The sequence below is a fragment of the Aristolochia californica genome, unplaced genomic scaffold (genome assembly GCF_029961685.1).
Source record: "Aristolochia californica isolate CCGP_79_NKW_82.1479 unplaced genomic scaffold, dmAriCali1.0.hap1 SCAF_11, whole genome shotgun sequence".
Taxonomy (NCBI): Eukaryota; Viridiplantae; Streptophyta; class Magnoliopsida; order Piperales; family Aristolochiaceae; genus Aristolochia; species Aristolochia californica.
Genome location: NW_027181782.1, coordinates 6,066,766 through 6,122,746, shown reverse-complemented (window position 1 = coordinate 6,122,746; position 55,981 = coordinate 6,066,766). Strand labels below are relative to the sequence as shown.

Genomic DNA, 55,981 nt, shown 5'->3' with positions numbered 1-55,981 from the left:
TCACCATTGTCATTTTAGATGATAACTCTAGATTTACTTGGGATCAGGTTCCTTGCTTAAAAATATGATGCTTGAGATGTTTTCTCTGAATTATGCATTCAAATTCAAAATGAGAATGATCTTAGAATAATCAAAAGTAGGAGTGACCATGGAGCTGAATTTAAAAATCAGCTTTGTGATGATTGTTGCACCAAAGATAGCATAGCTCATACATTTTCAATCTCATGAATTTAACCTAATGGAGTTGTTGAAAAGAAAAAATAGAATCTTGTAATTTCTCTTAGTTTATTTTTGGGTTGAAGGGGTAAGTAACGCATGTTATGTGTCATACAAGGTCAATATTTGTACTTAAGAAAACCCATTATAGAGTCTATATAGGTATAACTCCCAATATTGCATATTTTAGGATTTTTGGATGTAGATTTTTATATTTTGAAGAGTTTGATACTCACTTTGATGAAGGCTTATTTTTGGATACTTAAGTCATAGTAAGGTTTATAGTCTTTAACAAGACTACTATGACTCCTTTGATGAGTCTGAGCCAATTTCCCAAAATTTGATTAGGAGAGAAGATGATATAGATTTGAGGATGATAGTTGAAAAATCAAGAAGCAAAGGATATGGATGTCTATCAACCTATGTACCAAGAAAAAGTTTCTCAAGGTGAGAATGATAAAATGCCCAAACGATATAGATTTGACTTACGTCACCCTAAGGAATAAATAATTGGTAACGCAAAAGATGGAGTCAAAACTAGGGGTGCACTCCGAAATTATATTCAGGACCTAGCTTACATTTCATAACTAGAACATAAAATTTTCAGTAAGGTTAAACATGAACAAGAGGTTATGCACGACAAGTTAAATCAACGTGAAAGAAATCAAGTTTGGAATTTAGTACCTACACCTCCAAATCAACAAGTGATACGAACTAAATAGGTATTCAAAAATAAACTTTGATAAATCTAGTAACATTGTGAGAAATAAAGCTAGATTAATAGCCCGAAGTTTCAATTAAGAAGAATAAATAGGATGAAACCTTTGCTCCCATTGCTAGGTTAAAAGCTATTAGAATGCTTTTGGCATATGTATGTTATAAAGGATTTTAGACTTTTTTTAAATGGATACAAAAATGCATTTTTAAATGACTAATTGTGTACAAATTGTAAAGCACACTTCATAGTTTGAAACAAGCCCCTCGTGCTTGGGATAAGATGCAAAATAAATTTCTGATAGATAATAGTTATACTCATGGCAAAGTTGATACTATATTTTTAGAGATTCAAAACGAGGTTATATCGTTGTTTAAGATTATGTTGATGATACTATTTTTAGGTAAGATGAATGAACCACTTGACAAAGTGTTTGCTAAAGTAAGGCAAGGAGAGTTTGAGATGAACATGATGGGAAAATTAATTTTCTTCCTTGGATTAAAAGTTGGGCAAACCAAGAATAAAATTTTCATTAGTCAAGCCAAATATACCAAAGAACTACTTAAAAAGTTCGGCATGAGGATATCAAAATCAGAAAATACCCATATTAGTCCCATCTTTGGAACTACATGCTTATGAATTAGGTAAGCAGGTAGATCAAAGATTATATAGGAGCATGATAGGAAGTCTCCTATATCCTACATCTAGTAGATCTGATATAATGTTTGATTTGTTTATGTGTTTGTTTCAAGTACTTACTAGCCACCCAATAACTTAGGACCTTGGTACTAACGTAATTCTTGCTTGATGCCAGAAGAAAAACTAGTAGAAATCGCCAGATGTTGGAAATATGTTGATTTTTTTGGTTCTCCTAGAAGCAACATTCTTCAATCAGTAGGGAAAAGGTAGCTTTCAGATGACATAAAAGGCTCTCTAGAAATATAAGGTTAAGGAGAAATTCCTTAAAAAAACACTATGCTGACATTATTATGATATCAATTTCAACTGGTAGTTAAACCCGACTGAGCCAAATTAGAGCAAACTCAATCACCTCAATAGGTTAGTGACCAGGTCAAATACAACCTTGAAAGATACAAAACAAACGGAAAGGGGGCAAATGAAAGATATACATATCAACATTAATTACACAAGTTTAAATATACAATAATTCGATAAGAAAAAGGAGTCCACCTCTCCTTTCACTCATCAGGAGAAGCTACACAGAAGAACAGGTCATAACAGTAAATGTTCCAAGTACGAGAGCATATCTATAGATTCTCTATTGCAGTCACCAACTTTCTGAATCAGTCCAACATCATTTCGCCATCATCACTCTCATCACTTTCATCCTCACCTTCGAGCAACCACTGTTCAAGTTCATCAACTTCTTCATGTTCCCACCTGCAAAAACCATCTGAAGTATCCCAATAACCGCAACCGAGTTCTTCACCACGGCAAGCTATGTGTAAAAACGGCCGACTTCTGGCAAGAGAGTCCACCATGTCTCTGTTCACACTGCCAGTCACTCCCAACCATCGAAGTCTAGGGAAGTAAGGTCTTTTCAGCCATTGAATTGCAAGCTTTGTAATCATACCACTCTCGTAAACATCCAACAGCCGCAGGCTACTGCCACTCCATCCCTCAATCTTCATTGAGGCTAAAGCCATTACAGAAGTATCACCAATGTGGGGACATTCACGTAGATGGAGTTCAAACAAAGGGATCCCACTCTTTGCTAGAAAAAGAATTCCATCATCTGTCAAGTTTGGCAGATTAGAGAGATCTAGAATTTGTAATTTATGACTAAAAGGGCTCTCAAATATAGCTGTAATACACTGATCAGTGAGTCTCGGGCAACCTCTAACAGATAATGTGGTTAGAGAAGTTACACTGTGCCTCAAGTATGATAAACCCAAATCTGTAACATTTGAGCCATCCAGCAATAATACCTGCAAATTAGGAAGACAACCTACTGCCTTTAATGCATCATCCCCAAGATTTAGGCAGTCTCTCAGGTCCAAGACCTTTAGGTCCTTGTTAGTGGCCAAACTTGTGAAGGCTGTATTGGTTAAGAGGCTACAACATCTTAAGCCCACATGAGTCAGTGAAAGAGATGTTGCAGAGATGTCATGAAACATGAGGTTCGTAATCTTGGTCCCGTGGCACACCCTCAGTTTCCGCAGGTTTGTGCATGAATGCAAGATAGCTCTCATTCCAGCATCAGTAACCCGACAGAAGCCTCCAAGAGAGATACTTTCCAAGTTTGAACATTTATCTGCCATCAAGAGGACACCCAGGTCGTTTACTCGCTTGAAGTATGTAACGATGAACTCTTGACTCCGGACTAAAGAGAGGTGCCTAAATCTGCCATGAGAATTAATTTGTTGAAGACCAGCATTTGTAAGGTCAATGGTGACTGCTGGTTCTATTATAGGTGCATCTTGAAGATCCAAATGGCTCAGTGAGACTAGACCTTTGGATATTGTTGTTACTAAAGTGTCTGTAATATAGTCTACTGAGAGAGAGAGTTTCTGCAGGTTTGGAAACAGGATAGGTTGCATTGAGTACTGTGGCGGACGGTTCACACACTTTGAGCTGAGTAGTTCAGTCATCATCACTGAACTGATGAAACCAATCTCAAGGGATCTGAGGTCCCCAGATGCATAAGACCAAACATGAGCAAAACTGTGACGGCTAAATGTAGAGATGTCGAACATCAGGTTCAGTGACTAGCAAGAAAGTACATCACATATCAGTTCAATAACAGCAGATCTAACTTCCACTGAATACCAGTTTCAGTCATTCTCCATAGACCTTTGGCTAAACATAAAAGATATAAATACAATTGTAGGCATTCCACAAGTTAGTTTCCAAATATGTTAAAGTTTTAACGCATGTCCATATACAGTTAATTAGATACTGTATTCACAAAAAAAAAGGTTAAAATCCAAATATATTCCTTAAAATCCTAATTGACTTATTTTCAAGAAATAACAGTAATTTTTTAATTTCTCTTTACCCTCCACATGTAAAGAGAGATGAAGGGGAAGGGCCCACCTCCCCTCCCCACACCTTATCCCCCAATGCAGGAGATGAAGTACCAAGTTGGGCCCTTTAATATTATTTTCAAAAAAAATTAGAAAAGGGCGATACAAACATTTTACATGCATTTAGCCATCTGTGGAAATACAATGGAACTTAGGGCTGCATAAAGAGATGACCAATGATGCAATGACATGAAAAGATTTGACTTTTGCAAAAAGACTCACACTGCATTTCCTGAAGACAATTAGCAAGTGTGTGGCTGTAGGGGGGGACTCTTTGTCAGTGGATGTGAGTTCAAATCTCACCAAGGTATAGGGTTTGACATTCCATAAGAAGAATTGATGGCATATACATTTATGATGCAGTTCCGGTAATAAAAATCATTGATAAAACTTGCAACAGATAAGAGGAATTAGAGCTGCTTTATAAAAAGGAATTCGATATTTGAATGCAGAGGCGTATTGCTTTCCCATTTCACAATTGACCTTTTGTTATGCATGCACAGTGGACCCAACTGATGAGCCATTCCCCTGAAAGCAGTGGAAGACCACCTCATGGCTAAGAGTCCTCCTGGGAAGTCATTATGCAGTTTCTACCATTATTCACAATTAAACTATTAAAAACAACTGGTTCTTACTTCCAACTGGGTGCAACCAATCAGCAACTCCTGCAGGTCTGATATAAGGACTTCATGCCCTTTGCGTTCAGCTGTATTACCCAAATAGAGAAATCTGGAATAAAAATATTCAAAGAGACTCATAAAAAAGAAATGAAAAATAAAATCAAATATAAAACTCAGCCTGTGGTTCCTACCTATACTTTCATATTTGTTTGAAAAGAACCACAAAATCTTAAATCCAGAATTACTGAGATACCATTGATCTTAATCATGTACAAGTAGGAGCTCTTCATTCAGTTCATACTTTGCTTGCGTGTTCTATGTTCGTTAAACTAAAAGTATTTTTTTTTAAGATGCTATCTTGTTTAAATGTCCTCTTGTGGCATCCATGCATGTGGAAGCTGATTTATTTAAGAGACTGGAGTTATTACTTCATTTATGTGATTTGACAGAAATTTCTGAAGATGACTTCTAACATTTAACAAATTGAACTGTAACTGAGAAGATTTGCCAAGGCGTTTAGATGCTTTAGTAGGGTGCAACAGTATTTAAATTGCAACGTTATGACCTGGTTTCATAATTCTTTTGATGCATATTACCACTTGAATTCATTAAAAAAGCGAAGAGAGAAAGAACAGCAGCCATGCCTAAAATTAAGAACAAATATCACAGTTTCGTGATCCTACTTTTCCAGAGCACCGAGAGACAGATTTTTTTTTTTCAAAAACCTGACTTTCAAAGAGCATACAATAATTCGCCCTAATACACCGACTAATGAGAAATACAGTTTTCAGCGTCTGAAAAAAAAGTAGATCCAGGAGCTGGAGAACCGATAAGTTTGACCCAGATAATAGCCAATTCTTTTTCTACATATTTAGCACGAGAAAAAGCGAAAAACACCAAGCCTCGTGTAAAAAGCAACACCTGACGACGAATGAATCGAAGTGAAAAACATATAAAAGAACCAAAATAGAAATCCAATTCCATGGAAATCCTTAATAACAAACCTAAGATCCTTGCAACGCTTCCCAATCTCCCTAAGCAGATATCCGCTAAAATTCTCACAATTCTGCAAACAGATCTCGCGCAATGAAGGATTAATCAAATGAGCAATTGACGAATCATCGAGCGCGCGGCAGTCCACCTTGAGGATCCGGAGGTAAGGATTAGGTGGCAGCAAAGGTCGGAGCAAATCGAAGGTCGGAGCAATGTCCTGCAAAAATGTTTGCAATTTTCACAAACTGCCTCAAATTAATTTATAAAAATAATTTCCCAGGACGCGAACGCTCACCTGGAGGTCAAATTCAGGAAGGAAGGAGAAGATCTGTGGGACAGAGGCACGGAACAATCTGGAGGTGGAGGCAATGGAACAGAGAGAAGACACATCAAGTTTTGAAAGTATTGATCCGACCAGAGCCGAGGGTAAAAGCTCCAGTGTCAAGACTACCGACGGTGCCGCGACAGTGTCCTCCGCCATGGTTCTCACTTGCCCTCGCAAAAATGGGGAATACGACTTCGGGAGCCAAAAATCAGCTGACTCGATCTCCGCATGCTGGTCGGAACAAGCAAAGGTGCCGCCGTCCCACTCCAGCCCGAGTACTTATCTTATAACATTCAAGTTGAAGCCCGAGTAATTATTTTATAATATATTTAAGTATAACATATACCTAAATATGATAACTTATTTAATATAGTATTAAAATATATTAATATATTAATTAATAAAATATTATATTATATTAGTTAATTATTATATTTTATTATAAAATAATATAATAATTACGTGTGACTATAATAAATTATAAAAAATAAATAAAATTTTTAATAGCAAAAGATATTTTTTAACATTAAAAATTACTAATTTAATAAAATAATAAAAAATAAATATATTATTTTATCAATAACACAATATACATTTTTATGTATTATTAATTAATAATATATTGCAACAAAATTTAAAACCATTGGTTTAATTAATTATAACAATGGGACAATTAAACCAAAATAATTGATCAAATGTTTACATTAACAATGTTTTAATTATGACTATTAAATCACTAATTTAATACAGTAATTACAAAATGAATATACTAAATAAATAAAAATAATTATTTTATTAATAACAGAAGATGGATTTTTTTATGTAGTATTAATTAATAATATATTTTTACAAAATTATAAATGATAAGTTTAATTAATTATAAAAATAGGATAATTAAGCCAAAATAATTGATCAAAAGCTTTCTTTAACAATATCTTAATTACCAATCTTAAATTTCTAATTTAATATAGTAATAAAATTAATAAATATAATAATATTTTTTATTAATAACCTAGGATAGATTATTAATAACATATATATAATTAAAACTTAAAAAACATACTTGCAAATGAACCGAGTTACTCGTAATAGTCCACAATTTACAGCATAAAAGCAAACTTTTATGTTTTGGGAATATAATAACAAGTTCGTGTCTTTAATATTAAATCCATCAACTTTCCAGTTTAGTACATATAAACGACAAAATACCTGTTCTAAAATAATAAGATATAACCATCAATGATCATTCCACATGCGAGTCGCTATGTCATCTCGAAATTATGTGGCTCTTGTGGATTCTAATGCACGCTACCTCCGAATGTTTGTTGATTGACTGTTTTTATCCATAAAACCATCACTATCATCGTAGTCACTACGAACTGTACCTCGTCAGTGATGGGGTTCTGGTTTCGTTGGCTAATGGACGCCTGTGTAGGCGACTTAAGCTTAGTTTGAATTTGTTATGCACGCAATAACATTATTAATTTATTTAGAGTCTAATTATTTGTTTTTCTTACTTTACTTTATTTTATTTTATTTCAGTTAAAGAATTAATAGGCCATATGGGCATTTTTGTAATATTTTATCTTGAACCTTGTAAGGGTGAACCCTATTTAAGGGGTAAGAGTAATGAGAAAAAACAAGTATTGATTTAGAGTAAACAAGGGTTTTGAGTTCTTCTCAACGAGTTCAGGGGTGTGTGTTCTCCTCAAAGAACCTAGGGTTTTCAAGCTTCCCTTCGGCTTTATTTTTCACTTTTCTTCTTCTTCCCTACGAATCGCTATGTTAGATCCAAGATTGTAACAACTAGTATCAGAGCCTTCTAGTCACACATGAAATCTTCGTGAACCTAGGGAGAGAGATAGAATGGGCAGTTTGCAAGGAGTACTTGGGTATCGACGCCAACATGCAGGAGTTGCTTTGCAAGCAATTATTTCACCCAAATTACCTCAAGCCATGGCGGGATGAGCATACTTCATGCCCGATCTGTAGGAATGACTAACAAATAGATGACCATGCCTATGAGAGCTGGAAACTGTGTGAAAAGGAGTTTAAAGACGATAGGACAAGAACAAACTCTTAGGTAGAGTAAAAAAAGATTATTTTTTGCATTTCGAGTGGAATGCCCCAGTTTTGTCGTCCAGAGGGCTGACATAGATACCGCAGATGCTACTTGGGAACAGGTGGAGACGTTCGGCAAGAAAACCCAACCTTCAAGTTTGAAGACAAGCTCTTTCTCCACGGTGGGGGGGGGGGGGGGGGGGGGGGGGGGGGGGGGTGTAATGTTATGCACGCAATAACATTGCTAAGTTATTTAGAGTCCAATTATTTGTTTTTCTTTACTTTACTTTATTTTATTTTAATTAAAAAATTAATAGGGCACAAAGGGGTATTTTTGTAATATTTTATCTTGAACCTTGTAAGGGTGAACCCTATTTAAGGGGTAAGAGTAATGAGCAAAAACAAATATTGATTTAGAGTAAACAAGGGTTTTGAGTTATCCTCAACGAGCTCAGGGGTGCGCGTTCTCCTCAAAGAACCTAGCGTTTTCAAACTTCTCTTCGGATTGATTTTTCTCTTTTCTTCTTCTACCCTATGAATCGCTGTGTTAGATCCGGGATTGTAGCAGAACTGAACTCAACCCACCTAGTAGCCTCATAAACCCTTAACCCTAGTCCTAATTCTAGAACCTAAACCCTAAACTTGTTTACACTTTATCTCTAGTTCTATACTACCAATCATCCGTTTTGGTTGGTTTTCGATTAACATTATCCATTTATTCATTTATGACAAAATTTATTTTATATTCGATTACTAGATTACTGAAAAAAATTAAATATAATTTTATACTTAATTTTAATTAAATAAAAGCTTACAAAACCCTAACATTCTTTTCCTAATCCTTAATTCAATCTCATTATTCTCATTATCAATTATCATTATACAACTTAGCACATTTTAGGAGTAAATTATTTTAAATTCTTTTTATTTTTATGTGAAATTTCAAGAGAGAGAGACATTGTCCTACCATTTTCTTTCAAATATTAAAAAAAAGATAAAAAATAAAAGGGAGACAAAGCAGCCCCCTGCCCCTAAGTCCTACAAAATTACAAGTAATGTCACTCATATACATTATTACGAGATATGCCACTAATGTTTCTTAACACTCCCCCTCAAACTGGTTCAAATATTCCCAACTTGGTGCAAGAAGTAGAGAGTGGTCTTGTTGCAATAGTCTTTGTGAAAACATCTACCAATTGATTTTTTGAAGGAATGTACTCCATGGATAGGACACCAACTTATAATTTTTCTTGAACAAAATGACTATCTATCTCAATGTGTTTTGTTCTTTCATGAAATACTAGATTGGCTGCAATGTGAATTCCTGCTTGACTGTCACAGTGAAGTTGGATGGGCTTGATTATTTTGAACCCAAGTTCCAACATTAATTACTCATGTCATACTGACTCACTTACTGCATGCGTCATAGCATTGTATTCTACCTCAGGAATTGACCTTGTCATGACACTATTTTTTGATTCTCCAAGTGAACTGATTTCATCCTATCATTGTACAATAACTTGAGGTTGATTTTCTATCATCAAGAGAACCAGTTTAATCTGCATTTGCAAACCCTTCAATATCAGTATGCCTATGACACTTATATAGCAATCCTTGACTGGATTTTTCTTCAAATACTTGAGGATTCTTTCAAATGAGCTTGTCAAGGTTAATACATAAATTGATTGATGACACTTACAAAATAAGATATATCTAGTCATGTACCTCAGACAGATCAATTTTCTAACCAACCATTGGAATCTACCAGCATCAACATTGTTACCTGATGCAGCACAAAGCTTAACATTGAGCTCCATAGGTGTATCAACTGGTTTAAACCTCAAACATTCTAGTTTCTTGTAAAAGATTAAGAACATCATTTGTGAAAGAAAAAAAATGAGATTTGGGGAGAAAATAGAAGAGCACGGGAAAAAAAGAGACCTAGGAGAAGACCAACCTTGCTGCCTTAGAGAACATACCAAAAAAACACGTCTTCCCTCTTTTTAATCAAAGTTTTAAGTGATATTTTATAAAAGGACAAAATGCTCCTCAATACTCAAAACTATATCTCCTAAAATACATGTCTAAATTGAATAAAAAATTGAACCATAGATAAAATAAGATATTGTCTATCTAACAACCATTCTATAAGGGAAAAATATAATATAAAAAATAGCCAAAATACCCCTAAACTAGTATCTTAACAATTTAAAATAAAATTATGTTGCAACCGAATTAAAGAACTTCTATACCATGTTGAATTTCTGAAAAAGAGAAATACTTTCCTAACTTTGTGTAATTTGAGTACAATGAGCTTCTATTTATACTAGATGAAATAAGTAGAATCCAATTACAATCAAACTACCCTTGTCCCAATTACACCCAAAGTTAAAAACTAAAAAATAAGTCCTAGAATAATTGAACAACTGAACATAAATAGAAGACTAATACAACTTAAAAATACTACAACATGTGACTTCCCATGTTTTGTCGTACGACTAGGTGTTTTAGTTATGTTAATCTTCTATTTATGTTCAATTATTCAATTGTTCTAGGACTTGTCTTTTAGTGTTTAACTTTGGGTGTAACTCGAACAATGGTAGTTTAATTTTAATTGGATTCTATTTGTTTTCTCTATTATAAATAGATGCTCATTGTACTCAAATTATAACAAGTTAGTGAAAAATTTATCTTTTCCATAAATTCAATATGGTATCAAAATGGGTTATGTGAGTTGACTAGGTCAACCCACAAAAATAATGTGATCTTTTTCTGGTTTATCATCTCTTGTAGTTTAGGTTCGTATTCGACCTTTTTCTTTCTTTAATGTCCTAGTACCTGTCTTCACACTAAAATTTTCATATTTCAAACTATATATTGGCAAAAATATCTTTGAGTCTACTTTCCAAAGCAAATATAATTTTGGTTATTGAAGCTTTTTGCAAAGGTCAAACAACAAGAGAAGTTCGAGGAACAACAAAAAGTTCAAATTTGGAGCCATTTTATGTCATCAAGAACGAGACTTTATATTTTTCTTTATATGTCAAATGAAAGAAATGTAAGTGTATTTTCTAACCTATTAAACCAATTCTAAATCTGAGTTTTCTCGCGGGAGATATCAATTTTAAAAGGGTCAATGCTCATTCTCGCCAAAGAAGAAAGAGTACTCAGTTTGGCCAAAATGCAGAGTTCGAAACCTATCAAATTCTTTATCTAGACAAAAGTATATTTCATGAAATAATATTGTACTTGAATGAGAGGTATCGAATCTTAGTTTTATAAAGATCAACTTTCATGTTTATCTAATCTATATACAAGGAGATATTCTCATTGAAGTCACAATACAACACATTCTTCCCATGCATGAGACCTAATTCTTCCCAGAAAGAATGCAACCATACCATCTCTTTGATGGCTTCAGTCACAATAACATATTTTCCTTCAGTAGTAGAAAGAGTAGCTATCTTCTACAACTTAGAGTCCCAACTAACTGTTGTACCACACAATGTGTATAGTTATCCAATGGTACTCTTCCTGCCATCAATGTCTCCAACCATGTCAGCATCTACATAACCCTGTAATCCCAAGTCCGAATTTCTGAAACATAAATCTGAGTCTGCAGTGCCTCTCAAATACCTGAGAATTCACTTCACTGCTTCCCAATGTTGTTTACCTGGATTACTCATGTATCTACACACAACTTCCACCACTTGAGCTATGTCTGGTCTAGTGCACACCATGACATACATGAGACTACCAATAGCAGAAGCATTAGGCACATTGGCCATGTTAGCTTGCTCCTGCTTTGTAGAAGGTGATTGCTGCTTAGATAGTCTAAAATGACTAGCCAATGGAGTATTCACTAATTTTGTATCTTTCATGTTGAATCTGCTCAACACCTTCTTTACATATTCTTCATGTGATAGTTTCAAGACATCAATATCCCTAGTAATCCTCATCCCAAGGATTTGTTTTGCAGCATCCAAATCCTTCATTGCAAACTTCTTGGACAACCCCTTTTCAACTTATCTATTTCCTGTTTGCAAGCACCTGCTATCAACATGTCATAAACATATAGCAGTAGAATAATGTAGGAGCCATCAAACTTCTTCACATAACGATAATGATCCGCTTGGCACTTCAAGAAACCATTACTACTCATAAAGGTGTCAAACTTCTTATACCGTTGTCTTGGAGTATGTTTAAGACTATACAAGCTCTTTTGAAGTTTGCACACCATTTTCTCCTTTCTATGTGCTTTGAAACCCTGTGGCTACATCATGTAAATTTCTTCCTCCAAATTACCATAAAGAAAGGTTGTCTTTACATCCAACTGCTCTTAAGTGCAAGTCTTCATTTGCCACTAGTCCGCATTGTTCTAATAGCAGTCAATTACACTATTGGAGAGAAAATCTCAGTATAGTCAATGCCTTCTTTTTGTTGAAAGCCCTTTACCACCAGTTTTGCCTTGCTACCATTATGTTTGTCTTTTATTCGGTACACCCATTTATTCTGCACGACCTTCTTATCTTTTGGTAACTCGGTCAACTGCCATGTCTGATTGGATAATAGTGAATCCATCTCATCCCGCATGGCCAACTCCTATTTTGTTGATTCATCAGCTTGCACGACTTCCTTGTAACTCTCCGGTTTACCTTTATCACTCAACAAAATATAATTCTGTGTAGGGGGGTACCTCTGTGGTGGTCTACTAGTTCACGCAGATCTTTTGAGTTCAATCACAAGAATGTTTTGATTTACTTTTGGGGTAATATTTTTCTGATCTTCTTGAACAATATTCTCAAGATCTCTCAACTGAATCACTTCAAACTTCTTAGCTTCATCATTTGTTCTCTCAGACTCTATTCTCAACATGTTTTTATACAAGACACCTTCATTGAAGAACACGTCCTTGCTCTTGATAACTTTACGACTTTGGTCCTCCCAGTAGCAATAACCAAATTCAGTACCACCATAGCCAATAAAAAAATGTATTTTAGATTTAGCATCAAGTTTATTTATAACAATAGAATTAATATGAATATAAGAAACACAACAAAAAACTTTCAAGAAAGAAAGGTTTACTTTGTCGCTTCATACCTCTTCTGGTATTTTGCAATCCAATGGTGTTGAGGGACCTCTATTGATCAAATAGGTAGCGGTGCTAATAGCCTCAAATTAGAACATCTTTGGCAATTCTACATGTAATCTGATGCACTAACATGCTCGATGAAGGTCATGTTCATCCTCTCAGCTACACCATTCTGTTGAGGTTTTCCAGGAATGGTTTTCTTCATCTTGATTCCATTATCAGCACAATACCGCTTGAAATCATCATCTATATATTCTCCCCCATTATCTAATTACAGGAACTTCACCTTCAAATTTGTCTCATTCTCAACCATTGCTCTCCATATTTTGAAGTTATCAAAGACATCAAATTTCTTTTTTAGGAAATAAACCCATACTTTTTTTTTGCATCATCAATAAATGTCACATAGAAATTTGAACCACCAAATGCAGGTAACAGTTGAAGGCCCCCCCCCACATCAGTGTGAACCAACTCCAATTTTTCTATCTTTTGCTCCTTTCCAGCCTTAGAAAAGCTAACCATTTTCTACTTGCCAAAAATACAGCCTTCACACAAACTAATGTTTACAATTTTCAACCCTAGTAGTTTCCCTTTGGACTGAAGCACTTTCATTCCATTCTCACTCATGTGACTGAGCCTATAATGCCTCAAATCAGAATGAGTAACAACATCAACAATTACAACCATGTATTTACAACTGGAAGTGATGTACAAAGTTCCAGTTTTAACTCATACAATAACTATGGTTCCCTTTGTGACTTTCCAGGTAGCACCATTAAAAGTAACATTATGACCTTCATCATCCTATTGAGATCAGATTATGCATAAGTTTTGGTACATATCTCACCTTGTAAATTTTCCTCACTAACCCGTTTGACATCCTCAAACTGACATTACCAATACCGACAATATCCAAAGGTTCTCCATTAGTAAGATTCATCTTCCCGTGATCTCCAACAACTTTATTCTCTATGATCTCACGATGTGCAGTGGTGTAAAAAGAAACTCATGAATCTAACATCCAAGAGTCAATAGTGCTATCAACTAATAAGAGTAAAACATCCTGGACCTCTTCAATCACCGCATTTGCAACATCACTTTTCTTTTCATCCTTCTTCGGTGCTTTGTAGCTCTTCTTTATGTGACCAAACTTGTCACAATTCCATCGTTCCACATTCCTTCTGAATGTGGACTTGCTTCTATCATTCCTTGACTTCCTGTTATGAACCCCATAGTGGGCCGAGCCAGGTAGAGACACCACGGCTGAGTGAATTACTCTAACTGAGTCAGTTATGTAGTAATTTAGTTTATTTTCAAGTTAAATGCCATGGATGGGCAAAATTGTAATTTTTTCTTGTGGACATGAACCTTATTTAAGGGACGACATGGAATAAAATGGATAAGTCTAATTTCATCAAAAACATAGGATTGGCATTCTCCTCAAAGAACCCTAGGATCGGTGTTCTCCAAAAATGAACCCAAGGGATTGGTGTTCTCCTCAATGAACCCAGGGTTTCAAGCTCCACTTCGAGCTTGAATTGCTTCTCCTCCTTGTTCTTCTCGGTGAATCGCATTGTGAGATATGGGGCCATAACACTTCCCTCTACCATTGCCCTTATTGGAATTCCTCTCGAAGTTCCTACCCCCTAGTATCGACATTTAGGGCAGAATTAGATGTCGACGATTTTTCGGAGTCCTTTCTACGAACTTCCTAGGTGATAATGGTATCTTGAACATCATTAAAGATCAACTTCCCATTGCCTACAGAGTTGCTGACCGCAGCCCTCATAGGCTCCCAACAATTTTGTAGAGACGCCAAAAGAATTAAAAAACAAACCTCATCATCAAATTTAATTTGAACAGAGGTCAATTAATTCATAGTCACGCTAAACTCATTCAAATACAATGCCACTGTGGTATTTTTTGTCATCTTTAAATTGAAGTTTTTCATGAGATGTACCTTATTATTTGTGGAAGGCTTCTCATACATGTCGGATAGAATCTTCATCATCCCTGTTGTGGTTTTCTCCAATGCCACGTTTTGAGCAACGTTCTTTGACAGTGTTAAGCGAACTACTCCCAACACTTGTCTATCGAGGAGATTCCACTCATCATCTTTCATACCTTCTAGTTTCATATCCAAAAGTGGTGCGTGTAATATTTTACTGTACAGATAATCTTTGATCTGCATCCTCCATAACACAAAATTCATACCATCGAACTTGTTGATTCCAAGTGCCGATACTTCTCCGCCAACCATTACTCTCAATCACAAATCAAAGCTTTGATACCAGTTATCAGGAATTAGATGCCCTAATTCCAAATTAACGAGGGCAATAATAATAATCAGAAGAAAGGAAAATCAAGCACGAAAATACAACAAAATTTATACAAGTTGGCCTCAAGGTGAGACTACGTCCTGTCGTTTGCTGCTGCAGTAATCCACTATAAAGATGAAATAGTTCACAAGAAAAATCACAAACACTTACAGGTGTTTTCTCTTACCACTCTCGGGTTGCAACCCCAACTCCTTCATGGAGATGATAAAACCCTAACAAGCCCAATAATATGCTACTAAATCTAGTAGTCAATATGTCATATTAAGGAAACTAATCCTAGAGAATAAGAAGAGAATCTTCCTTCTATTCTTGCACACGTGCATGATATGGAGTCCATTGTCCTCTTCTTCTTTGACTTTGATTAATTTGTAAGACATCCTTTGCATGAGACTCACCTAAGATCCCATAAAACTTGTGAGATATGTTTTGCATGAGACTCATGTAAAAAAAAAAAAACTTTCTTTTGTATATTAAACTTCTCTGCTTTCCTTACAGATTACACATATTTATACACTTTAATATTACGTAAATTACAAGATTTCCTTTTGTAATCTCTTGGAGGATAAATCAGAGGATTTCCTCCTCTGATTTCTCAGATGAGGATTTTCCTCCTCTGATTTATCCTCTAACAACTCATGCCAACAATCCCCCTCAAGTTGGTGCATTTAGATCTCTAATGCCCAACTTGCCAAGTGACTTCTAGAAGTTGTTGTTGCATACCGCTTTTTTAAATATGTCTACCAACTGGTCTTCAAATTTAAGAAATGGAAATCAAATTATTTTGGCCTCAAGGTTTTGCTTGATGAAGTGTCGATCTACTTTCACATGTTTAGTTCGATCATGCTAAACCAGATTATGTGAAATATCAATAGTCACCTTGTTATCATAGAATAAGTTCATCTCATGGCTTGGGGCAAAGCCAATTTCGGTTAATAATCTCTGAAGCTAGAGAAGGTCACAAAGACCCTTAGCCTCCCACGAAACTTGACTTCAACACTTGATAATGCTACCACCTTTTGTTTCTTACTTCTCCATGTAACTAGGTTCCCTCCAGCAAACGTAAAATAGCCAGAGGTGGATCTTCTATCTGAAATATTCTTCATCCAGTCAGCATCAATATAACATTCAACCCTTAGGTGGTTGTTTCTTGAGAACATAAGTCCTTTTGTAGGGGAGGACTCTAGGTATTGAAGAATTTTACACACAACATTCATATGATCTTCATTTGGACAATGCATGGATTGACTTACTACACTTATTGCATAGGCAATGTTAGGTCGTATAAGGGAGAGATAAATAAGTTTCCCAACCAACCTCTGGTACTTTCCTTTATCTATTGGCACTTGGTTTGGGTATGTTAAGGAGTAGTCCCACATGAATTAGTAAAAACAAATATGTTGAGTTTATTAGTTGGAAAAGAGGTTTCCTAAGATGGCTAGTTATTTTGGGATAGGCCTTGGACTCAACTTTATATGGTATTAGAGTAGATACTCATATGTGGGCCTCTACCCAAATTATCCACATTTAAGAGCCCGAAGGGAATACACATTGAGGGAGAGTGTTAAGGAATAGTCCCACATGTATTACTGAGAACAAATATGTTGAGTTTATTAGTTGGTAAAGAGGTTTTCTAAGATGGCTAGTCATTTTGGGATAGGCCTTGGTCCTAACTTCACAGATTATTCTCCAAGCTTGTGGTTTTGGATTATTGGGGGTATTTGTAGGCTTACACTCTAATAGTCCAACTTCAAATAATAAATCTAGGATATATTTTTGTTGAGAAAGGAATATGCCTTGTTGAGATCTAGCAACTTCAATCCCTAGAAAATATTTGAGTCCTCCCAGATTTTTCATCACAAATTCTGTTTTCAATTGCCAGTTGTTTCTTCTGGATCATCTCCTGTAATGATCATATCGTTTACATAGACTATCTACATTGTTACCTTACCCCATTGATGCTTTAAAAATAGTGTATGATCTGAGTTACTTTTTTGAAAACCATATTTTCTCATTGCCAAGCTCAATCGCCCAAACCACACTCTAGGAGATTGCTTCAACCCGTACAATAGTCGTTGTAGCTTGCACACCACCCTTGCTTCCGAATTTGCTATATATCCCGGAGGGACATCCATGTAGATTTTTTCTTTAAAATCTCTATGAAGAAATGTATTTTTAGCGTCAAGTTGGTGTAAACACCAATCAAGGTTAGCCGCAAGAGATAACAATGCCCTAACAATATTTAATTTGGCTACTAGTGAGAATATCTCTTGGTAGTCTACGCCATATGTCTGTGTGTATCCTTTTGCTTCTAGCCTCACCTTGTACCGTTCAATTGATCCATCAGATTTGTACTTGATGGAGAATACCCATTTACACCCCATTGTGTTGTGACATTTGGGTAATGGAACTAGACTTCATGTCTCATTTTTCATTAATGCTTCCATTTCTTCCTTCATAGCTTGAACCTACCTACGATCTTTTAGAGATTCATCAACACTTGTGGGTATATGGTTTGAGGAGAGTTCACTTACAAAGTTCTTGAGGGGTTCAAACAGTTCTTTTATGGATACATAATTGGCCATCGAATATCCCGATCTTTGTTCCTTCACTTTAGGAGAATATCTATTCAGTAGTTTGTCCTGATTATGCATGATAGGTAATTGATAGCCACATATGGGAGTATCCGCTCATTAGAATTTTGAGGTGTGGCAGGAGTACTTACCTCACTAATATTCTCAGGAGATGGGTCACTGGATACTGAAGAGAGGAGTACTATTACCTTAACTTCTGGAGATGTCGGCTCTAGATTAGGTTATGCTACTTTAACTTCTGAAGATGCCACTATATTAGTGTCTTTGAACCAATCAAATGTCAATCAATTCATCGCTTCTTCTTCTCGTGTCACCTCCGGAAGAGAAGAATTAGATGAGGGAGGAGAGTAAAAAGTATCGGATTCCAAGAATGTGACATCCATAGTCACATATGTGTGGCGAGGAGTTGGATTGTAGCGTTGGTAACCTTTTCTATGTATCACATATCACAAAAAAGGACACCGAATAGCACAAGGATCAAGTTTTGTGCACTGGATTGTGATATTTGTTGATGATTGCACTCGAATGACTTCGATTTATTTGTTGAAACATAAGGATGAGGTCTTCAATAAATTTCAATCCTTTCCTGAAATGTTTCAAACTTAGTTCTTCACTAAGATTTGAATTCTTTGATCTGATAATGGTGGAGAATATGTGAATCAACAGTTTCGTGATTATTTCTAATGTCATGGACCGATTCATGAAATTTCATGCCCCCAAACTTCTCAGCAAAATGGTAGTACTGAGTAAAAAAAATGCCATATTCTTGATGCAATTCGAGCTCTTTTACTTGGAACTCACATGCCTAGTCACCATTGAACTCACGTCCATCTTATTAACTGCATGCCCTCCAAAGTGCTTGAGTTCAAGATTCCACAATTGGTCTTGTCAACCTATGTTTCACAATTAACGGTTTTGATACTTTTACCTTGAATTTTTGGCTGCATTGTGTTTGTTAATCTCCAAAAAATATTTCTTCTGTATATTCAACTTCTCTACTTTCATTACAGATTACACATATTAATACACTTTAGATTACATAGATTACATAATTTCCTCATCAGAGGATTTCCTTCTCTGATTTCTTGGATGAAGATTTTCCTCCTCTAATTTCTCTCGAAAGATAAATTAGAGGATTTATCCTTTGATTTATCCTCTCACAACTCATGCCAACTACTCATCTTTGATTCCTTGATATGATTTCTTCAACACTCCCCCTCAAGTTGGAGTTTGTAACTGCAACTTGTAAACTATTTTGGTTATGAAAGTTGTGTACCTTAAAAAATTCAGATTTTGTGTGGCCTCCTTTGAAGCCAAGAAATTTTCTCTTCATCTTCGAGCACCATTAAAAGATTAACATATGTCCTCAAGAAGAGAATCTTTCTTCTCATTGTTGGGACTGCTAAAAAGACAAACACCTACAATGTTTCTCATTAATTTGAATCCTCGAGGCACTTCTTTTAGCAAAACTTCAATGAACATGGCAATAGTAACTCAATAAGTAATAGATAGACAAGAGAAGAGAGAAGCGTTAATGCTCTTCTTGCAGCACAAAAATGATCAATATGCATACAACATGACAGCAAACTCAACGAACAGAGATAGGAAATTATGAGAATAGGAAGATAAATAACATGCGACAATAATATGTTGCCTTCTTACATGAGATAAAAACAGAATTATGGAGAAAGACAACCATCCCAAACTGGAAGAAGAGGGAATCTCTTGCCAAAAAGCAGACTACTATTAAAAAATAGGAGTCTAGAAACTAGGAAACCTTGTGAACTTGCAAACTCACGATACCATATTATTATAACATCGATAAAATAAAATAGGATAGTCATAAAGAAGTCATGGAAGATTAATAAATAGGAACCGCACAACAAGAAAGTTAAAAACACAAGAAACTCATAAGAACTCAGATACATCCAACAAGTATTGATTTCTAGAAAATGCAAACTCAAAAGTACTTCAAAGACTTTTACAAATAGAGCATAACAAAAAAACTCAATGGTTTGTCTTGATCAAAGAAAAAAAAGGGAATCTTAAACCCCAAAACTTGAAACGAAACCGTGGTGGTCAAGCTATAACTTTGAGAATTTTTTGGCTTCTCTTTGCAATTAATCACAACCAAGTTGAAAAAGATATTAAAACTCAGAGACAAAAAAAAACTTGAGAGAAACACCTACAAGTAACTATCCTCAAGAAAGTCGTTGAATGAGGTGAATGAATTCAATATGTCTGACTATACACAAGAAGAACAAATTACTCAAGTGTCGTTTATTTTTCTTTTATGGTAAGCTTATGGCCTTGTTTGGAAGCCATAGAAAAGAAAAGAAAATGAGAGAGAAAGATATTTTATATTGTTTGGCCGTAGAGAATCATTGAGAGAAAACAAAATAAGAGAGAAAATCACTTTCTCTCTTAGTTAATAAATTTTCCTTCAGAGATTGACGGAATTTGGGGAGAAAAGAAAAGAAATAGAAACTGGAGAGAAAATTTTAATTATCAAATTTGTAATTTTAATTTTTTTCATTTTCTACATTTATTTTCCATGTGCAAAAGCTATTTACTCATGGGTTTTTTTAACAATGAATGAGCAAACGTCATTGCCGCTCGCCCGCTATTTAACATGTAATGTCGGGACGAGCTTCCTTCGACTGTTTTCTCCTCCCTTACCTTACGTTTCTCCACAAAAGCTGGCCATGCGAATTGCGGAGCCGCGCCCCTTCCTCCGAATACACAGCTCCGCCACCTTCACATTCCGCTACCATCTGTTTTCGACCTTTTTTTGTTCATGCGATTCTGAAGGCGGAAAGCAACGGGTGGCGGATTTTAGAGAACCACTTCCGCGTCTCACATGGTCGTCCTCCTACCTTCCTTTTTCATCGTACCTCGTCGGCGTTTTATTCCGGCGAATTTTTCGTTTCTAAATAGCATCGTCTTTCTATTTTCTGCTTTGTTTCGCTTTTTCAAGCTTCGAGTTTCCGTTTCACTACTTGTCGTCGTAGGTTGCCATTGCTAATGGGAGTGCTTGGAGCGACGAGCTGAGACCGGCAGGGATGCTGTTGATCCCTTTTCTGCGAATAGAATTTTTGTTACCCATTTTCGTTGCGGTTGTAAGCGAGGATCCTTCTGTAAAGTTTGAGAAAGTTCAGGCTTTATAAATTTATAGAGAATCAGAAAAAAAAATAGGAGAAAAAGGTAGAACCCCATTTGGATCCCACTTGGGTTTCTGTTATCTTTAATTTTTTCTGTTCTCCGCTGCGTGAAGCGAGGTCTGTCATGGATTCACTGCGTGAATCCTTCAAGCAACACAGCTCTCCGACACGTGATGAAAGCTACGAAGCCCTTCCTATGCTCTCTGAACATGACACTCTTACGAGGGTTGTTGCAAATAGTGGAGAGGTTGTAGTGAAGGTCGACGGAGATGACCGGAGCATGGAGCAGTCTGCTGAAGTAAAGGCTGTTGATAGCCATGTCTGGAGAGGGTCGAACTACCAGTTCTGGAATAATGAAGCAGAAAAGGCCAATGTAGGGCGTGGCTCCGATTCTGAGTTCAATTTCCAGCGACCGTCTACTGATGACCCTCCATCTAAGCTGATAGGTCAATTCTTGCAAAATCTGCAAGCCTCTGGCGAAATGACATTAGACATGGACTTGGAGATGGAGGAGCTCCGGCCTGGTAGATACCTTCCACCCATCAGAGAAAGTCAGAAACAAATTTCCAAAGATCTGCGGGTCTCATTCCAATCTCCAAGGTCCCGCCAAAGTGAAATCTCGCCGCAGGCCACCGTGCGGCGGCGAAGCAAATTGTCCAGTTCCACCTCCTCCTCTGAGGAGGTGGAGCACAAGGCCAGTGCCCGTAAATCGGCATCTTCTGGACAAGTCCTTAAGTGTTCATCCAATTTATCCTTTCATCAGACTTCTAGTCTCCTGAGATCCAAAACCAAGTCAAGGCTGCTAGATCCCCCCCAACAAAACGAAGACAGGAAATCCGGGAAGTTGAAGTCCGGGCAGCTGAAATCGAGGATACTAAGTAGGCAGCGGGATGAGGATGAAGATGACCCCTTCTTCGAGGAAGATCTTCCTGATGAATTCAAGAAGGGTAAGTTGGACTGTGCGACCCTTTTCCAATGGCTGAGCCTCGTTGTTATCTTAGCTGGGTTGGCTTCTAGTCTTACGATTCGCCTCTTGGAGAGACAAACAGTGTGGGGGCTGCACCTTTGGAAATGGGAAGTCTTAGTTCTGGTTCTCATATGTGGCCGATTGGTTTCTGGTTGGTGTATCCGCTTGGTTGTCTTCTTTATTGAGCGTAATTTTCTCCTGCGGAAACGGGTTTTGTATTTCGTTTACGGCATCCGGAAGGCCGTTCAGAACTCTCTCTGGTTAGGTCTTGTTTTGATTGCTTGGCACCTTTTATTTGATAAGAAGGTGGAGAGAGAAACTAAGGGCAAAGCCTTGCCTTATGTGTCCAAAATTCTACTCTGCCTGGTTGTGGGTACCTTGATTTGGTTAGTAAAAACCCTCCTTGTAAAGGTGTTGGCGTCCTCCTTTCATGTGAATAGATATTTCGATAGAATTCAGGAAGCATTATTCAACCAGTATGTCATACAAACCTTGTCTGGCCCTCCATTGGTTGAGATCCAAAACATTAAAGATGAGGAAGAAAAGGTCATGGCGGAAGTTCAGAATCTTCAAAATGCAGGGGCTACTGTGCCAGCTGATCTTAGAGCTGCAGCCTTCCTTAAAAGCCCAAAATTGGTTGGGAGTGGTGGACTTCAGCGCAGTCCCATCAGTTCCATGTCTGGAAAAAGCGTTAGACTTTCAGATGGGGTGTCCAAGAACCAAGAGGGGATAACAATTGACCATCTTCATAGACTGAACCAGAAGAATATATCAGCTTGGAATATGAAAAGGCTGATGAAAATAGTGAGGCATGGGGTGCTATCCACTTTGGATGAACGTTTGGAGGTTATAGACCAGGCTGATGAGGATGAGTCTGCTTTGCAGATTCGAAGTGAGCATGAGGCCAAAAGAGCAGCAAAGAAGATTTTCAATAATGTTGCCGAGGCTGGAGCAAAGTAAGTAATTGTTGTTGCAGTTATTCCTGGTTTGTAGTTGCTGTTAAATTCATTCTGTGAATCCCTGCTTCTACGATCCATAGTCCTCTGACAGCTTGTATTAATATGTAAGTTGTGAGGTAGGGTATGACATGACATGTCAATGTTATCTACTATCTTAGTTGGCAGCTTTGTATCTTAACCAACAATTCTTTGTTTGAGATAAAAAATTTCTTCGGAGAGACATTTCTATTTAAGATTGAACTTCATTTGGCAGGTCTTTGGTTGATAGAATACATGTCATATGCTCTTTTGTCTTCCTGTCAACCATTTGCATTTACTTATTTTAGATGTCTCTATTCTGTTTCCTGCCCAGTTAGGGCAGGGCCTCTGAGTCCTTGTATGAGAACTACAAGAAATATTACTAAAGAAATTAAGATTCATATGTCATGAGCAACAGTTATCTATCATTATAAGGATTGCAGTAGCACTTTGTAGTTTATTTGTCATTTAACTGATCTCCAGGGAAGTTTTTACAGATTTACTGATAGTTTGAGTGAAGAGGTTGTAGAATCTTTCCATGACCTGGGACTTGGTTTTGGAATAGCTCCATTCATCTACTTGCAGCTCAGCTTTCCTCATTATGTTGCTCAAAACTCTTTCATCACCTGGAAATACTGATCTGGGTACTCAACCAATTTGCAGATGCATCTGTCTCGAAGATCTGATGCGTTTTATGAGAGAAGATGAGGCCATAAAGACTATGGGTCTTTTTGAAGGAGCAAATGAGACCATGAGGGTCAGCAAAACAGCGCTAAAAAACTGGGTGGTAATGAGGATATGTTCTTTCTTTCTTTATAAAAATGGTGATTTGTCTTTTATCCTCATGATTCTGTAAAAAGCAACAAAAAGGTAAAAATTAGTTACACTTTTTGACAGATAAGGCTGTGTTGCATTAGTAAGGACAGTTAGACATTAGCGTTGGAACGCTCTGAAGTTTGAAGTTCATAAACTAGATAGACCCTGAAACGAGTTATAATGTTATCATAGTTAGTCAGGTCAACTGAGTACATAAAATGTTTAGAGTTAGGACATTCTTATAATAATATTATTGAAAATTTGTTACAGTTGCTTCCCCAGATACTGATGTGATCCAGACATAGTGTTCTCTTCCCCTTGGAAGCTTTTCTTTTGGGATGGGTGAAAGACAAAACATTTGCAACTTGGAGTTTTTATATAAATGTAATTAAAGAGAATCCAGAGTTCTTAATGCTATGCTTATAGTGGTAGTCTCGGGTGAAATATGTGTCAGGCATTACTGTATTAATCTAGATACCTGATATAATTGTGATTGTCTCAATCTGTTCCTTGGTATTTTCAGATTGGAGCATTCAGAGAGAGAAGAGCCCTCTCCTTGACATTGAATGACACAAAAACAGCTGTAAATAAGCTCCACCAGATGGTAAATATTGTCGTGGGGATCGTAATTGCGATCATATGGCTCCTTATTCTTGGGATTGCCACAACGCATCTTCTCGTTCTTATTAGCTCTCAGCTTCTCTTGGTGGTGTTCATCTTCGGAAACACCTGTAAGACAATATTCGAAGCCATTATCTTTGTATTCGTAATGCATCCATTTGATGTTGGGGATCGCTGTGAGATTGATAGTGTGCAGGTCAGTGATGGAATTCACTTCAATCATCAATCTTTTTGTTGGATGTCTTGTTTTAACTATCTTGTTTTCTTCTGATAGATAAAATGGTATTTAAAATTGTTTCTTTAACTTCTAAAAGTGATTTCTGGCAGATGGTAGTGGAGGAGATCAACATCCTGACAACAATCTTTCTGAGATATGATCATCAGAAGATTGTGTATCCGAACAGTGTTCTTTCTTCCAAGCCAATCAGTAATTATTATCGGAGTCCAGACATGGGTGATGCCATTGATTTTAGTATTCACCTAGCTACACCAGTGGAAAGGATCACTGTAATGAAAGACCGAATAAAGAGGTCAACAACCAATCTGAATCTTCTCTTTCTATTTTTTGACTGTTCAGTTTCCAAAGCAGGACTTTTCCAACTTAAGGTTCACTCTAGTATGTGATGTTTATTCTGAAGATGTTTTAAATTGTTCATGCTTTTTGGCCTGATCCACACAGTTTAAGTATGAATACAGATATCGATGTTCTCATAGTAAGAAATAACATGCTTTTGCATTAGTTACATTAAGACTCCTTTTCTTTCTGTAATCTCTTATTTGTGTGGAACTTGTTAGTTGCTCTGTTCACATAAGATGTTTTTGAGATTAAAAGGTGAAATCTTAGTTTCTAAATGGCTATAGAATTACATATGTATAGAAACTATATTTTATGCCTCAAATAATTGAACAATGTGCTGATCTGTGAAGCAACAATGAACGCCAGAAGATTGTTTTTCCTACTAAAATCTACTATTGCTCAAATAAATGTTTTCAGTCTGCCTTAACTGATCATCAAGTTCACTTATCTCTGGCTTTTCAATGTGCAGTTTACTTAATTTAGTAGTATAGAGCAGAGAAAACATTAATGAATGAATCACCTGCTTGCTGCTAAAGTTTTCTTTTGTATTGCAGGTATATTGTGAGCAAGAGTGAACACTGGTATCCAGAACCAATTGTAATGATTAGAGAAGTGGAAGACATGAACAAGTTGCAATTATCAGTCTGGTTGCAGCATCGGATGAATTATCAGGACATGGGGGAGAGATGGATTAGGAGAGAATTTGTGGTCCAAGAAATGATCAAAATTTTCAGAGAACTGGATATCGAGTACCGAATGTTACCTCTGGAGGTGAACTTCAGAAATATGCCCCCTGTGTCCTCCAACCGGCTGCCATCGACATGGACCACCTGATTGTACAAATCAAAATTTTAACCAGAGTATTTTAAGTTGGAGAGAAAGTAGCTTTACTAGATGATTACTGATTCTGTGGTCGGGAACTCTGTAGATGGCATGAGGTGAAAGTTAGATTTTCTTCTCCCCTCGTTTTCCCAGATACAGTAGAATAAACATACTTGAAACCAAAGGCTTGAAATCAGCAGAAATAATATTAGATAAACACATGAACGAGATACCATCTTTTGTACAGAAAATTTTTGTTTATTTTTTGAACTTTTGCTGGCTTTTTGTGTGTTCTGCTGCCTTGTTGGCTACTGTACAGTTTGGCTGCTTTGTCCATCCTAGAAAGCCTTGCCATTGCTGGTGGTTTGTTTGGGTTCCGCAAGGAATGAGAGAGTCAGTTAGTTATATTGCATAACTTGGACTGGTCTTGAACCAGGTTCAACCAGAAACAATGCCCTTCAGTAAGCAGAGAGACCACGAGGTGGGTCACAACTCACTACCCAGTTGATTGGGTTGGGTTGAGTTGGTCCATTTAACATCCGAATAGCTGATTAGATGTGGTCAAGGAATTCCCCTAATTGAGAGTAGGGGTGGGTATTGGATCGGGTTTTCTTTGTCACCACATTGGGTGGGATTAAGGTTGGTGACAAATATTTAGTGCGGGTTTAGGGTAGTGATGGGTTTTACCAAACCCGATCTGAATCTGACCTGACCTTGGCCCTAACCCTAACCCAATGTAATTAACTAGCATTTAATTTTTTGGATAATTTTATATTATTCTTTATCTATATAGTATTATAATTTTTTTATATAGATTATTGTTTAAAAAATTACACTATTAAATAAATTGTATATAAGCCTATTGGTTGAAGCAGAGGGATACAGAGACAGAGACAGGGTAGGGATAGAGATCAAGTTAGGTGGGACCCCGACCCATCCCATGCCCACCATAATTGTAAGGTCCTACTCTTTCCATCTATATCCCAAACGAAATGATAGTTAATTTCTATATGTTTGGTTCTTTCATGAAAAAACGAATTTCTATATGTTTGGTTCTTTCATGAAAAAACGAATTTCTATATACTTTCTTTCTTTTAAGAGTAAAAATCTTTATAAAATGGTAATTTAGTTGTCACACCTTATAACTATCATGTTCTTTACATCAAATTCAAAGTCTAATACGATAGATCTCTCCACAACAATTTACGTGCAATGTGAGCTATTGCTTTGTACTTGGCTTTAACATCGGAGTTAGCAACAATTGTCTCCTTTTTACTCTTTTAGATGATTAGATTTCCTAGAAAAATTAGTACACCGTTGATTGAACTTTGATTTTGCCTAATTTACATAGAAAAATACCTTTAAATTTTAATATATCTACTAGGTTTAGAGTGTATACCTTTGTTCGAAGCACCTTTCAAATACTTCAGAATCCTGTAAACTACTTGTAGGTATATCTTCATAGAAGTTTTTTAATAAATTGATTAAGCAATGTCAAAGTCTTGTGACCGTGGAATAACTTAGTTTCCCAACTCATCTTCCATAAGTCCTATTATCTAATATTGATTTTGATCATCCTTAAGGCAAGAGTTTGTTTCTATGGGTGAACCACTTCACTTGGCTCCAAAAAGTCTAGACTTTTATAACTACCACAATTTTCACAAAGTATTTCAAAGTGTTCCACATCTTTTAACTTGGCTCCAAGTAGTCTAGACTTTTATAACAACCTCAATATTCACGAAGTACCTAAAGTGTCCCACATATTTTCACTTGGCTCCAAGTAGTCTAGACTTTTGTAACTACCTCAATTTCTAAGAAGTATCTCAAAGTGTCTCTTAAGTACTTAGCCAATACTACCCAAAAGACCGGCCTGGTAGGTTGCGGAAAGCCAAACATTTAACCTAGGATAATTCATAACATCACACACCCATTTGAGAAAGAGCTTGCCCTCAAGCTCTTACGAGCCGACGCTCAACAAGCTCCTCCGTTACGAACCGATGTCCACGACGGCCCACTCTAGCAACATCGCTAGGTCTCCCCCTCCAAGATTCGAACTCGCAATGTTAGTAGTGACTCTAATACTAAATGTTAAGTACCTAGCCAATACTACCCAAAAAACCGCCCTGGTAGGTAGCGAAAAGCCAAATACTTAACCCAAGATCATAATAGTGTCCCACATTTTTAGTTTGAAAATAACCTTCAAGTGATCCTTCACTTCCTTTGCCCCTTTAAGCCTATTATTCACATATATAATCAAAATCACCACTTGAAGGACAAAAAAAAATGATGTGAAAGACTTTGTTGAAAATAATGTAAGCTTTAGACTTGGGAGAATATTTTCTCCTTGATATAGATTGTAAGGGGAGTAAGGATAAAATAGTCATTTTAAGTTTTCTTTTTAAGTTTATACACAAATGAGTTAGTCATTTGTGTTAGTCAGAGGTGGTGGGACTTTTAGATCTACACTTTCCTCCTACCAAGACTATTTTCTCTTACCCTAATCTTGTCTCCTATTCCTTCTTTTTCCACATAGAAATGAGTGGGTTTAGAAAAGAGGCAGAAGGAGGAAGCTTTGGTAGAAGAAGCTTGACAACCTCTTATCACTAAAAATAAAATAAAAGAAAAAGTTTATCCTAATTTAAGTTATAAAATTCGCAAGCAAAGCTTCTATCCAAGAAAACTCTATCGACAAAGTTCGTTGTAATTTTTTAGCTAACAAAACTTTTGCAAAGAAAAGACAATTTTACTAGAAAAAATTAAAATTTTTACCCACAAAAAATGTTTTTTGTTGATAGAAGTTTAAACTTTTTGCAACAAAATTCAATTTTCAACTAGAAGAAATTAGAACTTCTACTTACTATAAGTCATAAAAATATAAAATATAAAAATAAATTTAATTTAAAATGCTCACTTTAGCGAGCAAAATCCAAAATCTATTGGAAGAAATTAACATGCTACTGGAGGAAAATTGGATTACATCCGTGAAAGTCACCTAAATAAAAAAAATAAAAAAATAACTTAATTTAGTTTAAAATGATCACTTATAAGGCAAAAACCAAAATATGTCAGAACAATTTAACCTTTTGCTAGCTAAAAATTAGATTCCACACGTGGAAGTCATAAAATACAAAAAAATAACACAACAAATTAAATTCAGGTTAAAATACACACTTCTACTAGCAAAAAATTACATTTCATTGGTTGAAGTATGTATTTTTAAAAAAAATTATTTTAATTTATTTTTATTTTTCCTATTTAAAGATTTAAGAAGTGTAGCTAAATGTAATAGTCACAAAAAAAAATATATTAAAAAATTGAGTCACATATTTTTAAAATGGACATTAAAATATATAAAAATGCATACAAACAATAATTAAGGTCCTCCAAGAGTTTATCTTCTCATGCAAACATTAGTCTTGTTGAAAACTCTTCAAGGTCCTATCTTTTTTAACTTTCATGAAGGGAGCTAGGATTGGAAGTCTTGGGAAAAGAGCGGAAACTTGTGTGTGAATGGAGTGCTTTGATGGAGGAGAGTAAATGGGATGATAAGGAGGATTATGGGAGTAAGATAAGGGCTCTTGAGGGCAAGAGGGACCACATGGGGATCTTGGAAGAAGGAACCAAAAACACTTCAAGGCAAGGGGGAGAGAGGGGGAAAAGGGGAGACGGGAGTCTAACATGAATCTCATGAGATGAAGTCTCATTGGAGTGACTCAATTCAAAAGTGTTTTAATTATTTTAATTCTTTTTAACTATTGTCTAGTTTGATTATAATTAGGAGTAGTATTCTTGGTAAATTTGGGACATGGGTAGTTTAATTTAACTCTAATTTTATATATTTATTCTATTATAAATAGAGAACCAATATACTCAATCAACATAGTCAATAAATTATTATTTTTTTCTAAAAATTCAACATGGTATCAAAACAGGTTTTGTGAGTTGATTTGGTCAATCCAAGTAGTTTTTTCCTTAGAATCTTCACTTTCATACTGCACTTTCTATATTAAAAATTATATGTTGACAAAAAAATATTTGAGTCTATTTTTCAATACAAAAATAATTTATGCAATTAGAGTTTTCTACATAGAGAAATCGACATTTGAAGCAGCAAATGTCAGACTATAGGAAATGTTTAAGCAACATAAAAAAGATTCATCTTTTGAGATATTTTACGCCATAAATGGAGAATTATATATCAAAAGAAAGCTTCATGAGTCTAGTTTTTTACTGAACAAACTGTTTCTCAATTTGATGTTTCTAAAGAGAGATTTCAATATAAAAAAACTTAAGGGTCATATAGAAGTGCATAATTTGTGGACATCCGAATTTTAAACTCTTCCCTCTAATACTTAATGGTCATACTAGAAAGGATTATTTGTTTCTATTTTGGTTGATTTTCCTTTGAGTATATAAATTCTAGGTTCCAAATTTTGTGTTTCGATTGCCTGCATCATGAGTTTACAAGCATGTACATCATAGTCTTTCTTCTCTATCAAAATTCAGTTTTTCATGTACAATATAGCAACTATGCATGCCAAAGTTTTCTTTTCTTTTTCTCTCTAGCCATTACCTTCAATTTGAATGAAATAAATTCACTCTTGTATGGATGGAGATTCCTTTAAAATTTCTTCTTCAATACCTTTTTTTTTTGCTGGACAAAAGTAACTTGTCTCCCCATGAAATCCTGAATTAGGGTTTGAAGTTATTCCAAAAGAGAACCAAAGGAGAACAAGGGTATATTTCTCACTTTTTTTTTCTATTGGAGCTTCCTTTTTTTATTTTATTAACTTGTTGCCATTGACTCTTAGAATAAGCAAGTTTTCTTATTCAACTCCTTTTACTACCCTTAATGGACATTTTTCCCCAAAAGTTTATACTTTTTGGTCTATTGTGGTAAAATTTCAAAAGATATTACAAAATTTGGTCTTCTAATTTATTTTATCCCTTTTTATTTCAAGATTGGTCGCTCTCATTAATCTATTGCTTTGATGAGTGCCTTCTCTTTTTGGAAGTGTGAATGTTGCATTGCCACTTCCCATTTGAAGTATGAGTGTTATTATCTTTGTGTTCCTCTAGTATTTCTATCACTTATCATCTTTTATTTTCATCACTTCGAAACAATGCTTGTAGAACCACTACCTATAAAAACAAAAGTACGCACAACATCCAGCTTGAGTGAAATCTTTTATTCTTCACCCTAGAGGTGATTTTTGTTTGAACTACCCTTAAAAATTTAGAAGTCACTTTTTTTGCCCTAAAATCGGGCTTTTTTTTCGCCTTGAAATCGAGTGAAGTTTTTTTTTTTCTGACTTAGACCAATTTAAGTGGTGTATGAAGTTTTATTGTACAACTAAGAATGATTTTCTTCTCTCATATTTGTTTTTTCTAAGTTGGATCTCTATGTCCTTCTTATCCTCAACTTGTGGTAGAGAAGTAAAAAGAGAACGACAAAGAAAAATGTATATTATTTATGTGATCAGAACAATCAAAAGGGAGAACAAAAAAATGAAGATTTTGCATCTATGAAGAATATTTTCAGCTAAAGAAGATGAAAGACCGAAAATCTTTTTCCTAGCAAACTAAAGTTACAAACTCCAGTTTGAGGGGGAGTGTTGAGGAGCAATTATGGATGAGTCTTACGTGATTCTCATGTGAAGAAGTCTCAAATACGGAGAATTAATATAATGGAGTCCAATAGGAATCTCATGGGAGAAAGTCTCACTAGTGTGTATTAACTCAAAGGTGTTTTAGTTATCTTAATTCTTTAATTATTTGTTAGTTTGATTATAACGAGAAGTACTATTCTAAGTGTAATTGGGATATGAGTAGTTTTATTTAACTTGGATTCTACGTATTTCCTCTTATTATAAGTGGAGACTCGATATACTCATAATAGAGAGGAAATTAAAAATATGTAAGCAGAACATATCGACAACTATCTTAAATCATAACATTAAAAACATTAAACAACATTTTGAGTCCTAAATTGTCCAATTTGCATTGACTTCATTAGTAACACTATAATTTGAGACGTTTGCTAAGGGTATTGATTCATCTAAATAAAGCATGTTTTCCCATAGCTAAGTGATTTGATGTGGAGGGAAGTTTTGTTGCATCGATCTTAGGGTTTTTCCTACCATCTTCTTGTCGCTTCGTCAAGATTTTCTTGAGGTTTTGAGTTTTAATTATTTGCCATATTGGTAATTGATCTAACTTTTCATTGGATTGTCAATAGAGAGTTTGAACAACAACGAGATGTCAGAGAGAGGAGATTTCATATGCCCATAGGTCCAAGTATTCATGATAAATTTACCAAAAAAGTGTCATCTTCTGTTGAGGCGGCAAATTATCAGATTGACAAGGTTTAGAATTGTTATTTCTTGCTAGAATTTACACTGTGACACATGAACACACATATACACACGTGCACATACATACAGGCACACACCTATAAAAAGTTCAATCTATCCCATTAGTTAGACATTAAATCCCATCTATATTCAAATATGTGATAGAGTTAAAAATTCGATTCTATTTTCATTTTATTCCTCGTATCGTTTTGTGAATAGACTATAAAAACAATTAAAATTTTAAAATAAAAATTAAATATAATTATAATATAGGAAACCATAAATTACACTAAACCTACATGTGTAATAATCTAAATATATTAATTAAATACTTAAAATAAATAGTATAATTATTATTAAGAAAAAAAATACCTTCTCTACCATGAGCTTGTGTAATTTTTTTTTCTTGTGTAGATTTCCGACCGACGTGTCACCGGTGCTCCTTGTGCTTTTACTTGTTTCAGAATCGGCCAGCGCAGGTCCCTAACCTTTAAGCTTTATCTGCTTGTCGTCTAGTTCATTTGTGGCCGTCCCCGTCTATCCTGAGCAGCTCCGGGCGAGAGTGAGACACAGAGAGAAGATGGCCAGCGTGAAGATCTATGGTCCGCCCATTTCGACGGCGGTGTCCCGTGTACTGGCTTGTCTTCTCGAGAAGGAGGTGCAGTACAAGCTCATTAACGTCAACATGGCCAAAGGGGAGCACAAGAAGCCCGATTACCTCAAGTTACAGGTCATCTCTTTCCCTTGCTTTACTTCTTCATTCCGAAAACCAGAATTTTTCCATCATTAACGTTCATTTAGTCCATCTATGCAACAGCCCTTTGGTCAAGTCCCTCTCTTTCAAGACGAAGATATCACCCTCTTCGGTAATCTGATCCACAAACTCCATTTCCCAAAACCTCTCTATATAATCTGTAGTTGCTCGATGCTGTTGCTTTTCATCATCAACTTTAATTTAGTTTGGGCATTGGCAGAATCAAGAGCGATTTGCAGGTACGTGTCGGAGAAGTACAGTTCCCAAGGGAACCAGTCCCTTTGGGGAAAGGGTCCTCTGGAGCGAGCCTCCATCGACCAATGGCTGGAGGCTGAAGGCCAGAGCTTCAATCCGCCAAGCGCTGCTCTGGTTTTTCAGCTGGCTTTTGCGCCAAGGATGAGGATAAAGCAGGATTCGGTAGTGATAGACAAGAGCCTGGAGAAGTTGATCAAGGTGTTGGACGTGTATGAGAGGAGGCTCGAAGAGAGCCGGTTTCTGGCAGGCGAAGATTTCACTTTGGCAGATTTATCACATTTGCCAAATATACAGTATTTGGTGAAGGGGACGGAGAAAGGGGCGATTTTCACTTCGCGGCAGAACGTGAGTAGGTGGTGGGAGGAGATTTCTGGGAGAGATTCGTGGAAGAAGGTAGTCGATTTACAGAGCGGCAAGGCTTAAACTATGGGCATTTTACAGTCTCAAAGATAAGATTTATCTCCATTTTAGCATGTTAAAATTCCCTGATGCAAGTGACACTGTTCACAGATTATGTTTTATGTGAATCTCTTCTATTGGTAATTCAATTGGAATAATTTTCTCTACTCTTTTCATCTTCTTCCCTAATTCACTGAACCGTGGAGAGAGGAGTTGAAGCCCTTCATCCAGCACATTCAGATTCAGGGACTTTGGTTTCGATAAGATGAGTTCCTGGCATTAACAAGTGATTTTCTGCTAAATTTCCTTCATCGTTCACAATTGAGCGATTAAGCAACATTACAGCAAGCAAAATCTCCTTTATTGCATTCTTCATTTTTTCCACTGTCGAGAAGAACGCCGTAGTGGATGACGCTGAGCAAGCGGCATCTCCTCAGCCATTGTTAGGAGCTGCCTAGTTCGGACTCTTACCTGCAATCTCACCAGAGTGTGCATGCAATGCAGAGCGATCCGTGCCTGTCTTCTTACGCACACCCCGCGAACCAGTGCTTGGAGCTTCACAAGGCTTTTCAGTGCACGATATGCCCGTCTTGCCTGTCAATCATCAACGAAAGTAGGACGACTTGATCAATCTGTGAACCTCTCAACTCCTTCAATGGCTCAAGTTGACAAGGGTTGAGAATTAAATTTCCTTAGCTCTAGCTCAAGACGGATAGAAACGAGTTCAAGCGAGGAAAACATACCAGGTGACCCCTGAAACAAGTTTGGATTTTGATGGCAGCCAGGTCTTCCTCCGATATTGCTGCGGACTCAACATTCTCATTCTCCTCTGTTTCGTCTTCTTCTTCCTCATGTTCAGGATTTTTGTCAGTTTCAGCATTGTGAAGAAGGACGACGGTAGTGATGGGAGATTTACCCAACTTTCTTCGGAAGGATCCAAGCCACTTCCTGTATATTGCCATTCTCCAGTGATCTCTTCACTCTGTAATTGGACTCTCCTTTATCATATGGTGTTGCAGTAGGTCTACTTGCACTCTAAGGCATCTTCCATGAATATAAGGTAGCGTAAAGAGGGGGATTGTGCTGGGCATGTACAGAGGATGTTGGTCGGGCTGTCAGAGGAAAATTAAAGAAAGAAGAAGTCTGGTTTCAATGTCTGGGGAACGTGGTGGGATGTCTGGCTTTTTTACTCTCATTCTGGAGAAGAAGAGTAGGTCTCCCCTGACAAAAAAAAAACTGGAACGAATCTTTCTACCGTGTCTATTTGTTCGTGCTTGAGCTTAGGTCTGTAAGAGAGAGGAGCGAGTCGGGGTCTAATGCCGCGTGAAGCAGACGAGGATACAAGTACTAATTCACCAGATTTAGGAAGAAGAAAGGGATATCTCTGAAATATAAAACGCTTCCACTGTCTTTCCTTTCTTTCCCGAGCATGCAGCAGGAATCCAAGTAGAGGAGCATCAGCTTCGGATATTAACCACTGGATTGTTTATGAAGGAGATGAAAGCAGAGTTGAATTCTGTTATGTGATAATAGCAGTTTTTTTTTTTTTTTTTCCAATGAAGACTGAAATATTCCAGAAATTGATTTCCGACTTCCTAATTAAGACTCCGGGTGTTTGATCATCTCCTTGTTAATGATAAATCAACTTAACTTTTCTAGATAAATCTATCGATCAATAAGTCACCGTCTGACAGAATGATAGCCGTTATGATCGAGCAATCAATGTACAAACTTTTTCAAGGGCAAATAATGGGTAGTTTGAGTTGGTAAAACTATAAATACCCCAATTAAACCGTATATAAATAGTTAAGCCATTATTCTCTATCTTGTAAAATTGATGTGAAAGTGTTTTAGAGTGAAAGAGTGAGCTTCACACATTTGAAAAACCCTACATCTCTTTCAACCAATCCTTGCATTCACATAATGAAAGCTCCTTCAATCATTTTACATTGTGTTACAAAGGAAGAGGAAACTTGAATCTCAAGGAGGAACATCTCTCAAAGTAAGGGTATACTTTTTCCTTTCTTATACTTAAATTTGTGAAATATTTATATAGAACCTATAAAATCTAGATAAAAAGACATTGCTAGAGCGAGAATCTAATAGCAATCTCTTAGGAAGATTGGAGTTGTAAAAAATATGTATTGAGTTTCACGTAGCTTAAAGAGAGTCGAAATCTCTTTATGCGATTCCAACTATTAGAGTTTTTTTTTTAATTGTGGAATTTCCCAAGCAAAGGTTATTGGGCAGTGACTACCACTCAGGGAACATCGATAAAAAAATTTCTCTTTGTCCCTATGGTGTGTGTATGTTTAGATTTACTTTGAATTGGTTTTGTGTATGATTTATAATTTGAAAATCTCAATTACTTTGAATTACTTTGAATTGCACAACTCAATTTTAATTTGAAAATCTCAATTCACCCTCTTGAGAAGCCACCTGGGTTGACACCTTCTCTCTTATTCCAACTCTCTTAAGCTCTTTCTTCCAAATCTTCATTGCACTTTTTAAGAAAAGATAAAGACCTTTCTGAAGTGGGATTCTTATCGTTCACCAGCCTTATGTGTGTCTCACACCAACCGTTGCATCTCCTCCTTTAGAAAATAATATAAGAAAAATGTAATTATTTTTAACATAAAATAAATTATTTTATAATAAATTTAAAGCTATAATTTTACTTATATATTATTCTTAAGATCCTTTAGTCCAACCATACTAGGACTACTGAGTAATCCAGAATTTCTAATATCAAAGTAATTTTCACCTTACACATGTAAATGTATGCCATAATTAATATAGTTGAAAGAAAATATGCTACAAGTTAAATACATACAATCTCCTCTCAAACATGCATAAAAGTCTTTGTTCCTGTAGTATGTCGAACCATCTATTTTTTAACGTTTCTAATATGTACTTAGGAATTTCTCTGTAAATTAGAATTAAACATTAGTAAAATAAAAAATAGTTGGGACTTCGAAGCACAAGCCCTTGAAATCAAATTACCTGAAACATCTCTCTAAAAAACATTCAAATACAACCACTACCAGTCCTTAAGGGAAACCCCTCTATAAGGAGTGGACGATGTTGTAGGGTGACCTCCATTCTCCCTAAACCAAGTGGGCATGCTAGTCTAGTGTTGTTGAAATGCAACAATCCATATGGAATACATGACAACACGTGTCACCATGTCACTCTTGATATCGATATCAAACTTCTCTTCAAAAAAAGGCATAACATAAAAAATTATCAAACTTAACATTGTAAGCTTGTGGACAAGAAAGAAAAAAAATCTAATCCAGTAATTTTTAATATTTACCTCAATGAAAGGATACCCAAAAACTAACTAATAATCCATGTAACCTTTGAACTTGTTTGTCCTTCACCTTCATTTTGTTACTAAAGATATAGCCCAACAAATGAGTGAAGAGTAGACTATAGGGTTCCAATGCCCATCCATAAATCTCTAAACTGCACCTAGATCTTCTTGTCGAGCTCTCTCACAATGTCATCTACTATTTAACCCTTGGTCATGCCACATCCTAGCTTGATCAACAAGGATATGAATACAGAGGACATGGATGAAGATGATGTGGATGGAGAGGGTGTGAATGAATCTATATACATAAAGTAATTAAACTACTATAGTAAAAATCTAATTTAACTTTCATATCATCTATGTCTAGGACACGATCATCCATCCTAAATAGCTCACTACCATGCTTTTATGTCAGTGGATCTATCATATGATGCAAGGCATGGGACTACTGGTAGCTTGGACGAGGAGGTATGATACAAGACAACTTGCATAGTATGTATATGAAATCAATAATGTTATTACTAAAAGATAAGAACACTTACGATATTTCAATTAAAATATTTGACATAACTAACATTGCTTCCTTAGGAAAATTATTCAGATTCATTATTACCTAATTGCATATCCTCGTCGCCTTCTTCCCCCTCTTCTTCCACCTCTTCTTCTCCCTCCTTTTCTTCATTGTACTCGTTTTTTTTACCTCAACCTCGTCTTTTTCATCTACATCTTCTTCATTGTCTTTATTTTGTACCACTTGAAATAATACAATTGTACAATCTGGAGGAACCTTTGGCCTAGTCAAGGGCCCAACATCATCGTCCACTTGGTCAATATGGAGATTAACATTTGACAACTCCTATTGGTACGCAATTGTTTCATCAACTATGATTAATTATTTCTGTAACACATCAAATACATTTATCATAACCACACTCTGGCGATATTGCACCATGCCCTTCATGTATTAACATTGATAAACCAATCATCTATTTTGATACCTTGTCTCCTATTGGTTATATCAAACCACTTGCACATGAGCACATAAAAAAATAATTGCCCAAATACCGTTGTTAGTTATATTAGCTATGACCCCCCAATAGTCAAGGATATTATCTTCGTAATACCCCTTTACAATGATGTCAATGTTTTGAGTCCTACAATTTACCCTCAAGTTGCTCAGTGTGGATGCACAAGCCATTAATAATACAACTCGAGTAGTTGTCACCTGATAGAACCATTATCGAGACAATTGATATCACTATCTATTTCAACAATATCAACATGCAACAAACTATATAATCATGAGCCCATTTATACTTGATGAACACAACTATGCTAAGTTTAAATCAAATGACAAACTCTTATTCATATTGTTGATCCAGGTTGGTCGTACCCTCATTTGTAAAACTTTTTTGATTACTATGTAAAAAAAAGACTAAATGATTAAAAATCATATTTGATAAGCAAACCTACAAGATGAAATCGACAAATACTTACAAGATGTATTTTTTTTATCTCATTGCAATTATTGAGCATAATCCACAACATCTTGTTATATAAGTTTTGATCAAGGATTAGTTCGGTTCTTCCAGTCAGTTTACACGAAGTGTAATATTTTATCAGGCAATCGACTTCTCCATCATAATTTTGTTCCGTCTGGTTAAATCTTGTTTTAGCTCCACCTAAGTACATAGAGTAAAACATTTAAGCTACATTGTCAATAAATTTTTCTTATGATTGAACCTTCTGGACAAGTTTTATTCCATACTAATATTTTTAATTTGTGAAGATACCTCTCAGTCGTGTACATCCATTGATATTGTACTAAACTACATAATAATGCTTCATGAGGTAGATGAACTGTCGGGTGGACCATTACATAAAAAAAAAAGAGTGAGAATATCTTTTCCAACTTACATAGGGTCACCAACACGTCTCCTTGTAATTTCTTTAATGCATAATATTTTTTGGTAGCACGATTCTTTAAAGAATAAACCCAACTCAACAATTGAAGTAATTACACTGTTTGATAGATAACTATCTAAACTCAAAGGAAGCAAACGTTGTATCATTACATGACAACTATGACTCCTTAAACTCAAACCTGTTTGGGGGATGCACCATGACACGACATGAATATATTTGAAAGTAACCCCATCTGGAAACTTAATATTATAGTGCCGAACACAAAAATTAATTTATTCTTGCTAAGACTCAAAATAAGAGAAATTTCATCAATATACCTTAGAAGAATGCATTGCTTGATTACCAACGTAGAACTTCTAGAAATGCTGAAAAAAATGCTATGACACATCAGATATTGTTTTACATGAGCTTCTTTATCGACTTTCTATCAATAGGAAACAAAAGATTTTGAAGTGAATTCTGCCACTAGGCTTATCCAATCACTGTAGCTTCCTAAATTCACAAGCTCCGATAGTGAGAGAAACAAGCAATTTTTATTTTTGTTAATGCTTTACAGAATTAATTTGTTTTTAAGTCCTTCACCTTTAAAAATTCAGAGATTTTCCATTGTCCATGTTAACTGTAAGCAATTTCTAAGGTCAATTCATCATAACTTTTCCATTGTCCACGATATCGATCATAATAGGAGATGTTCATCACTTCTGACAATAAAATCGAAGAAACAAGTTAATTGATATTTAGGTAAAACCAGAAGAGAGAACAAGAAAACTGTCACTTAAGATAGCTCGAACATGGCTTCATTCCGTCTCTTATATCTAACTTGTCTAAACTAAGGCTCTTCACTGTGTAATTTCAGCATTTGCAGTGACAGTAATGGAGTCCACCCAGGATTTTGCAACGACTGCTGGTATAATCACGGCAGGGAGAGCAGAAGTTGATGCACTCCGAGTCCTGACAGTTTGGCTTATGATGATCTTGGCAGCACTTCGAGTCGTCATCGTTGATCACATAGCCATTCTCTGCAACAAACAGATCGAAATGAATCTGGAGCCAACAATCGGAACCAAGCTAGCAATATTAATCATAAGCAAGAAACTAACGGGAAGAGACTGCTGTTTTGCTTACTTGCTGTTGCCACGCCAAGCATGATCATCAAGAAGGTGGCGACGATTGCGACGACGTAAACTCTACCCATATTTTCTCTTTCTTTTTCTGAGTACTCAGATCGCAGGCATGCATTGGGTTTATATAGGCATTGCCCTTGAGTTGTCACTACCAATCTCTGATTCTAAATCTTTAATCTTAGGAATGATCAACATAGACAGAAACGGGGAAGAGGTCTTCAAAATGGTAATAGAATCAGAGTTTTTGGGCTAGTTTCCTTTCTCTGACAGGATATAAGATCCCTCAAAATGAGGAAGAAAATTATCAAAATATTCCCGATTTCAGTGTCTCACTTTGTTTAAATTAAGGCCGGGAAGCCAGATAATTTGCTTTATATATGACTGAAACATTGGGAAACATGTCAGAATATGTTCTTAGATTTCATATTCTCGTATTTCTTCAGAAACAGTTTCCAAAACGAGAACTTAAAACGCTCAAAGAATGGAAAGGAAGTTCTGTTTGGGAGCTCGACAACCTGTTTCGATTCCACTTCCTTAATTTTTTGGGTAAATTTCTAATCTCTTCCTCAGACCTAGGCAGGGACCCAGTTTGGAAGATTCACAAGCCCTCTGAAACGTATTGACTGAATTCACATCTGATCAGTTATCTTTCAAAGTTCCCTTGAGCTCTGGCATGCTTTGGATTTGCTGAATCTTATTCAATTTCATGACAAGAGGTTAAAAGAGAAAGAGGGAAGAGAGTAAGAGAGAGAAGATGCCAAGATGGGTAATGCTAGTGCAGGAAAGCTTGCCACCTTGTTGATTGCCATTCTTGCCTTTGCAGCAGCAAGTAAGCATTCCTCGTTCATTTGAATGTCCAGGCTTTTTATTATGAACTGATTTCTCCTTTCTGGTTTTCGAGTTCTTCTGTACAAGTTGATCTCTAGCTTCTACCATATGCCAACTGCCAGGATTCTGACTGCCAAAACTTCTGCTCCCCCTGCCGAGATTACAACAATAACTATAGAATTTAGGAATTGAGAATAATATTTGTCGTGATTTTTATTGATGAAAAAACAAGTATTTATAGAATCACAATGGTGAGAGTAGAGATGACAACTCTTTAGAGTTTGAGTTTGAGTCTATTTGGATCTTTTTTCCCATGTTGTTGGGATTTACTTTACCTTTAAAAAATTATTTATTATAGCCACCTTCTAATAGAATTTTGTTAATAATTAATACTCAATAGTCTTTATGTACTTTAGATTTCACCATGAACATATATGATTCATCTTCAATCCCCTAATCACAATGGATGAGGAATGTGAGGATAATATTTCTACACCATGAAGGTTTTATCCATTATAGTTTTGGTTTTTGTTAGTGGTAAAGGTGGTGTTAGTGTAGTTGAAATGATCATCTTGGAATTTTTTTAGTGAAAATTTGTTGTTGGTATATAAATATAGACATGAAAATTTATTCGTAGGACTCCATTCAATGATCCAGATCATTAATGTTGATCAACAATCAAGACTGAAAGAACCTGATTGCAAGTTGACCAATGATCAAAGTTAAAATTACCGACAATTAAAGTATGGAAGTTTAGTCAAACAGTTGATCAATGGTCAAAATCAAAATTTTGGTCAAGACCTGGTAAAAAATCGAGGTTGATTACCAAGATCAAGGTCTGATCAATGGTTACGATAAAGCTAATTACATGGACCACAACTAAGATTAAAAAAAAAAAAAAAGAACAACACCTAAGTACCACATAAGCAAAAGAGTTGGCACATGGGTGACACGTGGCGTCATAATGAGATGCCATATAAGTAAGAGAGGATACACAAGGGCGACATGTGGGATCATAGGAAAACTCCACCTAAAGAAAAGAGGTGGCATTATCTAAGAGAGATGTCACTCCCTTATGGAAAGAAGAACAAGTCATGTCACTTGTCTCCCTCCCCTTGAAAGTGTACCTAGTCAACGGGGAGGGAGAAATAAGGGGGGAAAAGGTGGGGTGGTTGAGTCACCCCCATAACCCGATCTTTTGGGGTAAAAACTTAGATAACTTTGGTGGGAACTTTTGGAGTGGAGAAAACATCAAAGAAATCTATTAGAACTTCAAATCCTATAAAACACTAGAAACTTTGCTAAAATTGTCACAAAGCTTCAATGCTTCCAACAAGAAAACACTATCACAATTTTTGTCATCCCTTCTAACACTTCAAATCTCAAGATAGCTTGAGTGATTGTTGGATTTTTGTAGTAGAGGTAGCAACTAACAATTATTTGCTTGCTGCTATCTGGCAACCAACTTTGGAGCCGTTGTCGCAAGAGTCCAAATTTCCTTGTCTAGCACCAAGTGGAGACTAGCTTTAAAATTAAAGCTAGTCAACCAAGGGAGGTTACAATTCACCCAAAGAATCATTCAAGACTTAAATCAAGTTTGTGCATGGAAATCGAATCAAAGGACATAACAGATATCAGATGAACTCAGAGAAAACTACAATTTGTACTTTGGCATACTACAAAAAATTAATTTTGGTTTTTGTTTAAATAAGAACCAAAAAAGGGTCCAATCCTAATTTAACTCGGTTGAACCAGGTGGTCTGGTCCGATTTTGAGAATATTTCTACTTGGTTTCTTTGTTGGCCCATCCTATTTAAATGTAAATGTGTGTGTAGGTTACTTCCTCGGTGGGTTGGAATACAGTTCCAGTTCATATGTTGTCTTTGTGTGTCCTGAGTATTTTTCTTATTCTTTCTTTGTTTCTCTCGTATTGCTCTTTTCCCTTGTTCTCGTTTGTATCTGCTGAAAATTCCTCATTTTTATCCTTGGGAGGTCTTCTTGCCTTGTCACTCTCTGCAAAGCTCTCAATGTCGTCAAGTTTGGCCCCTACAAAATCAAGCTTTAACATCACCTTCAAATGGTTTTGATAATATTATCCTTCAGTACCTTTATTTTTGGATGTGTGAAAAGAGCTCTCTTGCTGCGTTGAGTAAGAAGAGCTCTCAACTTGCAAATGGTTGTGTGAAAAGAGCTCTCTCTACTACCTCGAGTTCAGATTGCAAACGCAAAAACCTTCTCAACCTGTTCTTATCTGACCTTTCTTTCTAGAGCTCACATCAGTTGGCTGTAAACAAAAGACAAGCCCAGAAAACAAATGGTTGGAGAAGAGTGAAGAACTTCGGTAAGATCTTTCCTTCTTATTCATATATTGTATACACATACACCTATTTATATACAAAGATTACAGGTAAAATAACATATATTTCGGATCTTTGAAGTTATTATGGAGGACCTCTTCCTCTGTTTTTATGGATCTGGAAGAAGTCCTCCTCAGCATCTCACGCCAACAATCCCCCTCAAGTTGGTGCATATAAATCTCTTATGCCCAACTTGCCAAGTGAGTTTTAGAAGTTCTTACTGCATACTACTTTTATAAGTATGTCTGCCAATTGGTCTTCAGATTTAACAAACGTAAATCGAATTATCCTTGCCTCAAGGTTTTGCTTGATGAAGTGTCGATCTACTTCCACATGTTTAGTTCGATCATGCTGAACCGGGTTATGTGAAATATCAGTAGCTGCCTTGTTATCGCAGAATAAGTCCATCTCACAATTTGGGCCAAAGCCAATTTTGGTTAATAATCTCCGGAGCCATAGAAGCTCACAAACCCCCTTAGCCATCCCACGAAACTCAGCTTCAGCACTTGATAACGCTACCACCTTTTGTTTCTTACTTCTACAGGTAACTAGGTTCCCTCCAACAAACGTAAAATAGCCTAAGGCGAATTTTCTATATGAAATATTCCTTGCCCAGTCAACATCTGTATAACCTTCAACCCTTAGGTGATGGTTTCTTGAGAACATGAGTTCTTTTCCAGGGGAAGACTTTAGGTATCGAAGAATTTGATTCACAACATTCATATGATCTTCACTTGGACAATGGATGAATTGGCTTACTACACTTACTACATATGTGATATCATGTCGTGTATGGGAGAGATATATAAGTTTCCCAACCAACTTCTGGTATCTTCCTTTGTTTGTAGGCACTTGGTCTGGGTATTTTCCAAGTTTGTGATTCGGGATAATTGGGGTATCTGTAGGCTTACACTCCAATAGTCCAACTTCTGATAATAGATCTAGTATATATTTTTGTTAGGAAAGGAATATGCCTTGTTAGGACCTTGCAACTTCGATTCCCAAAAAATATTTGAGTCCCAGATTTTTCATCTCAAATTCTGTTGCCAATTGCTCTTGAAGTCTTGCTATTTCTTCTAGATCATCTCCCGTAATGATCATATCGTCTACATACACGATCAAGGCTGTTACTTTACCTCATTGATGCTTTAAGAATAGCGTATGATCTGAGTTGCTTTGTTTAAAGCCATATTTTCACATTGCCAAACCCAATCTCCCAAACCACGCTCTAGGAGATTGCTTCATGCCATATATAGTTTGTTGGAGTTTGCACACCGTCCTTGCTTCAGAATTTGCTATATATCCTAGAGGAATATCCATGTAGATTTCTTCTTCATGATCTCCATGGAGAAAAAGCATTTTTAACGTTAAATTGGTGCAGTGGCCAATCAAGATTAGTTACAAGAGATAACAAAACTCTAACAGTATCCAATTTTGCCATTGGTGAGAATATCTCTTGATAATTCACGCCATATGTCTGTGTATATCCTTTTGCTACTAGCCTTACCTTGTACTGTTCAACTGGTCCATCGGATTTGTATTTGATGGAGAATACCCATTTACATCTATTATGCATGCAATTACATTATTATTTTTAATTGTTTTTCTTTAATTTACTTTCTTTTATTTCAGTTAAAGAATTCATAGGCCATAGGGGCATTTTTGGAATATTTTATTTACATGGGTATTTTTGTAATATTTTATCTTAAACCTTGTAAGGGTAAACCCTATTTAAGGGGCACGAGTAATAAGAAAGTCAAGCATTGATTTAGAGTAAACAGGGTTTTGAGTTTTCCTGAACGAGTTTAGGGGTGTGCGTTCTCCTTAACGAACCTAGGGTTTTCAAGCTTCCCTTTGGCTTGATCTTCATCTTTCTCTTCTTCCTCCTTATGAATCCATGTATTAGATTCGGGACCATAACAACTGGTATCAGAGTGGGAACACAATGAGCCATTCTTTGTCCCAAGAAAAATGTATTGCCATACTCGATTTATTGGAAGAAATACGTGTTGGATTTATAGTATGGGAAGAATCTTTGTGGGAAGGAATGTGTAGAACAGAAATGCAAATTTCTGCAATGGAGAGGTATCTCGATACGGCAAAAAAGAAGGTAGGAAATCCTCTCGTCCTGTTGTTCACTGTTCGAAGTCGCTGTGGACGATTTCGGTGCGACCTCAAATCCGCAACTGGGAACCATTAGAATCCCCTAGAAGGACATTGGAAATCCAAAATTGGAGGAGTATTCTGCCAAAACCTCGTCAGTAATGGCTGATTTGGGCTTGACCTCAAAAAATTCCTTCTCACAGCCAGTAGTATGTCTCCCAGACCAGAAGACAAAAAAATTCCGATTTGGCTCTGTCTTGGCGAATTAGTTCGGTCGTCCCTCCTCTGTTTCGAAAAATCTATAAGCAGTGAAGTCACAAAGGGCTGTTATTCGTCACTGAAAAAAGAGGAGGTGCTGACGGAAACAAATCCGGTGGGCTTTGGCTTTCGGATTCTCACTCTCAGTCTCAATCTCGCTCTCCACAGTCCAGTGGGGAACCAACTTCAACGCATTTTAGGGTAAGCTTATGAAATGCCATCAATTTTTAGGTCAAATTGGTTGTTCCATGGGGTTGATGGGGCTCCAAGGGCTTGAGCAGCAACAACGCTGCTCGAAAATTGGGGATGGAGGGTCTCTATTCCGTGAAGCAGAGAAAAGTGCACAATTGCTGGAATTCCGGCTTATGTTTATGAATTCCGAGATGGAATTTTTCAGGGGATGCCAGGATTGATAGAATTTTTTTTATGGGGACTGCTGAATTTTTTTTTTGGGGGGGGCTTTGTTTTTCTGTTGATGCGCACAATACCTGTGCGTATGTTCGTTGTCCAATTTAAAATGTGGGACTTAATTTTTTGGGTTCCATATTTGCTGCTCGGGCACTGTTCGTGGAAATGTTTCAATTCAGTGGGAGTTCTGAAGATGAGAAGGATGCTACTGAAGGGTCTAGTGAGAGAAGGGAACTAGTGGTCAAGGATCTTGATACTGAAACTACTGATGGGTTTGCTAAGAAAGGTGAATTAGTGATGACTGATTCTCCAGTGTTAGAAAGTAAAATCATAAATACCTCTTCTACACTAGAATTGGTCACAAAGGCTATAAAGGATGCAAAATTAGATAGTGAGGTTTCAGACTCTGCTGATATTAGAGAATTGATCATGGCTAATACGAGTTCAGAAACAAAAAATACAATTGACTCCCTTGAGTGTGTGGAGGCAGTTGTTGATATCAACAAGAGTGGTTCTGTTACAAGTGAGGCACAAATTGGCAATGCAAACACAAAATGTTCTGTCAAAAGTGGGGAATTGACTTCTTTGGATGCAACAATATTTGAATGTGAAACTTCAGATGCTTCTATTATGGAGGCAACGCAAACAAATACTGAAAACGTTTTTGTAGAAGAAGAAAGATGAGTTTCTACTATTAGAAGTGACTCAGTTGAGATTGAAGAAATAAGGTCTAGTTCTGTTGATGTCAAACCTGAAGCAGAACCTGAAAATGACTTTGGTAAAAGTGGGCAAAACATTGCAACTTCTCTTCAGACAAATGTCAAAACAGAAGGTGCAGTTAGTCTTCATTTTTGTGAAAACAAAAGCAATTTGTCTAGAAATACTGGTGATAGCTTGGAATCAGAGGTAGAATTTGGCAATCTTTGTGTTGAGTTAGAAAGCAAGGATGAAGTTGCAAATGGTGACAGCTTGTCGGGTTGTTCTATTAATGAGGTGAAATCAGGGGTTGAAGACACTAACAGATATACTGAAAAGGCTGAAAGAGTGTCCATGTAAGCTTTAGGTGCAACTGAGTCAATTTTGGTGGAAAGAAATCCGTGCTTGCCTGCTGTCCCTGTTGATGGTTTTGGTTCAGAGGCCAAATTTCAAAAAGACAGTGTAGAAAGCAGAGAGTATACGCCTCTTGCACTTGTTGACGATGTGAAGGTGGAATCTGACAGTAGTGCTACCAGTGTGATTGAAAATGAAGATAGCTTGACCAACAAAAATGGTGATGAAAAACTTATTTTTGAAGCTGTTGGAGGGCTTCAAGAGGTCCATCAGGCTCCTCAAGAGGATTCTACCGCTACTTCTTTGGTAGCACAAAAGACATTAAAGTGCTGGACAACAATCACATTGGGACACTGGATTCGGGGATATCGTGCAACACATGGGTTCTTCCACAAATTGTTTTGTGCTGATGTTGTGGCAGTGCAGCAACCAGTGCTGCCAGCCAGCCAAGCAAATAATGCTATTGTGGCAGTCTAGCATACATTGTTGCTAGGTAGCCAAGCCAAGGTGCTTCTTGAGGATGCATATGGCTATTTTCATGCAATGAAGGCACTAAACCAGAGTGCTGGAAATGGGAAGTATGATTCCAATGGTGTTGAATCTAGTGCTTATGCATCGGGGGTGGCACTTGAACCACTTACAGGAACTCTTACATTAGCAGGTGCAGAAGTTGATCAATCTGTGATTGGCATAGTGTATTTTTTCTGCTCATAGTCTGGATTTGAAACGTCAAAGGTAAGTCCCCTGCTTAGTACTATTAATGAGATGAAAGATATATTGCAACAGGACAAAAATGAATATGACAGGGCCTTCAGTGTCGGTGTACTCCTTTATTGGTCTCATTGACCTCTCGCATGGTAAGTAATAGTGCTCGATTACTTTTGCCACTAACTGGCTCCAATAATGTTGTAATTGTTGTTTTTGACATTGAAGAGGGTGAAAGTGACTTTCGAAAATTGGCTCAATCTCTTACTCAAGGAGCATCTGCATGTTCCTTCCCCCCCCCCTCCCGTTGCCCTTAACAACACTCAGCATATCAAATGCAGCAGCAGCTGATTGCCCGTCTACCAATACCCAAGGTGGAAAGAGTTTTGAGCAATGTGGCCCTACAAGGCCCCGTTACAACAGGAATTCATGATTTCATCAATCGTTTATGCTTTTCTATATCACCTACAACATTTTTTCAAGTTAGCACTCTGGATGTAGAGAAGATGTACTCTCTAGCTGGTGACGAGGTTGATCTTGGTTCGGATACATTGTTTTTTTTTATGTATGCTGCGATACTGGAACCATTGGCCTTAGTTTGGCACATCATTTTTGGCATGGTAGTTGGCATTGAAATGAATGCATCCGCAATGTTAGATGCTCAAAGGAATGCAGAGATCGATGGCATAAAATACTACAACCTCCTCCGTGCCAAGGCAGTAGATGTAATGAGTTTTCTACCCAAAGAATATCTAGTTGTGCAACTGTAGGAAGAGAGTGCAAAAATAGCGGAGATATATATAATGTGTGTTGTTGAGTCATCTCAATCCCAGGGGACTGGTCAGGATGTGTTACTGCCATGCTGGAAAAGTGTGGGTAGTGCAACCTTGCCAATGGGGGCCCGCCATGAGGGGAAGTTTCACACCAGTGTAGGACTAAAGGAGGGCAGAGATGCTACTTGGGGAGATGTGGCGACGTTCGATACGCCTCCCTACATTCGACCTTATATATATATATATATATATAACTAGGGTGGAATGCTCCAGTTTTGGGCTTCCAAAAGGCAGACACAGCTAACGCGGATGCTACTTGGGAACAGGTGGCGACGTCGGCATACAGACCCTACCTTTGAGCTTGAGGACAAGCTCTTTCTCCCAGGGGGTGTAATGTTATGCACGTAATAACATTATTATTTTTCTTTAATTTACTTTATTTTATTTCACTTAAAGAATTAATAGGCCACAAGGGTATTTTTTGGAATATTTCATTTACAACGGTTTTTTGTAATATTTTATCTTAAACCTTGTAAGGGTGGACCCTATTTAAGGGGTAAGAGTAATGAGAAAGACAAACATTGATTTAGAGTAAATAAGATTTTGAGTTCTCCTCAACGAGCTCAGGGGTGTGCGTTCTCCTTAACGAACCTAGGGTTTTTAAGCTTCCCTTTGGCTTGATCTTCATCTTTCTCTTCTTCCTCCCTACGAATCCATGTGTCAGATCCGGGACCATAACAACATCCCACTGTTCTTTTACCTTCAGGTAAAGGAACAACACTCCAAGTCTCATTTTTCATTAATGCCTCCATTTCTTCCTTCATAGCTTGAGTCTACCTAGGGTCTTTCAGAGCTTCATCAATACTTGTGGGAATATGGTGTGAGGAGAGTTCATTTGCAAACTGCTTGAGGGGTTCAGACAATTGTTTTGTAGACACATAATTGGCAATAGGATATTTCGATTTGTTTCCCTTCACTTCGGGGGAATATCTATTTCGTGGTTTGCCCTGATTGAGCCTAACAGGTAATTCATAGCCAACATGAATAACCATATCATTAGAATTTTGAGGTGTGATAGGATTACTTACCTCGATGATATTCTCAGGAGATGGGTCGTTGGATACTGAGGGGAGGAAGGGTACTGCTTCATCAATTTTTGAGGATATCTTCTCTAGATCTGGTTCCACAGTGGTTGCTATATCAGTGTCTTTGAACTAATCATATGTCATCCAATTCAACTCTTCTTCTCGTGTCTCCCCCTGAAGAGTAGAACTGGATGTAGCGGATGAATAGAAAGTTTCAAATTCAAGGAACGTGACATCCATAGTTATATATGTGCATTGAGCAGTTGAATCGTAGTAGTGGTACCCTTTTTTATGGCCTGCATATCCATAAAATAAACACCTAATGTCACACAGATCAAGCTTCAAGCGTTGGTTTATGTGGAGATTAACAAACCCAACACAACCAAAAAATTAAGGGGAAAGCATCAACACCGAGGGTAATGAAACATAGTTTGACAAGGCCTATAGGGGACTCTTAAACTCAAGAATTTTTTTAAGGCATATGGTTAATAAGGTGGACTGCCGTAGTGACAGCATCAGGCCAATGATGGCTAGGCACTCGGGCCCCAAGTAAAAGAGCCCGAGCTGTTTCAAGAATGTGACAATTTTTCCTCTCTGCAACACCATGTTGTTGAGGAGTCTAGGGGCATGAGGTTTCATGAATCGGTCCATGGTGATGGAAATAATCACGGAACTGGTGATTCACATATTCTCCACTATTATCTGATCGAATAATTCGAATGATGGCGCAAAACTAAGTTTGGATCATCTTATGGAAGGATTGAAAAGTATGAAAGACCTCATACTTGTTTTAACAAGTAAAGCCAAATCATTCATGTGCTAAAATGATAAACCAACGAACACCATATCTAGCATCTTTTGGGGAAGGACCCCACATGTCAGAGTGAATTATAGCAAAAAGATCCTCACTTTTATTCATACTTAAAAGATAATTGACCCGATGAATTTTAGCTAAAATGCAAGTTTCACATTTAAAATTCAGAACTGACAAATTCAAAAATAGGTTGGGAAACATATGTTTCAAATACCCAAATGAGGATGGCCTAACCGACGGTGCCACGGGAAAATTTGTTCCACTTTGAGGTCGTTGGGGTGCCGCAAGTGATATGCATGGCCTACGCTAAAATCTTCCATGTAATAAAGCCCCCTCCTCTTAGTACCACACCCAATGATCTCCTTGGTGAGAATATCATGAATAAGACAAAATGTAGGGTAAATAAGTACAACACAATTTAGCTCACTGGTAACTTTACTCACTGATAGTATTAGATAAGAGAAAGAGAAAGCATAAGCAGTGTATTAAATAATGGTAGGGCTGGTGATAACATCATTATTCCAACCCCTGTTACCGGAGAGATAACTCCATTAGCATTTGCAATGCTAGTCCTTTGGAGAGGAGAGGTATGAGACAAATCCTTCGCATCAAACGTCATATGGTTTGTTATTCCCAAATCAAGTATCCAAGTACTATAATTAGCCTCTCTATTAGATCCAATGAGAACATTACCTGAAGAAGAATTTGGAATAAGTGAAAGATGCGGCTCTACTGTAGCCATTGCAGCCTTCCCTGTGCCTTCATTATTCCCACTTGTATCCCGGCGCCTTCCAGCCTGTTCATGCCACCAATCAGGATACTTGTGTAGCTTAAAGAAATTCTAACGGGTATGCTTCGTTTTTTCACAATGAGAGCATCTAGTTCCATCATGATTTGGAGTAACTCGTAATTTAAAGTTGGAACCAGATTTGCTACTATGCAAAGAGATAGACCCAGACTGTGCTAGAGAGTGTGAACCATATTTGATGCTCTTAGATGCCAGAACTGCTCCTGGAGAATCATCGGAGCTACCAGTCGTCATCACTGCTTTATGAACAACCTCTCTATGGATGTGAGCATAGGCTTGCTCCACGGTTGGAAAAGGTTGTATTTGGAGAACATCACTCCGAATATGATCTAGGCGATCATCGAGACCATCCAAAAATACATATACCCGTTCTTCTTGAACCAAGGTATTATAGCGTTGTATATCGGTTGAACACTCCATCGGGTTTGGTCGACGAAAGTCTATTTCACGCCAGAGGCCCTGAAGATTAGTGTAGAATGTTTCGAGAGAACCACTAGATTGTTTTAGACATGCACACATCTCCGGAGATCATACACCCGACAGGAGTTAATGCCATCAAAATATGTAGTAGCAATGGCATCCTAGACCATCTTAGTAGTCGAAAATCGAATGAAGTTGCTGACAAGAGAAGAATTCATTGAGTTAATCAACCATCCTTTGACAATCGCATTGTCTGTACGCCATCGTCGAAATGCAAGATCCGTTTGAGGAGGTTGAGGGAAATCGCAATTCAAATACCCCAGTTTGTCTTTGCCTGAGATATACATTTCGACAACCTTGGGACAAGAGTACATAGTTGGTGCCATCCAACTTAATTCCAATCAGTGCAACAACATCAATGGTCTGGGCCGGGGCTGAAACTTTGCTCAAAGCTTCAGTCATTCTCGTTGTCAACTCGTCCAAGGCAGAGGAGGACGAATATTCACTAGACTGGAAGTCTGTATCATCCATGAATGAAGACACAAGTCAAGTTTGATTCAAGTCGCGATCTGAATCCGATTTTGTCAGGGTTGGCTCAACTTGAGTCTGGTTGGATCCGGTTCGGTCCAGATTGGGTGGATGGGTCTAGTCCAGGTCGTCAGGCTTGACTCAGCTCGGATTGGTCCTGGTCGGGTCGATGTTAAATTAACTATGTAAACATAATTAATTTGAATCAGTTGTTGTCCCCACTACACTGGTTCCTGAAACAAATGAGGGATTTTTTTTTTCTCGACGAGGATACTTCGGCAAAGCCTCAACGTCGGAACTAGAGGTCTTGACGGACCAGTCGTCACTAAAGATCGTCGACGGCAGAGCGACCCTCTCGAAAGACCGGATCGGGCACCAGTAGAAAGCGACCCCCTCACAATTCCCTGCATCGTCGCCGAACGAGAATTTTCCTCCTACAGTCATCATCAAACCGGTTAATCCAGCTCTGATACCATGAAGAACTTCGGTAAGATCTTTCCTTCTTATTCATATATCATAAACACATACATCTATTTACATACAAAGATTACAGGTAAAATAACATATATTTCGAATCTTTGAAGTTATTATAGAGAACTTCTTCCTCTGTTTTTACAGATCTGGAAGAAGTCCTCGTCATCTCACACCAACAAAGAGAAGCACACCGGTTGAATGAAAAAGCTTTGTTACATCCATCATCACTAACAACTACCAAGTCAGAAAGAATAGGCCAGGCTCCAGCTCTTCCATTTGGCTGTAAGCAATTGTCAGATTATAGTTCATTCAGAGACATACCTTCCAAACTTGTTTCATGGCAGACCATCTGATTTACCAAACAGCAACAGTAATATATGGCTTCCCTAGTTTAGACAGATTAGACTAATTGGATTGTCTCCCAACAGGCTCATGACTTAACCAAAAACTGTCAGTAACGACTCCATTAAATGTCAGAAGCGAGTTCAGGAAAATCAAGAAAAATAGAAAAATAGAAGTAGAGATAATGATGGACTCTTTCTTCTCCATGGAAAAAACCTTAGTTGAAGTGGGAAATATTTCTATGTTGCAAATGCTTAATGGTGTAAAAACCTGACCATAAAGTGCGATATGGTAAACAAAAATAATGAAGATTGAATGAATAACAGAGAGAGTAAATCAATGGCTGGGCTCTGTGCAAGATTTTCAAAAACAGAGTGGTAGGGCAGTTCAATGTGAATAATTTTCAAAAACAAAGATTTGAAATAGAAGGGCTGCAAGTCTTCGTTCTCATTGAACGTGTCTTAGGTGTGCTGGGGGCTTTCTCTGATTGAAACTCTCCTTCCAAGCGTGGTTTTGACAAGAAACAGGAGGAAGAAGAGAGCCATCAAATTTAAAACAAAGATGATTATCCACATAACCATTGCTTCGCAGCTTTCCCTTTTGCCACAAAACGACCCACATTTTTCCGGTCGATTTTCAGAGGACTGTTCATCTGAAACATCAGCTCTGAAACCAACTTCTTAACTGGGGATTCCCCTCTGATACTACTGTTTTTGCCTGAACCGCAGACAACCGAAATCTCCACAGGACTCACCTCTCCCACGCATAACCTGTGTCTCAGTTCTTCTACCCATTGTAACAAGATCAAATATGCAGAGCCCAAATGCATCCCATGCAAGTCCAGTTTCCCTTCCGAATCCGACCACTTCAAGCTTTGAGCCAAAACGTTGGACTGAATTAATTCTTTAATTAATAACATCTCAGCTTGAGCCAAACGCGTCTTCTCAAGCTGCTCAAATAGCTCCTCCATCGAAAGAGGAAGAGACCGGGGATCTTGGACGATCGAAGAAATCTCTGGGCAGGCATTCAGTACCGAATTGTATGTCCTAAGTGAGAAATCAATTCGAAACTGTCTCATCTCCTGAAGCCAATGGAGCATCTTTGATAGCTCATGGCGCTGGCCGAAGCATGAAAGAACCATATTTGCAGAAACAATATCCAATTCCGCCATCTGATTAATAATTCTTTTCATCTCCTTGAACAAACCCAACCGTCCATAGCTGAGCAAGATCGCTCTCAACTCAAATGGTGTGGGTTTAGAACCCTCATTTTCCATCACTTGTACTATCCGTTCAGCTTCCTCGGGCAGCTGGAGAAAACAGAGTCCTGTGATCAAAGCCCCGTGCGCCTGACGATGAATCGACGACGGAATAGAAGGAATCTGCTTAACCCTAGAGAAGGATTCGAGTGCGTGTTGCTTCAGATCGTTCTTTGCATACGACTCGATTAACTCGCAGTAGAGAATTCCAATATCCAGAGGAGGGAGATTTCGGAGAGAATTAGACATTAAGGCCTGCGATTCTTCGCATCGATGCTGGTTCTCCAGCAAAGCTACGAGCTCGGCCAGCAGCTTGGGGTTCCACTTGTACCACGAAGCCTCGCTGATTCTTCTATACATCTGCACAGCCGTTACAATAGAGCTTTAGAGAATGAAGAAAGAAAAGAAAAGGAGAAATTATTACGTGCTTACAGGCAGAGCGAAGGAGCCGAGGCGTTTAGATAGGAGGTGGGACAGAGTGTCTAGAGCGAGGTGTTTAGGAGAAGAAGCAATGAATTTGCGGATGAGGCGGTTGCTTGAGGCGGCGTCTGTGGAGTCTAATACCGACAGGAGGCGGCGGCCGGACTTACCGAGGCCGCAGCGAGGAGAGGAAGCCGGCGGCAAGAAGAGCTGCAGCCTGGTGCCCATTTTCCAGTTCCAAAGTGACCGAAGAATCGGAGGCGGCTCTTCTTCTTATAGATGTGGTTGTTCTCCGTCCGAGGGTAATTTAAATGAAATTGAATTTTACTTGTTTTCTTTATTATATCGCAGAGGGGAGATGAATGTCGTTAATGGAAAAATGGCAATTTTGACATTTCACTGGAAGCGCTTTCGTCTCACTCACTCCGTTCGCTTTTCTTCAGGGATCCTCCTCCACTGGAAGCATAAGAAGCTAGGAAGCGAGTTAAAAAGGGTTGATCCAAGATGGCTTTTTCGGCAGTCCATTTCTCGCCGCGTCTCTCTTTACTCAAACCCCGGCCGACCGCTCCGCCCCGTTGTTCTGCCTCCATCTCGCAGGTGGCTGCGCCGGCTGGGCATAAACCTTTCGATCTTCAATCCTACTGGACCGCCCTGATTGCGGAGATCAACGACCAGCTCTCCCACGCCATACCCATCCGCTACCCTCCCGTCATTTTCGAATCTATGCGCTACTCCGTCCTCTCCAAGGGCGCCAAGCGCGCCGCCCCCGTTATGTGCGTTGCCGCCTGCGAGCTCCTAGGCGGCGATCGCGCCGCTGCTTTCCCCACCGCCTGCGCCCTGGAGATGGTGCACGTCGCCTCCCTTATCCACGACGACATCCCCTGCATGGACGATGACCCGGCCCGCCGCGGCTCCCCCTCTAATCACGCTGTTTACGGTGTCGACATGGCCATCCTCACCGGCGACGCCCTTTTCCCCCTCGCCTTTCGCCACATCACCACCCGCACCCCTACCAACATCGTCCCCCCCGATCGACTCCTCCGCGTCGTCGCTGAGATCGCCCGTACTGTCGGCTCCTCCGGCATGGCTGCCGGCCAGTTCCTTGATGTCACCAAACCTAGCGGCGGAGACGTAGACTTCGTCATGGAGAAGAAGTTCGGGGAGATGGGCCAGTGCTCCGCTGTGTGCGGCGGCATCCTTGCCGGCGCACAAGAGGAGGATGTGGAGCGGTTGAGAAGGTACGGACGAGCGGTGGGGGTTCTGTACGAGGTGGTGGATGACAT

General features: G+C 37.6%; 6 protein-coding genes across 6 annotated transcripts in view; 3 read left to right on the top strand and 3 right to left on the bottom strand.

Moving 5' to 3' along the window:
• Nucleotides 1-2,036: 2,036 nt before the first annotated feature.
• Nucleotides 2,037-6,160, bottom strand: LOC137944607 (F-box/LRR-repeat protein 10). Its single transcript, XM_068790296.1, has 4 exons — nt 5,887-6,160; nt 5,603-5,808; nt 4,614-4,707; nt 2,037-3,660 (listed from the first exon to the last, which is right to left on the bottom strand). Exons 1-4 carry the CDS (start codon nt 6,070-6,072, stop codon nt 2,236-2,238), a joined length of 1,911 nt encoding a protein of 636 aa, XP_068646397.1. The 5' UTR covers nt 6,073-6,160; the 3' UTR covers nt 2,037-2,235.
• Nucleotides 6,161-21,284: 15,124 nt separating this feature from the next.
• Nucleotides 21,285-25,952, top strand: LOC137943526 (mechanosensitive ion channel protein 6-like). Its single transcript, XM_068789021.1, has 5 exons — nt 21,285-23,083; nt 23,768-23,891; nt 24,444-24,737; nt 24,869-25,071; nt 25,673-25,952. The coding sequence occupies exons 1-5, from the start codon at nt 21,285-21,287 to the stop codon at nt 25,950-25,952; spliced, it is 2,700 nt and encodes an 899-aa protein (XP_068645122.1).
• A 6,879-nt stretch (nt 25,953-32,831) lies between these two features.
• On the top strand, nt 32,832-33,868 carry LOC137944163 (glutathione S-transferase F8, chloroplastic-like). The gene is made up of 3 exons (XM_068789721.1): nt 32,832-33,023; nt 33,111-33,159; nt 33,268-33,868. The coding sequence occupies exons 1-3, from the start codon at nt 32,874-32,876 to the stop codon at nt 33,723-33,725; spliced, it is 657 nt and encodes a 218-aa protein (XP_068645822.1). The 5' UTR covers nt 32,832-32,873; the 3' UTR covers nt 33,726-33,868.
• Nucleotides 33,869-33,937: 69 nt separating this feature from the next.
• On the bottom strand, nt 33,938-34,663 carry LOC137943525 (protein IQ-DOMAIN 19-like). The gene is made up of 2 exons (XM_068789020.1): nt 34,445-34,663; nt 33,938-34,295 (listed from the first exon to the last, which is right to left on the bottom strand). Exons 1-2 carry the CDS (start codon nt 34,661-34,663, stop codon nt 34,074-34,076), a joined length of 441 nt encoding a protein of 146 aa, XP_068645121.1. The 3' UTR covers nt 33,938-34,073.
• An 18,068-nt stretch (nt 34,664-52,731) lies between these two features.
• On the bottom strand, nt 52,732-55,203 carry LOC137944659 (pentatricopeptide repeat-containing protein At2g17033). Its single transcript, XM_068790370.1, has 2 exons — nt 54,711-55,203; nt 52,732-54,638 (listed from the first exon to the last, which is right to left on the bottom strand). Exons 1-2 carry the CDS (start codon nt 54,924-54,926, stop codon nt 53,586-53,588), a joined length of 1,269 nt encoding a protein of 422 aa, XP_068646471.1. The 5' UTR covers nt 54,927-55,203; the 3' UTR covers nt 52,732-53,585.
• The window catches only part of LOC137944660 (heterodimeric geranylgeranyl pyrophosphate synthase small subunit, chloroplastic), a 1,154-nt gene continuing 339 nt past the window's right edge, over nt 55,167-55,981 (top strand). The window contains exon 1 of the mRNA XM_068790371.1: nt 55,167-55,981. This exon is cut by the window's right edge and continues 339 nt beyond it. Coding sequence (XP_068646472.1) covers nt 55,203-55,981 — 779 coding nt within the window. The 5' untranslated portion in view covers nt 55,167-55,202.

What these genes read in the sequence shown, in the direction of transcription:
- LOC137944163 (XM_068789721.1), top strand. Translation starts at nt 32,874, where the DNA reads ATGGCCAGCGTGAAGATCTATGGTCCGCCCATTTCGACGGCGGTGTCC. An exon ending in CCGATTACCTCAAGTTACAG is followed by an intron (nt 33,024 to 33,110) that starts GTCATCTCTTTC and finishes TCTATGCAACAG; the next exon opens with CCCTTTGGTCAAGTCCCTCT. An exon ending in CGAAGATATCACCCTCTTCG is followed by an intron (nt 33,160 to 33,267) that starts GTAATCTGATCC and finishes GGGCATTGGCAG; the next exon opens with AATCAAGAGCGATTTGCAGG.
- LOC137944607 (XM_068790296.1), bottom strand. Translation starts at nt 6,072, where the DNA reads ATGGCGGAGGACACTGTCGCGGCACCGTCGGTAGTCTTGACACTGGAG. An exon ending in AAGCGTTGCAAGGATCTTAG is followed by an intron (nt 4,708 to 5,602) that starts GTTTGTTATTAA and finishes TTTTTATTCCAG; the next exon opens with ATTTCTCTATTTGGGTAATA. An exon ending in TTGGTTGCACCCAGTTGGAA is followed by an intron (nt 3,661 to 4,613) that starts GTAAGAACCAGT and finishes CTTTCTTGCTAG; the next exon opens with TCACTGAACCTGATGTTCGA.
- LOC137943526 (XM_068789021.1), top strand. Translation starts at nt 21,285, where the DNA reads ATGGATTCACTGCGTGAATCCTTCAAGCAACACAGCTCTCCGACACGT. An exon ending in CAGCGCTAAAAAACTGGGTG is followed by an intron (nt 23,892 to 24,443) that starts GTAATGAGGATA and finishes TGGTATTTTCAG; the next exon opens with ATTGGAGCATTCAGAGAGAG. An exon ending in ATGAAAGACCGAATAAAGAG is followed by an intron (nt 25,072 to 25,672) that starts GTCAACAACCAA and finishes TTTGTATTGCAG; the next exon opens with GTATATTGTGAGCAAGAGTG.
- LOC137944659 (XM_068790370.1), bottom strand. Translation starts at nt 54,926, where the DNA reads ATGGGCACCAGGCTGCAGCTCTTCTTGCCGCCGGCTTCCTCTCCTCGC. An exon ending in TCGGCTCCTTCGCTCTGCCT is followed by an intron (nt 54,639 to 54,710) that starts GTAAGCACGTAA and finishes ACGGCTGTGCAG; the next exon opens with ATGTATAGAAGAATCAGCGA.
- LOC137943525 (XM_068789020.1), bottom strand. Translation starts at nt 34,663, where the DNA reads ATGGCAATATACAGGAAGTGGCTTGGATCCTTCCGAAGAAAGTTGGGT. An exon ending in CTTGTTTCAGGGGTCACCTG is followed by an intron (nt 34,296 to 34,444) that starts GTATGTTTTCCT and finishes GATGATTGACAG; the next exon opens with GCAAGACGGGCATATCGTGC.